We start from the raw sequence: 72089 nt of genomic DNA, 5'->3' as shown, positions 1-72089 counted from the left end.
CCATGTCCATTGAGTTGGTGATGCCATCCAACCATCTCATCCTTTGTCGTCCCCTTCTCCTCCTGCCCTCAATCTTTCCCAGCAACAGGGTCTTTTCCAATGAGTCAGCTCTTCGCATCAGGTGGCCAAAGTATTGGAGTTTCAGCTTCGGCATCAGTCCTACCAATGAACACCCAGGACTGATCTCCTTCAGGATGGACTGGTTGGATCTCCTTGCAGTCCAAAGGACTCTCAAGAGTCTTCTCCAACACCACAGTTCAAAAGCATCAATTCTTCGGTGCTCAGCTTTCTTCACAGTCCAACTCTCACATCCGTACATGACCACTGGAAAAACCATAGCCTTGACCTGATGGACCTTTGTTGACAGCATTTAGTTGGTATAAAAGTCTGTTGTAAGGTCAGATGTGAGTCTAATCCAGACTTTCCAGCTTTGGCCACATCTAGAATATCTCGCAGTGGACCCTTTACTGTCCCACATCACTTTCAGTATTGGAGCAGTTGAGGGCTCGTCTCTTAGAAGGAAATTCACTGTGAGCTGGACGTGTCACACAGAACACTTCTGGACCCTTGGCCCAACTTCGTGCTTACACACCTTTTATGTACCCACCACGTTAGCTTCATTATTACAGGCTTGCCTTGTTTTTTCAACATGTCTTCTGATCACGGTACATTCTAGTGGAAGTAAGTTTTTTTAAACTTCATATATGATTTCATCTCTCTCTTTATTACCCATTAAGTGAACCTATCTGAATTCTCTCTCCTAGATATTCATCTTAAGTTTTTCCCCCTAATTACATTTGGCATTTTATCAAATTTTGAAATAATGTTTACTAAGCCTAGAGATGTCCCATTAAAAAATTTTATTTTTAAATTTATTTATTTTTAGCTGTGCTGGGTCTGTGTTGCTGCACAGGCTTTTCTGCAGTTGTGGATTGGGGGGAGCGTCTCTTTCTTGTGGTGAAAAGGCTTCTCATTGTGGTGACTTCTCTTGATGTGGAGCATGGGCTTCAGGGCACGCGGCTTCAGCAGCTGTGGCACATGGGTTGAATGGCTGTGGCTCCCAGGTCCGAGAGTATCGGCTCAACAGCTGTGATGCACGGGCTAAGCTGTTCGACGGCATGTGGGACCGTCCCAGATCAGGGATCAAACTCACGTCTGCTGCATGGGCAGGCGGATTCATTACCACTGAGCCAGCCACCAGGGAAGCCCTCCCGCTGTTTTTTTATAAACACTGTGTGATGAGGTCATAAAAGCACTGTTATACTTGGCCAAATATTATGAGTTTTCTAAAGATTTTTCTTGATGTGGACCGTTTTTAAAGTCTTAATTGAATTTATTATGACACTGCTTCTGTTTTATGCTTTGATTTTTTGGCTGCATTGGAAGGCGAAGTCTTAACCACTGGACCACCAGGGAAGTCCCAAATATTATATTATTCTTTCAAGAACACTACATCTATGTTTTTTTTTTTAAATTTTTTTTTTACATTTATGTTTTTTATCTTTGCCTTTTCTGGTTATCAACTGTCTGTGGTTTATTCAGCCTTTCCCCTCCAATTCCATTAACTGCACATGTCCTTTTCTGGTGTATGATTCTTTGTGATTAGCAATTAAATCTTCCTTTAGTAAAGAACATGAAGCTGTCAGGATTTATCTGAACTGTTCAAGTTGTGGATTATTTGACAAGAATATTTCTAATTTTAATTGTTTTGATACATAATTAAATCTTCATTGAACAAAGAATCTGTAATGTTCTCTTTGTGATTTTTATGTGGGTCATCCTAGAAGAAGACTGCTTACTTTTAAAGCAGACCATTTCTTTGAAGATATTTTTTTACTCCTTTTTTCCTTTCAGTTTTCTTTTGTGAGTTCCACTTTAGTATTCTTTTTCTATCAAAATCTTGACTTGTACACATTTTCAATAATCTAGGAATTAGAAAGTGAAATGTAACTATACTGACAGTGTACAACATCAGCGTATATGTTCATCAAAATTAAGGGCAAATCCAAAAAAAGAGAATAAAAGTAATTTGTAGATATAATTTCAAGTGTTAGTTTTTTCTAAAATTCACAAAATTATTAAGATCTAAATAGCTATTATAATTAATGAATAGAACCATTTTAAATAAAAATTACCTAAGAGTGGAATATTTCAACATTTAAAAAAATTTAATTCAACCTTAAGTATTACTTTTTTGGGGTGGGGGGCTGCCCTAGGTCTTATTTGCTGTGTGTGGGATCTAGTTCCATGACCAGGGATCATAGCTGGGCCCCCTGCATTGGGAGCACAGAGTCTTAACCACTGGACCACCAAGGAAGTCCCTCAATCTTAAGTATGTTTATAAGAATAAAACCATTCATAGTTCTAATAGCATCCATGTAGCTGCCAGCATAAAGAGTTGGTTCCTTGTGCAGGTTCTGTCTAGACCTACACTGCCCAATACAGCACCGCTGGCTGCTGAGCACCAGAGATGCGGGCAGTCCCCGGTAAGACATGCTGTCAGTGCAGAATGCACGGCAGGTTTGAAAGATTTAGCTCAAAAGCATGTAAAACATCTCGGAAATAATTTCTTAAGTTGATTATATGTTTTTTAAAAAACTCATTTATCTTTAATTGAAGGATAATTGCTTTACAATATTGGTTTGGATTACATATTGAAATGATAATATTTGGGGTATAATGAGTTAACCATAAATATGATTAATTTCACTCATTTTTTTTTCTTTTTTAATGTGGCTATTAGAAAAGGTTAAATTACATATATGGCTCTCATTTTTTCTATTGCACAGTGCGAGTCTAGACCTATATATTCGCAAATCTAAGAGGAGTGGCAATCAGCCCTCAGTGCAAATCTTGCAGATACGTAGATAACTCCAGAATTGCAAACTGAACCATGTAGAAATAAAAAGGACACTTGGCACTACTGGGAAACAACACTTTATACAAGAATTTGTTTCAAAAAACATTGTTTTTTTTTCTTACCTAAGTCCTTCTGCTGTTCAGTTCTTCCCCCACACTCCAAAGCAGGAGTCTATTTCTGATGTCAGCAGTGGTATAATCCACAAGCTTTTAGACTCAGGTGGCCTTTACTTCCAAGAGACAGAGCAAGAGATGCAGAGAAGCACTTCCCTTGGGGGCTGAATGATATCAGTCACAAGAGCGGATGTTGAGGGCAGCGGGCAACGCTGTGCCATGGCTGAGTGACAGGTGCCCCACGGGTCTGCAATAAACCAACTGTTTTGTGTATTTGCACTATGCTGTTGCCTGTGGGCTAAGTTGCTTAATTGTGTCCGACTCTTTGCAACTCCATCCATGGACTGCAGCCCGCCAGGCTTCTCTGTCCATGGGATTCTCCAGGCAAGAATACTGGAGTGGGCTGCCATTTTCCTCCTCCGGGGATCTTCCCAACCCAGGGATCAAACCTGCATCTCCTGTGTCTCCTGCATTGTAGGCCGTAGGTGGTTTCTTTACCCACTGAGCCATCGGGGAAGCCCATTTGTGATATGAGGGTCTTCTAAAGTGCAGGATCCAGGGCAGGAGCCCCTCTTGCTTATGTGGAAGAACAGTATAGGCTGGTAGAGATGGTGTTGTTGCAGAAATTTTGGAAACAATGTGGCAATATCTATTAAAATGGACATGAACCACTGATAAAGCAACCCCACAGACACAACAGCACCTTTGGTAAAGATTCAACAGCTACCAACATATGGCCAATCTTGTGAAGCAGATTCTTAACCTGGGGACATGTCGTAATCACCTGGAAAACTTTTTTTCTAATGGACCTGCGTGGCCTCTCCACCTCAGCTCCACGAAATCAGATCCTGTAGGAAAGGAGCTCAGACATGTATATTTTGAAAAAGCTCTTAAGATGATACTAAAGTATACTTCTGGTTAAACATTACAAATCTAAAAGGGTGTGTAGAATTAATAGATTACATTCCATTATATTCCTTATTGTGGGCCACATTCAAATTTTACTTTTCAAGTTTTGCTTTAAACCGGGGGGCTTTTATTTGGCACTTTTGAATGGGTAACACGAAAATCAGTAATTCAGAACACATGATTAATTCACTTTCCAGGGCTATGCTGACTTCTCTGCCCCGTGGAAGGTGCCTAAGTTCACAGGGTGGTGTAGATCACAGAGGACCTGTGCGGTGTACTGAAGACAACAAACTGATCAAGAAGCTTGCATGTAATTAATATGTCAACACCCAGCATTCATCTGTCAAATCATGTTGGAAACGGAACTCTCAGCTGACTATGAATAACCATTCACAGGAGTAAAAAATGAGGTTAAATTTCAGAATCAAAAGAGCAGCTTTTCCATTATTTAGTGTGAACTATTCTGGCAACCCACTCCAGTATTCATACCTGGAATATCCCATGGACCGAGCAGCCTGGGGGGCTACAGTCCATGGGGTCGCAAAGAGTCGGACACGACTGACTGACTTCAGCTCATTCTATACAAAACCTGAAATTACCTGTGATGTTGGACTTTTTAAAGAAATGCAGATAATCAGACACGTGTCAAACTTCCACATCTGGATAAATCCCCAAAATGTGAGCCGCAGATGACACTTACTTCTGACAATCTGCTTTTTGAGCATCTTTTTCAAGCTTTTCTTTTTCCAGGCGTTTTTTGCTTCTTTCTGTTACCAGCTGTTGTCCAGGAATTGTGGGAATCCCATTGGCTGCTGCAAATTTTGCTGCACCTTGGTCAGTCAGAAAGCAGTGAGGTGTCTTGAGCCAGAAAGAAATGGGAAAATAGTTAGTTTCTTGAAAAAGTTAAAACTCTTTTTAATAGTTCCAACTGTGTGGAAATAACTGTTCTCTCTGGGTAAAAGCCTCAAGTATGCAAATTCTACTGGCATAATTTTCTGAACGTTGAAAAAAGCCTACCTCTCTGAGTTTTTGTATTTTCAAAAACCACCAAATGATGGAATATTAGGAATTCAACTTACATATGATCTTAAATTTTAATCCATTTTTATTTTATGTATGCTATTTATTTATTTACTATGCTGCACAGTTTCTGAGGTCTTAGTTCCCTGACCAAGGACTGACCCCAGCTCCTGGCAGTGGAAATACAGTGTCCTAACCACTGGACCACTGGGAAATTCTCCCATACATGCTATTTCCACAGCTGGTCTCTTCAGTTTGAATATGTTATGTTACCATGTGTTGAGAACAGGCTGAAGAAAATACAGGAAGATAACATGTAACACCTGGTCAAGTGATCATGAGTCAGAATCTTGGTTTCCTTGAGAAAGTTAAATAATAATATTGCTTTTGTTTTTTCATACAATTTTAGGAGAACAGTGATCTCAAGTGTTTCCCCACAGTCAGACCCCTTTTGGTTGCTGAAGTGCAGCAGTGACAATTCCTTAGGAAAGGGTGGTTTGGTCCCACATACCTTGTCCATAACAAGTCGTGCAAGTTTAATGGGATTTGCGATACAGCGGACTGCAGACACCGCCCCTGCAGACAGGTCTTTCCCATTCATGATACTGGCATCCATTTCAACCTCCCCATTTTCGTTCAAGACAGATCCACAACCTAAAACCAAAGAGGAGTCAAAAAGCAAGAGTTAAGAATTTATAAATGGCTTCAGAGCTTGCTCTCTAAGCTGCCTACTTTAATTCATCCTCTACTGTCAAAGGAACATTTCTAAAGACACAAATCTGACTCGGTACCCTGTGACCTACAAAATAAAAGTTATGAAGCCCTTCTTGATCTGGCCTCTGACTTACTTTTCCAGCTTCATCTCCTCTCCATGGCAACATTAGGTTTCCTTGAACTTATTAAAACCATCGGGTCTCATTACTCTGTCTTCTTTACCATTAGCAGCTTTTCTCCAACATTCTCTACCTAGATAATACCTCTAAGTGTATTCTTAAGTTCTATGTGGCTGTTTCCTCAGAGGGATAAGAACAAAGCTCAAGAATATTTAAAGGAGTACAAAAATATCCAGCACCTAACAAGTGTTTTGGTATCTAATAAGAAACAGGAAACTAAGACCCATAATGAGGAACAACAACAACAAAATCAATCAATAGCAACAGACTCGGAAATGGCATAAATCATGGCATTATTAGACAAGAACGTTAAAACAGCTGTTGTAACTATTCTATATGTACCAGAATGTGGAAGAAAATATGAAAAGGACCCGAAGAGAACTTCTAGAAATGAAAAATACACTGGATAGGATTAATACCAAATTAGACACTACAGAAAAGACGAATGAACTTAAGACACAGGAAAAGATTGAAAAAAACTTGAACAGAGTTTATCACGGAGCTCGGGGACAGCTTCAAGCAGTCCAGTACTCGTGTAACTGGAAACCCCAAAGGAGAGGTGAGACAGAGGGACAAAAAACGTTTAAGGAAATGATGAATTTTCAAGTTTGGTGAATACTATAAATTCACAGATCAGAAAAGCACAACAACCTCCAAGGAAAAGAAACATGAAGAAAACTACACTCAGGCATACGCTGATCAAACAGCTTAGTGCTAATGAGAAGAGAAAATGGTAAAAGCAGCCAGAGAAAGACATATTAGGCATAGAAGGAAAAACAAAAATGACAGCCTATTTGTTGCCAGAAACAATGGAAACCAGAAGACAGAGGAGCAACATCTACGAAGCTCTGAAAGAAAAAAAAGTGTCAAGTTGGAACTCTACACACAGTAAAAGTATCTTTAAAAAACCCCAAACAAAGACTTTATAGACATACAAAAGTTAAAAAAAAGTCATCAACAGCAGCTGTGCAACACAAGAAATGTTAAAGGAAGTCTTTCAATCTGAAGGAAAATGATCTGCAGACAGCAATCAGGATTCCCCCAAAGAATGAAGAACACTGCAAACAGCTAACATGTGGATAAGCAGAAATCCCTTTCCCCTTTACTTTAAAATATAACTGTTTAAAGTAAAAATAATAACGATGCATTGGGTAGCTTATCACTTATAAAACATATGAAAACAGTAGCACAAAGGCTAGGAAAGGAGAAACAGGCGTATGCTGCATAAAGTTCTTCTATTAGGCATGAAGTTTGATATTACTTACGGTAGACTGTGATAAGTGAGAGATGTCTACTATAAACTCTAAAACAACCTTTAAAAAAGAAGTTTAGGGGAGGGGGGATCAGGATGGGGAATACATGTAACTCCATGGCTGATTCACGTCAATGTATGACAAAACCCACTTCACTATTGTAAAGTAATTAGCCTCCAACTAATAAAAATAAACGAAAAAAAAAAGAAGTTTAGTTACTAGGCCAACAAAGGAGGTAACATGGAATTATAAACATTCAATTATTCCAAAAGAAGGCCGAAAAAAGTAGAAAAAGAGGAAAAGGGGAACAATGAATAGATTGGACAAAGAGAAGACAAACAGCAAGATGACAAATTTGTGCCTAACCATATCAGTGATCACATTAAATGGAAATGGTCTGAAGATCTCTATTAAAAGCCTGCCAGGCTCCTCTGTCCATGGGGAATCTCCAGGCAAGAATACTGGAGTGGGTTGCCATGCCTTCCTCCAGGGGATCTTCCCAACCCAGGGATCGAACCCAGGTCTCCCGCTTTGCAGGTGAATTCTTTACCATCTGAGCCACCAAGGAAGCCCCGATAAAAAGCAGAGATTGTCAAATTGTATGAAAAGATAGGACATAATTACATGCTGCCAATGAAAAATCTACTTTAAATATAAAGATGCAAATAGTTTAAAAGTAAAAGAATGGACAAATTATATACCATGCCAGAATGAATCAAATGAAGACTGGAGCAACTATACTAACATCAGGCAAAGCATACTTCACAATAAGAAGCATTAAATAATAAGGACACTAAGCAATGATATGGGGGGGGGGGTCAGTTCATTGAGACGACAACAATCTATACACCAGATAAGTTTCAAAATACGTGAAGCAAACACTGATAGAACTCAAAGGAGAAAAAGACAAATCCACCATTACAATTGAAGACTTCAATACTCCTGTCTCAGTAATCAGTAGACATAAATAATCAAGATACAGAAGGTGTGAACATTACCAATGAACTTGACCTTACTGTTCTCTACAATGACAGCAGAGTACACTCTTTTTAAGTGCAAATGGGCATGGTAGAACACATTCAGAGCCAAAAACCAAACCTTACAAAGTTTAGTAAGAATGCAAATCACATAAAGCATATCTTCTGATTCCAACAGAATTAAACTAAAAATCAGTAACAGATATTTGGAAAATTCACAAATATTTGGAAATTATTATATTTCTAAATAATTCATGATATAATGAGGAAGTCACAAGGAAAATTAGAACACATTTTGAGTGGAATGAAAATCAAGACAACATATAAAAACAGGTAAGGAGAAAAATCAAAGCAGCACTAGGGTAAAATTTAAAACATTAAATGCTTATATCAGCAAAGAATAGTCTCAAATGAATGATCTACCTGGAAAAAGAAAAGTAAATTATTTCCAATGCAAGCTGAATTAATAAAGGAAATAATAAAGATAAACCAATGAAATTCAGGACAGAAAAAGAGCAAAAGAAAAAAAACAACAGAAAAATTCACAAAATCCATCCCCCCAAAACAAAAGCTAGTTCTTTGAAAAGAACAATAAACTTGATAAACTCTAGACTAACAAAGAAAAAAAAAAAGACATAATTACAGATATCAGGAATGAAAGAAGGAACCTCTCTATAGACCATACAGATATCAAAAGCATAACACAGAAATGTTGCAAATTTAGCAACTTATATAAAATATAAACATTTCTTGAAAGACAACTGACAAAACTCAAAGAAGAAATAGATAACCTGAACAGTGCCATGCCTATTAAAGAATTTGATTTCTTAGATAAAAACTTTCCATCAAAACAAACAAAAATCAATCTACCAATCTGCCAAAAACCAATCTACAAAATATTACAAAGAAATAATGCCAACTTTATATAAATTCTTCGAGAAAAACAGATGAGAGGGGAACACTTTTCAATTCATCATATGAAGCCAGCATCATTCTCATTTCAAAACCAGACAGATGTTATAAGAAAATCAAACTATAGTCCAGTATCTCTCATGAACATAGACGCAAAATCTTAAGAAAACACCATCAAATCAAATCCAGCATTTTATGTATATATCACATATATGTAATGTGAGATATATATATATACACACACACACACACACACATATACATATATATGTACATATATCACAACAAAGTGGTGTTAATCCCAGAGAAGAAAATCTGGTTCAAAATTTGAAAATCAACCAGTCAATCTTCACCATGTCAATAGACAAAACAAAAACCATATGGTTATCTCAACAGATGCAGAAAAAAGGACTGGATGAAATTCAACATCCATACATGATTAAAAAAATCTCAAAAAACTAAGAATAAGGTGGGACTTCCCTGGTGGTCCAGTGGTTAAGAATCCACCTTGCAATGAAAGGGACGCCGGTTCGATCCCTAGTCTGGGAAGATCCCACATGCTTCAGAGCAACTAAGCCCGTGGGCCACAACTACTGAGACCACGGGCTGCAACTGCTGAAGCCCCTGCGCCTAAACCGTGTGCTCTGCAACAAGAGAAGTCCCGGAGACGAGAAGCCTGCACACCGAGATGAAGAGTAGCCCCAACTCCTGGCATCTAGACACAGTCTGTAGGGAAAAGTCTGTAGAGAAAACTGTAGGGAAAATAAATTAAAGTTTTGTGTAAATACTGCTCAATTCCAGTGAAAGCAGAGAGTCCCTGTTTGGTTGCCAATCTGAGCCTCTAAAGAATATTTCTAGCATTCAAATTTAAACTGTTGGTGTCCAGTAAATAAACTACTTTTTAATAAACAAAGTGTTATGAAGCAAGTTTCAAATATAAAATGAAACCTATATTGAAAGATCAATACAATGTGAACAATGTTTTATCAGACATTCAGATAAGCTTTGTTATGAATGCAAATTATTGCCACCTAACTCAGTAACTGCCAGGGCTCAGCTTTTTTGTATCCAGTTCCCAAATAGTTCTTCTAGAGGATTATAGCAGAGGTTGCTGAAAATAGCTGGGAAAGGCAAACAGAAAACAGAGCTCAAGGTGGACGGTATGCTGTTGAAAGTTCCACCTTTACCCCCAGGTCTTTGATTTCCTTCTTTTCAGCCGGCTCTCTTTTTTCCTCAATGTGCAGAGTGGACATCTGGGAAATGAGAAGGGAGCCACTCAGAATGCAGGCTCTGGATTCAGAGCAGAGAAACGAGAACCAGCGGCTGCAGCTCCCTAGTCCCTAGCTCGCCAGCGTACCCTGCTGGTTTAGAGGGTGGCAGACCAGAATGCCTTGCTCCAAATGAAGGTCTCCTGTGAAGAAGCAGGGACTGTCAGCCAACAGCGTCCTAACTGCTAACAGGCACAGAGCTTAATGAGTCCCCCGTGGGCTGCTGCTGGCAAGGGGTGGAAGGGCCTCTAGTAAACTCTGGCTCAACAGCCACGGGATGCAGTTATGTCTCATTCTATGGGTTAAACGGTGAAGGGTAGACGCAAGGGGACAGAACCGTTACTAAGTATCTGATGACTAACTGGTTAGATTTCCTGAAATTCTTTTCTGTGACAGATGTCAGGTGGATGGGTGGTACAATTCTAAGAAGTATTTTAATCCTGTGATTTTAGGTTTTCTGATCCCCTGGAGAAGGAAATGGCAACCCACTCCAGCATTCTTGCCTGGAAAGTCCCAAGGTCAGAGCAGCCAGATAGGTTACAGTCCATGGGGTCGCAAAGAGACATCACATGTCAGTAGAAGACACTGACAAATTTCTTAATCTCTAGCAAGTTGCTTAATCTGACAAGTTACTTAATCTCTAGCAAATTACTTAATGTGACAAGTTACTTAATCTCTATAGCAAGTTACTTAATGTGACAAGTTACTTAATCTCTATAGCAAGTTACTTAATCTGACAAGTTACTTAATCTCTAGCAAGTTACTTAATCTGACAAGTTACTTAATCTCTAGCAAGTTACTTAATCTCTTTGTGCCTTAGCTTTCTCATCTGAGAAATGAGCATAATAATTACACCTAATCACAGGATAGAAGTGCAGATTAAATGAGTTAATCAGGCAAGTTTCTTAGACTATGGTTTTGTTACACAGTAGACAACTCATAGTAGTTATGATGATTATTACTCTAAAAAAGGATTGATCTGAGTGAAAGAAGCCAAACACAAAAGGATCACTCTTTGTGAATGCATTTATGTGAAACAACAGAAGTGGGCCTCTGTGGGGTCAGGATGTGTGGAGGGGTCATCTGGGTTTGCCTGCAAGAATGTGAGGCATCTATATCGCGGATGCTGGATCGTCCTTCAAACACAGTGACTTGGTTAATGCAGTAACGGCATGTCCTGTGTGTTCTCAACAATGCCCATGGCAACTGCCAAAGGAGTCTGAGGCCACCCACCAGAGTTCCTAACTGGTGAGGGACTGGCAAATGGATTATACTGGCCTCCGTCCTCTGAGAGAGGGTTCTAACATACCCTGGTTTGTGTGGACTCCGCATCTGGCATCACTCACACTCTCCCTTGTCCCCATGCAAACCAGGTGCCACTGTTAGGAGGTGAGAGAAGCCGAGTACCAAGAAGGAGCACCTTCATCCAACAGACACTGACTGAGGTCATGTTCCAAAGGTTGTGGATTGTGATATGCAAAACTGGACAAAAGAATGTGGCACTGAATGGAGGTTCTATGTCCTCTATAATTCCCACAAGCAGCAGGGCTGAGAGAAAGAGAAAATGGAACACTAAGGCAGTACCGTAAATTATTAACAGATAAAACCACCGTGGCTGCGTCAACACAAGTACTGTCCGAGGCTTTAACACATCTGAATGATCAACCAGTAGAACTGCTGTCTCATATGCCAGACTGGGGACCCCCAAGGAGGCACCTGATACCAAAAAGGTGCTTCGGGAAACAGCCACTGCCCTCTCACCATGGATCGACGTGCTGTGTGGATCTGAGGATACCAAGCCCCGTCACACCTGGCGAGGCGATCAACTACTGGGATTTGCAATTGAACATTCTACCCAGATGGGGGAGGAGGGACCACTCAATCTCCACTCCCGCTGTCCTGCCGCAAGCTAGGCTTGTTGAGATGCATCAAACCTGCAGTGGAAGGTGCGACACTGGAAAAGGAGAAGGGGAGGGTTCTGGTCTGGGGTATCCTGCCCCCAGTCCATCTCCTCAAGCCTGACAGCATGCCTCCCCTGGCTAACACGTGTGGTATTTACAACCAGATGGAGTTTCTAAGGCTGCCGACCTCCCTCTCCTCAAGGCCAGGTGGGCATGTTCTGTTTCCCACTGGAATGATCATTCTGCTGCCATCTCTGTGCCCTTCATTGGGCTGGAGGACATGACAGCACACACAGGGCTTCACTCATCAAGCCCAGAATGATGGCCAACAAAGCCTGTCCTTCCTGCACATTGAAAAGTCTCCTGTGGACAAGCTCTCCTCCAAAACAGAATAGCCTTGGCCATTATTACTGCCTTGCAAGGAGGCATTTCTGCCATTATCCAAACAGAATGCTGTGTGCTCATACCTGTTAAGCTGTTTACCTGTCACTTTTATTAAACCACACGACACAAGTGAACGCTCTGAGTGGTTTGGCCCGCAGCCCGGAAGACTTAGGAACAATGGTTTGAATCACGAGACTCTTGGTGGAAAAAGGTATCCGAGATCTGATAACGGTCTTATCCTGTGTTTTCTTCTGTATGTGCTTGTACTCTTGCTGTGGCATCTGCCTCCAATGTAGGCAGAGAGCCGCCAAAATAAGCCACCCAAGCAATTGCTCAGGGCATATTGCGGAAGAGAAAGCGTGTGGGACTGTAAGAGCCAGTCACGATGGGTGGAGTGCTGGGGCAATCGGAGGCACCTTACCCCTTCCTCTTTCCTTGGAAGGGGCCCTCCACTTGCCTTCCTGCACCAGAAGCTGCCCAAAGACATAGCCTTGACATGTGCTATCGAGATTATCTGGATGGTATGCATGGCTGAACCTAGATAAGGCCTCTAAATAAAACTTCAGATTCTGGTGGGCATGAACAGAGGGCGACTTATCCAGCAAGACAAGTCTCTAGTGTAGGTTCCCATGCTTATTAGACCCACCACCTACCAATCTGGAGTGATCTGCCTTTTTCTGCAGTCTTTCTGTGCCCTCACTCCCTCCATTCAAATGACACCCTGAAGCTCCAAGGTTGCCATGTTTTGTGGGGTACGCAGTCTACTCCCTTACCCCATAAAAAGATGTAATAAAAAATCCTCTTGGTATGTGAATTCCAGAAAGCAGATTAAAGAAGAAAAGGTGAATAATGAGTTTTAAAATTCTTTAAAGCAATTCTTGTTCAGTCATTAAGTCTTGTCTGACTCTCTTGCGACCCCCATGGACTGCAGCCCACCAGGCTCCCCGGTCCCTGGGATTTCCCAAGCGAGAGTACTGGAGAGGGTTGCCATTTCCCTCTCCAAGGAATCTTCCCCACCCGGGGATGGAGTCTTCTGCATTGGCAGGCAGATTCCTTACCCTGAGTAACCAGGCAAGCCCCAAAGCAACTTGGTCAACAGGTAGAAAAACTAAGCCTTTTGGGCATATGAGGTTTTACCATAAGGCTGAAGAGATGCAGCGACACTTTAGAAAGGCTCTGTTTATCTGGCGGGGGAGGCTGAACCCGGCGTGGCGCTGGGCACTTGCTGCAGTGCACATTTACCTGCGTTGAATTCGGGATCGTCTTCCAGCACGGTCACGGCTCCTTCCACCGCGTCAACGGCGCTCCCTCCCTGTTTGAGGATGTTGTAACCCACGGTGGCGGCTTTGAGGATGCCCTGGCGCACCCGCTCTTTCCGCTCCTTGGAGATGTTGCTGGCTCCGCCACCGTGGACCACGACGACGATGGGGTTCATGGCGACGGATCCTAGGGGTCAGGAAGACGAAAGCGTTCTTTCAGGCGGGTCCAAGAGAACCGCACCGGCCTTACGTCTCCCGCTGGGGACGAGGTCCGGTTTCCACTGCTGGACGGGAGCAGTTTTTACAGCCTCAGGAGAATTCCCGAGACCCAGGGAGTCCTGCGAACAAAGGAGGCGGCTGGGTGTGAACTTTGCACGAAAAGCCCAGGGTGCCCTTCCTTGCCCGGTCCGGGGCACCTGCCCGCCTCGCAGTGCTCCGCGCCCCCTCCTCGCCCGCTGACATTCGGCCTCAGTTTCCCCGGGGAACTCCGGCTCAAGGCCCGGGCCGGGAAGAGGCGGAGATGGCGCCCCTTCCACCCACCCCGGGGCCGCAGCTCCAGCCTTCCTCCCGGGCCCCACGTCGAGCCTCGGTTTCCCGGGGGCCTGTCCGCGCTCCCACCCGCCCCGCGGGGTCAGGGGGAGGCCGGCGGGCTGGAACTCGCCAGAACCCTCCCGCTTTCAGCCCCAGGGGAGGCGGCTTCCCGCAGGGCCAGTCGACTTACCGGGGACGCCTCAGGAGGCGAACGCTGGGACTGCCGCCCGAGAGGCTTCAGATCCTGCACTAGCGGGTCTCGCCGCAAAGCCGCTCTAGAAACCGCTCCGCCGGCAACCGCTCGGCGGTCAACGGCTCCGCGCCTGCGCACGAGGGCGGGGCAGCGAGCCCCGAGGAGTTACCGTAAAGCCTCAACGCACGGCGGGGGCGCAAGCACTTCTGCCGGCGTCGCCACCGCGCTCTCGACTCCCGCGGCCCCGCTCCTAGGGCTGGGGCTCTGCTGGTCCTCCACGCACTCGAGCTTCCTATTGGGATGCCGGGGAATTGTTCCTCCTCGGTGTGAGGCCCGCTGGTGGCGTGGGTGGCGAGAAGTGATGTGCCGAGGTTTTGTAATTGAAAACTGAAAAGCCCCAGTGCACGCACTAAAGTCCTCTGCCTGGGATGTTTCGCAGACTTGCTAGTTATTTTCTTCCTTTTACTTGTCTCACCCCTTAACGTTTGGTAGAGATCAGAAAGATAATCTCTGTAATTGGTCTGGTTCTCTGCCTGCGGTTCACTAGAATCTGAAACCCTTCCTCTGAGCCTCAGGATCCCAGCTCTTAAATTCCTTCAACCATAAGTCCTTCAATTTTTTTGGTGTGTTTGACACTTATTCTCCTCTTTGTCCCAGAGCCTTAAAGGCTCTAACACCCCCACCACCATCCAGATGATTGAACCAATCACCTATATTCCCCACTACCCAGCCTCCCTAGATTACTGTTACCATGCATGCTAAGTTGCTTCATTCGTGTCCGACTCTATGCGACCCCATGGACAGCAGCCCACCAGGCTCTATCCACAGGACTTTCCAGGCAAAAACACTGGAGTGGGTTGCCATTTCCTGCTCCAACTGTTACCATAGTTGTTACCATAGCCACCTTCAAATAGAAGCTTGCATTTTATCCAAATAGAAGTTAAGATCATGGCATCCTGTCCCATCACTTTAGGGCAATAAAATGGGAAAAAGTGGAAACAGTGACAGATTTTATTTTCTTGGGCTCCAAAATCACTGCGGAAGGTGACTGCAGCCATGAAATTAAAAGATGCTTGCTCCTGGGAAGAAAAACTATGACAAACCTACTTTGCCTACAAAGATCTGTATAGTCAAAGCTATGGTTTTCCCAATAATCTGAATGTGAAAAAGTATGAATGTGAAAGTTGGGCCATTAAGAAGGCTGAGCTCTGAAAATATGATGCTTTTGAGCTGTGGTGCTGGTGAAGACTCTTGAGAGTTTCTTGGAAAGCAAGGAGATCAAACCAGTCAATCCTAAAGGAAACCAACCCCGAATATTCATTGGAAGGACTGATGCTGAAGCTCTAATACTTTGGCCATCTGATACAAAGAGCTGACTGGACTGAACAATGAACAACAATAGTGACCTTCAAAAAAAGTTTACATTTCTATCCAGCAAAACAACTGCAAGATACTGATAGATTAGAACCTTATATTATTGTGTAACGAACCTTATATTATTGTGTAACATAGTGGCAAAAGCTCACAGAGCCTGGAGCTTTGAATTAGAGGAAGAAATATGGGGTGGGCATTGTGCAGAGAGAACTCGGTTCTTTTCTAAGTCCTGGTTTTTCTTGTAGTCTACAGAGATCCAGACCAGAAGATGTCAACAACCAAAGTTATATTACTGATTTTCTGACCACTGTGGCTAACACAACCCCAGATCTAGCAATTGTTATTTGTGCAATTTCCCCCAGGCAGCTATTAAACTGTGAGAGTTCTCTCACCACCATGATGTTTTACACACAAGGCACTCTAGGAGCATCTTCCTGTCTCTTCTCTGGGTAGTAGAATAGGTGTCATTCTCAACTGTGACTTATCTGCAGCTACATTGAATCCCAGGCTACATCGCTCTGTCACTGGGGTTCCTCTTGGGGATCCAGTTGGACAGCACAAGCCAGAGGATGAACTCAATATCAGATAAAGGTCAGGATATGAAAAGGAAGCCTGCTTCAGTCATAAATGTGCTATGCCATAACCTTGACTAGGAAACCTTCAGTTCTTCCTGCTACAGTTATAATTTGCCTAAATTCACTTCTTGAGAAAAGAAGTTAAGGCTTCAGTATTATAGAACAACCTAACTCTATAGTTGCTTTTCTTCCCCTTCCATGGAGGGTCGATGGTTCAAATAGTACATTTTGGCTGAAAATGCAGTGTGAATCAAAGCGTGTGGGTCAGCAAGACCCAGTCATACATGTAATAATTTCTTCCTTTTTAAAAAACTATGTATTTATTGATTAGGTTGGTGCCAAAGTAATTGAAGTTTTGCATTGTTGAACTTTGCTGTTTGATATTGGACTACATTCTTAAATTAATATGGTTATATTATACATCATTTTAATGTGCATTTCTCATTTTTTTTATAATGACATTACTTGCTGTTTATATTATATTTATTTTAGACTAAGGAAATGATATTAGACAGAAAGCAAATTTGGGCGATTTTCTTATTTGAGTTCAAAATGGGTTGTAAAGCAGCAGAGATAACTTGCAATGTCAACAGTGCATTTGGCCCAGGAACTGCTCACAAATGTATAGTACGGTGGTGGTTCAAGAAGTTTTGTAAAAAAAAAAAAGAAGAAGTTTTGTAAAGAAGACGAGAGCCTTGAAGATGAGGAGTACAGTGGCCGGCCATTAGAAGTTGACAATAACCAACTGAGAGGATCATCGAAGCTGATTTTCTTATAACTACATGAGAAGTTGCCAAAGAACTCGGTGTCAACCATTCTACTGTTGTTGGGCATTTGAAGAAAACTGGCATGGTGAAAAAGCTTGATAAGTGGGTGCCTCATGAGCTGACTGAAAATCAAATAAATCATCGTTTTGAAGTGTCATCTTCCCTTATTGTATGCAACAACAGCGAACCCTTTCTCAAATGAATTGTGATGTGTGATGAAAAGTGGATTTTATTTGGCAACTGGTGATGACTAGCTCAGTGGTTGGACTGAGAAGAAGCTCCAAAGTCAAATTTGCACCATAAAAAGGTTACAATCACTGTTTGGTGGTCTGCTGCCTGTTTGATCCACTACCGCTTTCTGAATGCCGGGGAAACCATTACATCTGAGAAGTATGCTCAGCAAATCGATGAGATGCACCACAAACTGCAAGGCCTGCAGCCAGCATCGATCAATAGAATGAACCTAATTCTTCTTCACGACAATGCCCAACTGCATGTCGCACAACCAGCGCTTCAGAAGTTGGATGAATTGGGCTATGAACTTTTCCCTCCACTGCCATATTCACCTGACTTCTTGCCAACTGATTGCCACTTCTTCAAGCACCTCGAAACTTTTTGCAGGGAAAATGTTTCCACAACCAGCAGGAAGCAAAAAAAAAAAAAAAAGCAAAAATGCTTTCCAAGAGCTCTTCAAATCCTGAAGCATGGATTTTTATTTTTTAAATTAATTAATTTATTTTTATTGAAGGATAATTGCTTTACAGAATTTTGTTGTTTTCTGTCAAACCTCTACATGAATCAGTCATAGGGACACATATATCCCCTCCCTTTAGAACCTCCCTCCCATCTCTCTCCCCATCCCACATCCCATATATGGCTGTGCTGGGTCTTAGGTGCAGCACATGGGATCTTCCATCTTTACTGTGGCATGTGGAATCTTTTTTTTTTTTTTTGCATGTGGAATCTTTAGTGACAACATTTGAACACTTAGTTGTGGCTTGTGGGATCTAGTTCCCTGACAAGGGATTGAACTTGGGCACCCAGCATTGGGAGCTCAGAGTCTTAGCCACTGGACCCCTAGGGAAGTCCCCATGTAATGATTTTTTATACTGGCCTCCCCAAGAAGGGGATTCCCTGGTGGCTCAGACGGTAAAGCATCTGCCCACAATGTGGGAGACCCGAGTTCGATCCCTAGGTTGGGAAGATCCCCAGGAGAAGGAAATGGCAACCCAGTCCAGTACGCTTGCCTAGAGAATTGCATAGATGGAGGAGCCTGGTGGGCTACAGTCCATGGGGTCGCAAAGAGTCGTACATGACTGAGTGAGCTGGCTGTGTCAATGATAGTCTCAAGAGGTCTGAGAAGGAAACAGGGCACTGAAATATAGGTCCCTTGTTTTCTGCTGTGTCAGCCTTGAAAGCAATAAGCAATTGCATCTGCTCTAATAGATAGGATGGGAGGAATTTCGTCAAAGACAACGTTAGATCTCTCTTGGAGGATGGTGCCCCTAATCCCAAACCCTGACCCTGGGCCCCTCCCCGTGATCGAAAGGGTGCGAGTCATACCACTGAGCCATGGCCTCATTTTACAGACTGTCAGAGTCACTTGGACGTGAAATACAGATTGCTGGGCCCCACTCCAATGTTTTTGACTCAGTAGGTCTTTCGGGGAGTGGAGTGTGGGGTGAGAGGGGAGGTGGGGAGGTGGGGGCGGGGGTGGGTGGAAGCTGGCAATTTGCATTTCTAATGAGCTCTTAGGTGATGCTGCTGTTGCTGATCTGGGGATTACCACTGTCTAGAAGGCGCCATTGAGATCTTGTCCTTTGTAAACTCATCCAACCTGGGATTGGTGACAGTCTTCTTCATGGGATCTAGAGTGGGGAATTAGGAGAATGGGAAATTTGTGCCATTTTTGGTTTTCCTTTTTATTCAAGTGTTCCATGAATGATGAATGAGCCTTTGTTTCTTAAGAGCCCAGAGTCAGAGTGCTCAGTTCTTTTCATCTGGGTGGGTAGGCTGGGGGGAATTGAAATTGGTTGGGAATGATTAAAATTAGGCCCCCCAAATAAATTTGCAGCACTCATAGCAGTTCTTATTGAATAGGCAGCTATTTGAAGAGGGGTCTGTTAAGCTTCCTGCCATGGCATTGCCACATCTTTTCCACGGAAGTTCCCAGCACTGAGTATAGTCCTTTGGTGGACTTTTCTGCCACAAACTAAGCTATGAGCATCTTATGAATAGTTCTGTTTGTAACATGAAGCCGGAACAGTGCCTCGATCTCTGAAGGTCTTCACAGACATTCGTTGGATAAAAAGCAACTGGTTCAGAAACTCAAAAGAGCAAATTCCCAGAAGTCTGAGACAACAGGTCTTGGGAAGAATGAAACTGGCATGGTCTGGGTATTTGTGAACTGATCAGTGAACATGACTTATTGCCATGGGAGAAAAACTCTGGGTTTTAGATGGAGGTGGCCGGAATCCATTTTCTGGGTTGACTTACATTGGTGCCCACGTCGGGGCTGAGTCCTAGAAGTAGTGACAGCTCCATAATGGGCACCATCTGGGTTGTTGTATTCAGTGCTTTATGTATACAGACACACACACACACACACACATATTATTTTTCATATCATAGCCTTCCTCTCGGCAGATGGCTATCATTGCATACAACCAGAAAGTTTGACTAATACAATCGATCTGCTTTCTGCAGCTGGGTGATAGTTTCCCTGCAGTCAGTGTAGATCTTTGAGAGCTTTTCTATTCCTTGGAGCAATTCCCAGCACCTCCCTGGCCCTGGCACAGAACCTGGTACACAGTAACTGCTCAAATGTTTATTCAATAAAAAATGGGCCAACTTCATTCAGATGGAGGGCTCTTTAGCACTGGACAGCAGTTGGGCTGAGATTTGGAATGCTGAGGATTCTGATGGATGGTAATTATAATTTAAACTCAACATTTGAATAAAAGAACATACTTATTTTACTTGCATAAGGAAAGAGTCTTTAGACTAACCAACCATGGGAATTCTAAATTGGATGCAAAAATACATTTTCAGGTAAGGGGTGTATTTATTATAGACAGAGAATGGTAAAGTAAAAAGAACCAAATGAAAATGGCTATGATCCTGCCCTCTGGAGCTACTCACAGTTAAATTTTTTGGTGTATTCTCTCTCTGTTAGAATGCTGTATTTCGCACTTTTTTCACCCAGGAAGCATTATTTGTGAGCATGTCCATGCTATTAAATGTTTTCTATGTTGTGCTATTAGCAATAATACTCAATGAACATTTTTATACATAAATCCTCGTTTGCATTTTGATTAATCCTTTAAGAAAAATCCATAAAGTAGGTTTTTGGGGTCAAAGGTTATGATACATGTGGGAGGTGAAGCAGGAAATAAGTTATGTTGCAGGAGTATCCATGAATTATGACTGTCTTTCTACCAAGAATTCACAAGAATTGATGAGAATTGTTTCTAAATAGTTTCAGGGAGCCACAGATTTTAAATGGAGTTTATAGCTGTGTTACTGCCTTGGACAAGAATCCAGTCATTGGTTCCATTGGAATGTTTCCCTGTGTCAAATGCACACAGCATTCAAATTGCCAAGTCCAGGAAGGAAACAGCAAATAAATAGGCTTCTGAGATGTAAGACCCTTTAAGGAGTCAAGTACGCTACACAATACTTGCTGGAATCAGGCAACTCTGCAAGGCCGGCTGGGCAAATTCTCAAGATGACAAGCTGCTGAATTGTTTTCCTAGGGACAACAAGGGACCCTGCTTGGCCCCCATTTGGGGAGAAGTGGGGAAAGCACATAGGAGACAACCAGCCAAAAGCTTTGGTGCCTCATTGGAATTCAGCTGGGGTCTGTTGGGCATCTGTCTTTGGGATGTTTGTTCACTGTTTGTCGCTGGACTTGGCAAGAAGCTACAACACCACACTTTAGGCTTCACGACCCCACACTCTCCCCTGAATATGTTTCCCTAATTCCGCTGGGCACAAACTTGATATAGCGTGGTCTGCATGGTCTGTGTTTAGAGGAATATAAAAGCTCTCAGAGATCCACACTGACTGTAGGGAAATTAACTAGCTGTAGAGACCAGAGCACTCATGTTAGTCAGAGCTTCTGGTTGCAAACAATGATACCCATCTGCCTAGGTGCAAGCTGTGAAATAAAAGATAGTATATATAAACATTGGCTTCTGTCCCTGGTTCCTGATTCAAAGCTTCTAAAACAGGTGTAGATCCCTAAGTGATAAGAACACTAGGAGAATGTTTTGTTCTAGTCAAGTGACTCTGGGTGGGCGCCTGGGTGTCACCAGAAAGACCAGGCCGTGATTTGAAGCGTAGACTTTTCAGCCCCATCTATTCCTTCAGAGAGGGGAGAGGGGCTGGAAATGGAGATAATAATTGATCATGCCTGTGAGGATGAACTTCCCTGGAGGCTCAGTGGTAAAGAACCTGCCTGCCGATGCAGGAGATGCAGGTTTTGATCCCTGCGTCGGGAAGATCCCCTGGAGTAGGAAATGGCAACCCACTCCAGTATTCTTGCCTGGGAAATCCCATGGACAGAGGAGCCTGGTGGGCTGCAGTTCATGGGGCTGCAAAAGAGTCAGACACGACTGAGCAACTGAGCATGTACACAGGAGAGGAAGCCTCCATAAAGCCCCAGGTTGAGCCTTCAGGTTGGTGAGTACATCCACTACTAGGGGGATGGCACAACCCAACTCCATGAGGGCAGAAGGTCCTGCACTCAGAGCCCCCCAAACCTCACCCTACGCACCCTTCATCTGGTTCTTCATCTGTATCCTTTATCATATCCTTTAGTAAACTGGTGAACATAAGTGTTTCCCTGAGTTCTGGGAGCTGCTCTAACAAATTAATTGACCCTGAGGCAGAGATCATGGGAACTGCTGATTTGCCCTCAAGCTGGACAGAAGTTGTGAGTAATCTGGGCCTATACCTACAATTGGCATCGGAAGTGGTGTGGAAGCTGTTGTGGGGCTGAGCCCTTAACCTCTGGGATCTGACACTATCTCCAGGCAGATGGAACTGAGTTAAACTGTAGGACGAGAGCAGGCACAGAACACATGGGGATCTGTCCTGGGAAGGCTCCACGGGGTCCTGCTCGGTTACATTTTTACCCTCAAATGGGCTGGTTTGGACAACATATTATACAGCCCCCTCCATCTCCATGCCTTTGCCCATGCTGGGTCTCCCACCCGAAATGCCCTTCTCTGTTTCCTTCTCCTCTCCCAATTCAAATTAATATTATTATTTTGCCACACCGTGTGGCATGTGGGATCTTAGTTCCCTGACCGGGGATTGAACCTGTGTCCCCTGCATTGGGAACTCAGAGACTGAACCACTGGACCCCCAGGGAAGTCCCCTCCTTTCTGTACTTTAAAACCCAGTTTAAATAAACCCCTCTGTGAAGACTTCCGCTCTGATCCCCCGTCCCACTGCACAGCATAAATCACTCCCCCACTGTATGAGTTTCGCATTGCTGCTGTAACAAATTATCACAAATTTCGTGGCTTAAAACAACAGAAATTTATTGTCTTACAATTCTCGAGGTCAGAAGTCCAAAATGGCTGCAGGATTGTGTCCTATATGGAGGGTCTAGAAAAGAATCCATTTTCTTGTCTTATCTAGTGTCTAGAGGCCAGGTGGCTCAGATGGTAAAGAATCTGCCTGCAATGCAGGAGGCTGATCCCTCGGTCAGGCGAATCCCCTGGAGAAGAGAATGGCAACCCACTCCAGTATTCTTGGCTGGGGAATTCCACAGAGAGAGGAACCTGGCAGGGTACAGTCCATGGGGCTGCAAAGAGTCGGATATGACTGAGCAACTAACACTTAGCACTTTATTCCTGACTCACGGCCTCTCCCTCCATATTCTTTCTTTTTTAAAAAATTTACTATTTATTTTGGCTGGGCTAGATCTTAGTTGCAGCATGTGAACTCTTAGTTGCTACATGTAGGATCTTAGTTTCCTGATCAGGGATCGAACTCGTGCCCCCTGCATTGGGAGTGTGGAGTTTTAGCCACCAGACCACGAGGGAAGCCCCATCCCTCCATTTTCAAAGCTGACAGCCTAACATCTTTAAATCTCTCTCTCCCCCCTTTTCACTTCTGCTTCTGTCGTTACTTTACCTTTTCTCTTTGCTGCTATCATCACATTGCCTGCTTGACCCTGACCCTCCTGTCTCCTTCTTGTAAAGTCCCTTGTGATTAAATTGGTCCCTCTTGGACAATCCAGGGTAATCTCTCCTTCTTAAAGTCCGTAATCTCTGTCTCTCAAACGCACGCTTTGAATGTGATTATTCTGTAGCTCACGTTGGTCATGTGCCTGTTTCCATCAGAACACAGCTTACGATATTTTGGGTTCGGCCAGAGGTAGTGACCTGAGTCCTACTCTGTGCCTGACCCTAACTCAAACCCAACCAGGTACCGCTTTCCCTGACTTGCCTCGGATTTAGCAGTCTGGCAAAGGACTGGGGAAGGTGGGTGGTGCTCCCCGGGGTTGGTGTGTGGCTTCTATCTGATCGTCTCATCTTAGCCCCCACCCCTGCATTTACTTAGTTTCCTGATGGGCCTCATGGCCCCAGTTCCAGTCCAAAGTCTCATGCTCATTTCTTTTCTTGTAAAGAAAAAACTCCTGGCCTCTGAAGAGGAAGGGTTTTTTGTCTGACTGTGGGATGGGGGAAGGGATATAGCTGTTTAACTCCATATGTAATATTCAACCAACAGCAATTGCATGGATTACAGACTGGGTTCAAAGGCCCCTGACAAAACCTGACCGAGTGGTTTAACCAGGGAAGTGCTGATATTTCTTTAAAGCATAACAAGAAATCCAGTGGGCATGGTCTGTGGTAGACACTGCTACCCCCGTTTCCCTCTGTCTTTCTTTTCTGCCATTCTCACTGTGTGACTTTCATGTTTCTGGCTTCCTTCTGGGCCCTTAGATCACTACTGGGCAGGAGGGATGGGGAAGGCAAAGCAGGAAGCTCATGCCTGCTCGGTTTGCCTCCTTAATTCAAGAAAGCATCCTTGGAAGTCCCCAAGTGGACTTTACATTGGCCAAAACAGAGTCTCATGGCTGCCTCTAGTGGCAAGAGTCTGGGAGGCAAGTAAGCGAGTGATAGTCGCTCAGTCGTGAACGACTCTGCGACCCCCTGGCTCCTCCGTCCATGGGATTCTCCAGGCAAGAATACTGGAGTGGGTTGCCGTTTCCCCCTCCAGGGGATCTTCCTGACCCAGGGATTGAACCCGGGTCTCCGGCATTGCAAGCAGATTCTTTACCTTTCTATTTTTAGCAGGACGCCCTGTAGCCCTTCCCACGGGCTACCCTCGTGGCTCAGATGGTAAAGAATCTGCCTGCTATGCAGGAGACCCGCATCAGGAATCAGGATCAGGCCCGGATCATGACCAAGTGACTTTCACTTTCAACAACATCATTTTAGTAAGATTTTGAAGGATTGATACACCATTTAAAATCAGAGTTTGGTTAAAGCTCCAAATAGGTGATTCTAAATATAGTGGTTCTGGGCTTTCTAGGAGAAGATGTGGGAGGGTTGCCAGGGCAGGGTGAGGAAGGGGGAACAGAGCAGGAGAGAGTGGGGGGGGCAGACTGGGGCCAGGGACAGAGCAAGAGAGCCAGGGGGCGGGAGGGAAGGAGGAAGAGATGAAAAGGAGGCTCGTGAGGAGGAGCCGCCCGCGCGCGGCGGTACAACCTTCAGCTCTCTTAACTCAGCCACCCCACGGACAACCCGAGTGCCCCTGCTCTTTGGCCATAGTGGCCAGAGTGCATCTGTTTCATCATCTTGTCTATGTCTTTAGGCACTCCCAGGGCCACGGGCTAGCAACCTCCCAACCCCGTCACTCTCATCCATATGGAGAAAGGGCTTTCTGGCAGATGCCACCAGGGGCACAGTGGAGTTCCTTCTAGCCCTTTTCGGGTGTGCAAAAGTCTTGGGGCTTGCTACCCTTCCCTCCCCAGGACAAGAACTGGAACCCAGATGCCTCTGTTCTGAGATCTCCACGTTCATTTAGGAGTTCTAGTAGCCCTGCCTCCGGGAGAATTTGTTGAGAAACAGGTCTCAAGGTGTTTTTAGGACACCCATGTACGCATTTCCCACGACTGTTCTTAGAAGATTTTGGAGAGGTCCAGCTTTCTCCTCCTCCCTACTAACCAGAGAATTTTTAATCAAGGTAGGAAATGTGTGAGTACAAATAGATTCTCCTTGTGGTCTGATTCCTAGAAATAGTCTTTATTTATCTCTGGACTGTGGTTGAGGTTTGGGCATCTCATTGATAGTGGAGTCATGATATAAAGAGAAATATGGGAAGGGAAAAGAAAGCGCATAATTTTATTGCATACAGTACAGCTTAAAAAAACCCAAATGATATAAAAGATTTCAAAGTGAAAAGTAAGAGTCTTCTGTCCATGCCCCCCCTACCCCACCCCTCTTCCCCAGTCCCTGGCATTACTGCCTAGAGGTCACTTTTAAAAAATTTCTTTATTTTATTATTTTATTGCACTATAGTTGATTTAAAATATTGTGCTAGTTTCAGGTGTATAGTAAACTGATTCATATATTTACACGTACGTGTGTGCTTAGTCGCTCAGTCGTGTCCAGCTCCTTGCGATCCCATGGACTGCAGCCCGCTAGGCTCCTCTGTCCATGGGATTCTCCAGGCAAGAACACTGAAGTGGGTAGCCATTCACTTCTCTAGGGGATCTTCCTGACCCAGGGATCAAACTTGGGTCTCCTGCATTGCAGGCGGATTCTTTACTGGCTTAGCCACCAGGGAAGCCCACACACACATATATATACATACATATATAAACTCTTTTCCAGACTCTTTTCCATTATAGATTATTACAAGATACTGAATATAGTTCCCTGTTGTTTATTTGATATCTGCTTTGTATCTGTTCATCCCATTTGTTGCTGTTTAGTCGCTTGATTGTGTCCGACTCTTTGCAACCCCATGGACTGCTGCACGCCAAGCTTCTCTGTCCTCCAGTATCTCCTGGAGTTTGCTCAAACCCATGTCCATTGAGTCGCTGACGTCATTCAATCATCTCATCCTCTGTCACTCCCTTCTCCTCCTGCCCTCAATCTTTCCCAACATCAGGGTCTTTTCCAATGAGTCGGCTTCTCTCATCGGGTGGCCAAAGTATTGGAGGTTCAGCTTCAGCACCAGTCCTTCTGATGAATATTCAGGGTTGATTTCCTTTAGGATTGACTGGTTTGATCTCCTTGCTGTCCAAGGGACTCTCAAGGATCTTATCCAGCAGCACAAATTTGAAAACATCAGTTCTTCAGCGTTCAGCCTTCTTTGTGGTCCGACTCTCACATCTGTACCTGACTACTGGAAAAACCATAGCTTTGACTAATTGGACCTTTGTCAGCAAAGTGATGTCTCTGCTTTTTAATATGTTGTCTAGGTTTATCATAACTTTTCTTCCAAGTAGCAAACATCTTTTAATTTCATGGCTGCAGTCACCATCCACAGTGATTTTGGAACCCATGAAAATAAAGTCTGTTACTGTTTCCATTGTTTCCCCATCTATTTGCCATGAAGTGATGGGACCAGATGCCATGATCTTAGTTTTCTGAATGTTGAGTTTTAAGCCACCTTTTTCACTATCCTCTTTCACCTTCATCATGAGGCTCTTTAGTTCCTCTTCACTTTCTGCCATTAGGGTTGTTAACCCCTTACTCCTAATTTATCCTTCTCCTCCCTTCCACCTTTGGTAACCATAAATTTGAACCATGAATTGTTTTCCATGTCTGTGAGTCTGTTTCCATTTTGTAAATAAGTTCACTTGTATCAGGGCTTCCCTGGAGGCTCAGCTGGTAAAGAATCTTCCTGCAATGCAGGAGACCTGGGTTTGATACCTGAGTTGGGAAGATCCCCTGGAGATGGGAATGGTTACCCACTCCAGTGTTCTGGCCTGGAGAATTCCATGGACTGTATAGTCCATGGGGTCACAAAGAGTTGGACACAACTGAGTGGCTTTCACTCACTTCTATCATGCTGTAGATTTCACATATAAGTGATATCATCTAATATTTGTCTTTCTCTGACTTAATAAGATAATCTCTAGGTCCATCTATATTGTTGCAAATAGCATTGTTTAATTCTTTTTTGTGATTGAGTAATATTTCATTGTATATATAAATACACATCTCCTCTATCCAGTCCTCTGTTGATGGACATTTAGGTTGCTTCCATGTTTTGACTATTATAAACAGTGCTGCGATATTTTTATCCAGATATAAGCCCAGGAGTGGGATTTCAGGATCATATGGTAACTCTACTTTCAGTCTTTTAAAGAACCTCCGTGCTCTTCTCCACAGTGGTTGTACCAATTTAGATTCCCACTAACAGTGCAGGAGGGTTCCCTTCTCTCCACACGCTCTCCAGCATTTATTGTTTCTAGATTTTTTTGATGATAGTCATTCTGACTGAATGTCTCATTATAGTTTGACTTGCATTTCTCTAACAATGAGCGATGTTGAACATCTTTTCCTGTGCCTCTTGGCCGTCTGAATGTGTTTTGAGAAATGTCTATTTAGATCTTCTGCCCATTTACTGATTGGATTGTTTGCTCCTATAATATTAAGCGGCATGAACTATAAATTTTAGAGATTAATCCCTTGTCAGTTGCATAATTTGCAAATATTTTCTCCCATTCTTTGGGTTGTCTTTTTGGTTTGTTTACCGCTTGCTTAGCTGTGCAAAAGCTTTTGAGTTAACTGGGTCCCATTTGTTTATTTTTGTTTTTATTTCCATTACTCTGGGAGATGACTCAAAAAAGATATTGCTGCGATTTATGTCAGAGCATGTTCTTTGTTTTCCTCTAAGAGTTTTATAGTGTCCAGTCTTACATTTAGATCTTTAATCCATTTTGAGTTTATTTTTGTGTACGTGTTAGATACTTTTGAATTGTGGTGCTGGAGAAGATTCTTGAGATTCCCTTGGACAGCAAGGAGATCAAACCAGTCAATCCTAAAGGAAATCAACCCTGAATATTCATTGGAAGGACTGATGCTGAAGATCCACTAATTTGGCCGCCTGATGCAAAGAGCCTCCTCATTGGAAGAGAACCTGATGTTGGAAAAGACGAGGCAAAAGAAGAAGGGGATGGCAGAAGATGAGACGGTTAGACAGCATCACTGTCTAAATCACTGCAGCATCATAAATTTGAGCAAACTCCGGGAGATAGTGGAGGACAGAGGAGCCTGGCACGCTGCAGTCCATGGGGTCACAAAGACTCAGAAACGACTTAGCTACTGAACAACAACATGGTGTTAACGTTTGTTTTAATTTCATTTTTTACATGTAGTTGTCCAGTTTCCCCAGCACCACTTATTGAAGAGACTGTCTTCCCTCCATTGTATAGTCTTGCCTCCTTTGTCATAAATTAAGTGCTTTGACTACAAATTGACCCTGAAAGTTGAAGATCAATAACTCATGTTTGCATTAATGACTGTTCTTCATCTCTCTGTCTTAAATGATTCAGCACCTCCTTCCATTCTAATACTGTAATTCACTTAAATAGTTTTTGGAAAGAACTGATCTGTAAATCATAAATAAGTAAAATCCTGTTTGTTCTGTTAATGTATTACTAACTCTCTGTTTTGCATTTGTCAATATCAATATCTTTCCATCTATCATTTTCGCATCCTAGACTGTAGTTCTCCTGGGGCAGAGGTTGTATCTGGCACCGCCTGGTCTCTTTGGCACGGGCTTTTTGCCAAGCAAGTTATTAACTTTTTTGCTGTGGCTGAGAGATGAGGATAAGCATGGTGATAGCAGGGTTTGAACCTCAGCTTTTTTCTAAAGGGATAACGAGACAGTCTTTTGGAAATTTAGACTAGGCTGAAGAGACTTCTTTCAGAACGGCGTCATTTCTTACTGTCCTTCCCAGGCGTGGATGAAATTAAGCCGGGGGCCCCAGGCCCCGCCTCAGTCATCCACTTCACGACCAGAGGCACGGGACGCAGTTACAGCGCGTGACCACAAGGTGGCACTATTCCCTTAAGAATGGGCTGGTGGAAGACTTGCGATTATAAATGCTGGCCACTGGCGGGCGCCTCCTCCATCTGCAGCCACTCTGATAACAAAATCACGCCCTGCGTCGAGTTCCCTAACCTCCTCTTCTCACTCGGTACTGCATCTTGGACCCTATTCTGTATCAGCACGCGTATAGCAGTTGGTGGTTATTTAGATTGTTTATAGCTCTTGGCAACTGTAAACATAATTTTCATGATCCTTATGGTCCATACATTGTTTGGAGTAGAGCTGCCATACCCCACTCTTCGTCTGTCTGTAGGAGAGAGGTCTTTGTCTTCTCGCAGGGAGGCTGTGAAATTGGGCAGTGGATTGTTGAGTTTGTGAGCCACACCGCTCCTTGGCTCCTTCAGGATCTAGCCTGCCTGCAGGTTCTTTTCTCATCTCTACCCGTTCCTTCGCTTGGAGGTGATTCTGAGCTGTGCGTGCGTGCGTGCGTGCGTGCTTGTGTGTGTGTGTTAGCTACTCAGTCTTGTCCAACTCTGTGCAAGAGTCGGTCTATAAACCACCAGGCTCCTCTATTCATGGAATTCTGCAGACAAGAATATCGAAGTGGGTTGCCATTTCCTTCTCCAGGGAACCTTCTCCATGCAGGGATCGAACCTGGGTCTCCCACATTGCTGGCAGATTCTTTACCATCTGAGCCACCAGGGAAGCCCTATTCTGGGGTATAATTGTCTGCAGTTCTTATAACACTCTGGAATGTAGGTGTTAATTCTCCCTGTTTGTTCATTGCTGCTCTGCTTCTGCCGTCTTTTTTTGTTTGTTTTATTTTTTTCTTTGTTTTCTTTCTCTTTTTTTCAATTGTTTTCTTTTTTCTTTCTGCTCCCACCTTGTATTTAAGCTCACTGGGGCAGGCCAAGGGATGGAGCCAGAAGACAGTAGCTATTCAGTTATGCTTGGGAAAGTTCATTTTGCCCTAGAATTCAGCATTCTGGAGCTGATCTTTTGACAGCTATTGATATTTTACACCTGTGGATATTTTTCATTTGATTCAGAGCTTGGAATGAATCACAAAGGGATGTAATTATTCAACACTCTCACAAACAACAGTATAGATTCTGGAGACAGGAGATCCAGGCTCAAAAACCAATCCTTTCATTCCCTAGCTTCATGATCTTTGGCAAGTTACTCTCTCTGAACCTCAGTTTACTCATCTGCAACATGGGAAGCATGCTCATTGGAGCTGTTTAAATAGTGGATATAGTGAGTTTAATACATTTCTTGACACATTGAATGCTCTGTAGATGTTCATTAGTTTGACCTATACTCAAAAACAGTTTAAATGCCATAGACATTATCTGATCCTTGCAGGTTAGTGAAAATCACTTAGTAAATCCATCTGGGATGGGGGCTTTTTGTAAGTTAGGTCAGGGGTCAGGAAACTATGGCCCATGGGTCAAATCTGGACCTACATCTGTTTTTGCATGGCCTGAAAGCTAAGAATGGATTTTATGCTTTTATATGATTGAAAAAAATCAAAAGAAAAATAATATTATTCATTTTTTATCTTAGAAATTTATTATTTTTATTGAAAAAATGCAACATATTGACATATGTTTGTGTCTGTGCATGCTCAGCTGCTTCAGTCTTGTCGGACTCTTTGTGACCCTGTGTACCAAAGCCCCCCAGCCTGCTCTGTCCATGGAATTTTCTCAGAGAATACTGGACTGGGTTGCTATGCCCTCCTCCAGGGGATCTTCCCGATATTATGTAAATTTAAGGTGTACAACAGGTTAATTTGATGCATTTATATACTGTAATATGATAGCCAGGATACTAAGAATTAGCACCTCTGTCACATCACGTAATTACCCTTTTTTTCTTTTTTTAATGTTTATTTTTATGTATTTATATAGTTGGGCTGTGTTGGGTCTTTGTTTTTGCATGGGCTTTTCTCTAGCTGCAGCCAGCAGGGGCCACTGTCTGGTTGCGGGGGACAAGCTTCTCGTTGCGGCGGTCTATCTTGCAGAGCACCGGCTCTGGAACAGCCCAGCAGTTGTGGTTCCTGGGCTCTAGAACACAGGATCAGTAGTTGTGGTGCCTGGGCTTAATTGCCCTGCAGGCATGTGGGATCTTCCTGAATCAAGGCTTGAATCCAGGTCTCCTGCACTGGCAGGCAGATTCTTTACCACTGAGCCAGCAGGAAAGCCCTTATTTCTTTTTAGTTGCTGGAATGGGTATGTTCTGGTCTCTTAGCAATATTATAATACAACACTGTTATCTGTATTCCCTATACTGTGCCTTAGTTCACTAGGACTTATTTACTTAACTTGTTGCAGGTTTGTATCTTTAAATGATGTTTGTGTTATACTGTTAAGCACCATCCCCTGCTAGCATTTACTTTCTGATTCTACAAGTTTGGCTTTTTTAGGTTTAACATATGAGGATATCATACAGTGCTTGTCTTTCTCCGTTTGACTTACCTCACTTAGCATAATGTCCTCAAGGTCCGTCTATGTTGTCACAAATAGCAGGATGTCCTTTCTCATGGCTGGGTGATATTCTGTGTTATATATATATACACACACATGCCTCATCTTCTTTATCCTGTCGTCCACTGGTGGGCACTTAGGTTGTTCGCATATCTTGGCTACTGTGAATAATGCTGCAATGAACTGGGTCACAACTTAATCCTTGTGGGACCGGGTGGTAAGCAACATTCTCTGTCTGTCTTTGTTAACACTGCCCTGTGTGAGTGGGATGCTTTTTTAAAATCACAATTTATCCCCTGAAATTAAAGTGTATTTGAGAGTTCTGGCCAGAGGTTTGCTGACTTGCTTCATGCAATCAAATCACGTGGGAGCTTTTTAAAAATTCCCCATGCTCCCCTCTCTGTAGATTTTGACTCAGTAGATCTGAGATAAATTCCAGAGCCTTGTACTATTAATATTTAAACCCCACCAGTGACTCTGTGGGGGCAGCGGGACTGAGAACCAATAAGAAAATCCTTAACTAATGAGGGGCACATTTATGAGCTGTGTTATCCGTGAGCACGTTAGCAGGGTTTGGATAAATCCCAACTGGAGGCAACCGTGCTACTCCCTTAATCCCACAGGATGGTTGGGGAGATCCGTTAACTAGCTCTGCTTCCATCACCAAGGAGCCGGGGGCACAGTGGTGAGGATCACGGAGATTGGGGTTCAGATAGTTTGCACTCTCAGATCTTAGGGTCTCAGGTCTTAGGATGATTACTCTGTTCATATAATTTAATGCAATTTTCTCATTTGTAAAAGGTGGCTAATAAAACTGCCACATCATACGTTTTATTTGATGAATAAACGCATGGGTATATCTATGTGTGTGAGTGTAACGTTTACCAGGGTCTGACACAAACTCAACTCTCAATAAACACTGACCACTATTTTCTTGTCCTCTCTGTCAAATGAGTCATAGGTTGTCAACAGTTCCTGGTTTAGAGCACCAGTGAAAACCATATAATCACCAATTTTTAGAACTAGAAAGGAAACCTAGATTCACTTTCTGTGTCTGAAATAGATGGAGAAGTAAACCCAGCTCATGGTCTCTGAGTCTGTAGACCCAAGGTCCCAGGTAGGTAGTCAGAACTCTCTCTTTTTTTTGAGAGAGTTTTTTTTGAGAACTTTTTTTTCGAGAACTGTTTACCTTTATTATGGAAACATAGCAAAGAACAAATTGTTTGGACTTTTTAAAGCTATTAAAGAATACACAAAGTATATGGATATAAATGAAGTTACAGATCCCACTCTTCATTCCCAAAATAGAAGGATGATATCATTATGTATCATACATTGTTTTGATAAAAAAGTATAAGTTGCAAATTTTTAATGTATTATCTTATTTTGGAGCTAGATATGTAATCTTATTTGAGATACCTTCTGTGAGATAACACTGAATTTTTTTTTCATTAACCATATGCTAATCAAGCAAAATTTTATATTCTTTTTTTGTGTGTTGTTTCAAAAGCATGTTCTTGTTTCCTGCCCTCTTTTTTAAAAATTAATTTATTTATTTTAATTGAAGGCTAATTACCTTACAATATTGTAGTGGTTTTGGCCATACTGACATGAATCAGTCATGGATGTACATGTGTTCCCCATCCTGAACCCCCCTCCCACCTCCCTGCCCATCCCATCCCTCAGGGTCATCCCAGTGCATCAGCCCTGAGCGCCCTGTCTCATGCATTGAACCTGGACTGGCGATCTATTTCACATATGGTAATATACGTGTTTCAGTGCTATTCTCTCAAATCATCCCACCCTCGCCATTTCCCACAGAGTCCAAAAGTCTCTTCTTTACATCTGTGTCTCTTTTGCTGTCTCACATATAGGGTCATCGTTACCATCTTTCTAAATTCCATATATATATGTTAGTATACTGCATTGGTGTTTTTCTTTCTGACTTACTTCACTCTGTATAATAGGCTCCAGTTTCATCCACCTCATTAGAACTGATTCAAATGCATTATTTTTAATAGCTGAATAATATTCCATTGTGTATATGTACCACAGCTTCTTATTCATTGGTCTGCCAGTAGACATCTAGGTAGCTCTCTTATAGCCCATGGAGCTGTGAGGAATTTTCTGTATCCAAGGAACAGGGCTAGTGGAGGCACAGGTATATTGCATCACGAGAGTGGGTAGCTCTCAGAGAAGATTATTTATACATATGTTTTATTACTCCCACTCCAGTATTCTTGCCTGGAGAACCCCATGGACAGAGGAGCCTGGTAGGCTACAGTCCATGGGGTCACAAAGAGTCGGACACGACTGAGCGATTTCACTTTTTTATTGCTCCACAAGCTCTTGCCACTGGCTAAGGACTTTTTATTTTTAAAGTTCATAGTTTATATTTTTTCATGTCTGTCTTCCTCTTTGCTTAGTTGACTTGAGAGCCTATGGACTGCATCATGCCAGGCGATTCTGTCCTCCACTATCTCCTGTAGTTTGCTCAAATTCATGTCCATTGAGTCGGTGATGCTATCTAACCATGTCATCCTCTGCCAGCCTCTTCTCTTTTTGTTTTCAACTTTTCCCTGCATCAGGGTCTTTTCCAATGAGTCGGCTCTTTGCATTAGGTAGCCAAAGTATCGGAGCTTCAGCATCCGTACTTCCAGTGAATATTCAGGGTTGTTTTCCTTCATCAGTTTTCCCATCCTTTTGGAATTGATCCCTGACTACCAATACTGCTCGCTGTATGACAGGCCAGTATATTGAGAGAGGAGTTGTTGGGAGAAAGCATAGTGACTTGACTTGGAAAACCAGCAGACTGAGAAGATGGTGAGCTACTGTCCCAAAGAACCATCTTCCCTGAGTTAGAATACAGGCTTCTTCTACACTAACGCTTAGAGAGGGGTGGAAGAGGCGAGCATTTCCCGGTTCTGGTCAGACTCCAAAGGCGATGGGTTAATTTCTTCTTTCCTGTAGCCATTCACAGGTGGGCTTTGTCAGGAGGTTTCTTGGGAGCTAAACAGAGGTATTTTAGCTTTTATTTTTCTTTATTGGAGTATAATTGCTTTACATGATAGCTTCTGCTGTACAAGGTGGATCAGCTGCGTGTATGCATGTACCCCCTCCCTCTTAAGCCTCCCTCCCACCCACCGCCATCCCGGCGCTCTGAGAGTGAAAAGTGAAAGTGAAGTCGCTCGGTCTCTGTGACTCCTGGACTGTAGCCTGCCAGGACCCCCCGTCCGTGGGGTTTTCCAGTCATCACAGAACGTGGAGGTGAGCTCCCTATGCTACATAGTAGCTTCCCACTAACTATCTATTTTACACTTGATAGTGTATGTATGTCAATCCTACTCTAATAATGAAAGGTATTTTAGCTTAATTCTCATGACATGGGAGGCTGAATACCCAGAGATGGACAGTTATGTATAATTTAAGCTCGTAGGCAATATCCCTTTATGACTAACTTGTAGCAAATGCAACAGAATACAAAGGTTAAAGTAAAAGAAGCAGGTCCAATATGGAGTCAGATTTAATCGTTCTTATTACAAATGACAACCCACTGCAGTATTCTTGTCTGGAAAACTCCATGGACAGAGGAGCCTGGTGGGCTACAGTCCAAGGGGTTGCACAGAGTCAGACGTGACTGAGCACAGCGTACACACACACACACGCGCACACACACGCACACACAGGCGCACACACGCGCACACAGACACACGCACGCACACGCACGCACACACGCACACACACGCGCGCGCACACACACACACATGTGTGCGCATATGCGCGCGTGCACACACACATATACACACACACGCACGCACACACGCACACACACGCGCGCGCACACACACACACATGTGTGCGCGTATGCGCGCGTGCACACACACATATACACACACACACACACACACATTACAAAAGTAGATTCATCATCGGAACAGCTGAACCATCTGATGAGAACTATTGATAGTGGGAGAGGCTGTACCTGTGTAGGGGCAGGGACTATATTGAAACTTGTTTCTCAGTTTTTCTGTGGACCTAAAACTTCTCCAAAAAATACAGTCTACTTTAAAAACAAAAAAAGGAGGGACATATGTTGTTAAAATACTCTCTTCAAACAAGGGGGAAAAAATCAAGGAATCCGTCACCCCTTACACACCGCTGATCAAAACTACCAAGGAATTAACGACATCCTATTGAAAACAGTATTAGAACTCGTGAGAATTCATCCGATTAGCTGAATACAAGGTCAAGATCAGCATACAAACTTCAAACACAATTGACAAGCCAACTGCTATGGGTATATGACATAATGGAAATAATGATAAACGGACAAAGGTAATGATAGCAACAACAAAAATATGCTGAAATATATTTAATTGGAAATAAGCAGACCTTTAAAGATAGCATCATGAAACTCTACTTCTGGATTAAAAAGGGATCTACCATAAGGTAGTGTAGTAGTCTAAATAGATATTTTTATATATGTGTGTGTATTATATATATTTATATATGACTATTTTAGGTAGCTGATCTTTTAAAAGCCCTGGATTTGTACTCCCCTCCCATTGCAATTACTGTTTTGTTTTCGTTTTTCTGGTTGCACACAGCATGTGGGATCTTAGTTCCCTGACCTGGAGTTGAACCTGGGCCCACAGCAAGTGAAAGAACGGAGTCCTAACCACTCGACCACCAGGGGATTCCCTATGGTTACTATATTTGACATCATATTTTACATCTCACTGTTTGTGTATCCCTTGACTACTTATTGTGGATAGAGATGATTTTTACTACTTTTGTCTTTTATTCTCCCTCCTAGCTTTGTATGTGGACAGTTTCCTACTTTTACTGTATGTTTGTTTTTTCTGGTGAGCTTTTTCATTTCATAATTTTGTTTCTACTTGTGGCCCCAAAAGGACCTAATAAATACCCACCTGGTTTTCAAGGAAATGAGAAAACATCTAATGACGTCAACTGCTTTCAAATTACTCTACAAATTCAATGCAGCCCCCATGAGAATCTTAATAGGATAGTTGTGGGTTGGTTTTGAGTTCTAAAGTGCTGTTTGAATGTCTCAAAATTAGCATGGACTCACTTGCTAAGTTGAGAGTAGGGGCCTGATTTTGGTCCCAGACTTCCTGGGTTCAAGTCCAGCTCTGGCACTTTCTACTTGTGGGGACACCAGCAAGGTGCTGACCCTCCCAGCCTCAGTTTCCCCATCTGTAAAATAAGGCAATAAAATATTGCTTACCTCATGGGATTTGTTTTAAATAAATTAATAGGGGGGAAATGTCCATCACAGTATCTGGTAGTAAATGTCAGCTATGACACTTACGTAACAAAGGGGAAAACGAATATAAATATTAAGTGAAACAAAATAAATCGCCTAATTTCCAAAGTCCAGTGTCAAGGTGAGTTTACTTGACTCTGCCAATGAAGAATGTTTATTCATCCTAAATTCGAACAAAGTGCTTCAGAATTCGTCTCTGGTTCCATTGGGACTTCTCTCAGTAAAGAAGAGGCCATTACTTTTCAATCACTTTTATTTACTGTTTTATGGCCAGTTCTAAGTACCTGTCACTGTGGTTTTAATATCCTTAATACTGACTATTGGAAGGACGGTTATAGGAAGTGGTAGGTGGAGAAAGATTATTTATCCCAAGATAAACAGGGACTCAAGTCCTTAGCAGAATATTCTGGGCAGTCATGTCCTTTGGGCTGAGGTTGAAATCCCAGGGATTCTCTAGGTCTTTGCCACCTACAAATTGGCACTTGCCATCTAACTCTACAAGGATTAAGTCACATGCTGCTGCAGCTTATGATTTTAAACACCCCCTAAAAAGAGTTTAGGGTGGAGAGCAGAAATGAGGCATTCTGTGCTTGGGGTTGTGGGGAGGGGGAACTGGCAGTCTTTAGATAGTTAGATGCTTTCAGGAGCTGATTTTGTGAGCCTAGTTCTTGTATCTCCGCATATCTAGAAATGCACCAAAATCCTTCATGATGACGACTGCTCTTTATGACTAGCAGCAACCTTCTGAAAAAGTATATATATTCCTCCTTCACCATATATTCCTCCTTCACCAAAATTACATGTATACTGACCTTCCCCCACCTGCCTTTTTGGAGCAATGTCTCAGAGCTCCCTGAGGGGCTATCTCCTGGGTGATAGTCCTCATTTTGCCCCAAACAAAACTTAACTCACAACTCTCACATTGTGCTTTTTTTTTCTTTTTAATTCCACATCTTGAAAGTGATGAATATACCTCCCACCTCCCCTTTCACACCTCCCTCTTGTCCCAACTTACCAAAGAGAGTAGGTCTCTGCATCATCCACCAGAATCTTAACACAGAGCCTTGACCCTGACTTTAGAAATTCCTAGACCTCAAAGAAACAGTTTCAAGTCTTATTTGGTGACACAGAGCAAAAAAATTTTTTTAATGCCAATATGTACTTTTGTTGGATTATTTGAATAATTGTGTTGGAATTTGGCTTAATAAATGCTATAGAGAGAGAAGAGAGAGAAACTTCAAAATTATTCATTGGACTTTTCTCTAGTAAAAGTGCTGGTGACATAAATCAGGACTCTAGAAGTCCAGATCTCCAACTCAAATATCACTTGCCAAAATAACAATAATAACATTTAATATTCCTGACACTATACTATAGTAGGGAAACAAAAATGAAATACATCACAACATAACAAAGTGCTGTTGTTATTTAGTTGCTACATAGGGTCCAACTCTTTGCAGCCCTTTGGGCTGTAGCCTGCCAGGCTCCTCCGTCCATGGGATTTCCCAGGCAAGAATACTGGAATGGATTGCTATTTCCTTCTCCAAGGAAAAATTGTCTCTGTCAAGTGATTTCTACTTCTTTGCCTTAATAAAATCCCAAAAGGACTTACTTTAACTGTGACTGATAAAATTATTAAAAATCATTTGAGTGATAAATTACCACACCATTTTTAGACTGTAGTTCAGAATGACTGAAAGATTTAAACGGCATTGCTATTACAAAAATCGTTCATTCTACAACTGCAAATCACGTGACAAGTGTTTTCAGAGTTTACATCCATGAAGATGAAATACATGAATAAAAGTACCTCATTTTAGCAATAAGTGATTTCCTGGTGGCTCAGACTGTAGAGTCTGCCTGCAATGAGGGAGACCCAGGTTCAATTCCTGGATTGGCAAGATCCCTTTGGGGAAGGAAATGGCAACCCACTCCAGTATTCTTGCCTGTAAAATTCCATGGACGAAGGAACCTGTCAGGCTACAGTCCGTGGGGTCGCAAAGAGTCGGACACAACTGAGCGACTCCACTTTGCTTTCCTTTTTCACAATATCTATGCATATATAAAATAAAAAGAGTCCTCATTCAGCTCATGAAGAGATATATTTATCAATACCATTTTACTTCATAAATTTAAAAGTATCAACAATTGAAATAAATATCTGGTCTTTGTCCAAAGCTGTAAACATCTTTGCTGGTCCCTAAACTGCCAATGCAACTTGTCTTACAAACTCCTTGAAGCTATTTTATTCCTTCTTCCTTTGGGTTGCTGCATTGTGGAACCTATGAGATGTATGCCCTGAGGCTCCCCAGGGAAACATGTGAGTGATGTAGTCACTCCTTACTACTCCCACAGACCATCTGCCCACCGCTCTCCTACGCCTAAAGCAGCTCAGAGTTAGGGCCATGGCTGTGAGCTGCAGACAGAGGTATGTGACATGGGAAAGGCCACGGGGCATCAGAGATTGTTGCTGTCTCCTTGTTCATCAACTCCTGCCATGAAGTGATGGTCCTGTGATGTCTAAATCTCTTGTCTGTGTTATACTCTAGGCAGAAGGAGATAGGAAGATATTAGAAATGCTTGATTTGCTCCTGAATTCCCTGTAACACTTACTGTGTGCACTGAGCTACTCATGCTATTCACAGCGCTGGGTATCCAGCCAGGTTTCAGTTGAGACACAACCTAGACTTTGGGGACCATTCGTCCACTTGTAAATTGACTTCATACACCATGAAGCATCAGTAGGGTACCCCCATGACCCGGGGATATCAAGTACACTCTTTGGATGGCTTAAGACATCCTTTCCTGAGAAGGCAGAAGCTGTGTTCATTACAATACATTTTGCATTTGGAATTAGCTTCAAACATGCAGAAACATTGTAATGATATGTATAGTAGAATACTGGCATACCATTACCCAGACCCATTTTTTAAAAAATTGAAATATAGTTGATGTACAATATTTTTTAAGTTGCACGTATACGATATAGTGATTCACAATTTTTAAAGGTTTTATCCCATTTATAGTTATAATATTTTGGCTATATTCACTGTGCTGCACAATATATCCCTTGTAGCTTATTTTATGCCTAGTAATTTGTGCCTGTTAATCCCCTACCCCTCCATTGCCCCTCCTGCTCTCACTCTCCTCACTGGTAACCACTAGCCTGTTTTCTATACCAGTGAATATTCACTAATTTGTTTCTTTGTATTTTTTAGATTCCACATATAAGTGATATCATACAGTATTTGAATTTCTCTGTCTGACCTTTCACTTAGCATAATGCCCTCCAAGTCCATACATAGAGTTGCAGATGGCAAAAGTTCCTTCTTTTCTATGGCTGAGTATAATTCCATTATATAGATATATACCAGATGCACTTACTGTTGATGTATGACTTGATTTACTTTACTCTTTTGCAGACTTCTCACAAAGACGCAGTCCCAAGCTTTCAATATATTGTTCTGCCCGTAGTCCGAATCCCCGATCGGGAAAGAAGACTCCCGAAAAGGCCCCGAGCCCCAGTTCTCTCGGGTATTTATTGGGTACAATCGGGTAGTTGGCGCAAGCGGATTGGTTACACAGTTGCAAGGCAATTTTTGTTGGCCCAATCCTTGTGGGCTTTCAGCTTTCCCCTGATAGGTTCCCTTTTTCTTGCTAGGTACATGTTGATTGGCTGGCTCCAGGTGGCCTGATAATTATGTTACCCCGGGAAACCAGGCCTACTCCTAATCTAGGCTGCCTGTCATGACGTTAGCCGTGACAGCCTCACAATATGAGCTGAAAATTCCAACAGACATGCCCAGCTTCAAATATGAAATTATACCCATATATTCCATCTACCCCAGAGCTGTAGCACGGCTGTACATACATAAAACCAGGGACAATGTGAGGGTTGAAGAAACTACAATAAGCAGATCTTGTGTGGCTGCAAACTCTCCCAGGTCAAGAACATGTAGGCTGCATTTAGAAAGATCTGAGGAGCATTGCATAATGAAACTGTCAAGGGCTGTTGATTTCCAGGCAGAGTTCCAGAAGTTTCCTCCACCAAGTAGAGGCCACTTGAATGTCAAGGACTCTCCCTCCATTCTAAGTTGTTTCCTGCAGGAGTCAGGATTACCAGACCAAGGTGAGGCACTGTTCAAATACATCTGTTCTTCCTGGGGATCGGATGTCACCTGAAGCAATTCCAGAGGGCAAGCTGCCTTGCAGGAGTGGAACCAGGTGCTAAAGACTCTTCCTGCCCCTCCCGCAGTCGGTAAGGTGAGCTGCTGGGTCCTTGAGGTACATGCTTGTCATTGTAGGTCAGCCCCACAGGTGCAGGAGACCTCTGGGGACAGCAATTCACAACCCCATCACAGGTTCCTTCCAAATAGGGGAGTTTGAGTCCTCTGCAAACACAGTTGCCACTTATGATGATGAAATTAGTAGTATTTTTCCATCTTTTCCATTGAGAAAAAAAGGAATGATGCTATGGCATTCATGACATGTTGAATGTACATTTTTTAAAAAAATGAATTCTGAAAGAACAGTGTGGAAGAGGAAGCCAAACAACCTCAGGACCAGGGAACTGTTGAGCCCACAGTCACTGTAGGATCCCCAAGGCTGTGGACTTTGATCGCTGGAAGGACTTTCTGTTCCCTGCAGTCTTTTGTAGTGGAGGGGACAATGAAAGTTTTTTGTTTCTTGGCCCTCATTCATCTCCATTACCATCTAACACTTACATACCTGTAGCCTTCACTTCTTTCCCCAAATCCCTCTCACTGTAGATTTGCTACTTTTTGCTGCTGCTGCGGCTAAGTCGCTTCAGTCATGTCTGACTCTGTGTGACCCCATAGACGGCAGCCCACCAGGCTCCTCTGCCCCTGGAATTCTCCAGGCAAGAATGCTGGAGTGGGTTGCCATTTCCTTCTCCAGTGCTTGAGAGAGAAAAGTAAAAGTGAAGTCGCTCAGTTGTGTCCGACTCTTCGCGACCCCATGATCTGTAGCTACTGGGCTTCTCCGTCCATGGGATTTTCCAGGCAAGAGTACTGGAGTGGGTTGCCATTTCCTTCTCCAGGGCTACTTTTTGGGTGTAGGACAAAAGACATAAGAGCTTACAGGGGCTTCCCTGGTGGTTCAATGGATAAGAATCCACCTGTGAATGCAGGGAACACAAGTTCAGTCCCTGGTCCAGGAAGATCCCACACGCTGTGGGGCGACTGAGTCCCTGTGCCATAACCGCTGAGCCCGAGTACTGCAACTACTGAAACCCGCGTGCCCTAGAGCCTGCACTCTGCAACAAGAGGAGCCGCTGCAATGAGAAGGCCACGCACCACAATGAAGAGTAGCCCCGCTCACCACAACCAGAGCAAGCCCGTGTGCAGCAGCGAAGACCAGCGCAAAGGAGACTAAATGAATAAATAATTAAAATTAAAAAAAATATCTTACAGGAATTGTAAGCATATGTGTTGGTTAGTTGATACATTCACTATGCTAATTAAGTCTTTTTGTCATGTCATGGGCAAAAACTTACAAGCTGTTAATTCTGCTATAGGTCGGATGTTGGCCTTCACTGTATCAAAGATAAGACCAAGATTCTGTAGATTGCAGTCACTGTGTGCCTGATAGGGTCTCTATTTATTTACTTGCTGAGTTAGTTCCTTTTTCCTGCCCATCTCTCCTCTGCCGGAACTGAAGACCTGTGTGCGACACATCCCAGGCTGGCAAGAGCCAGCCGCCTTCTTGTTAGGCTCTCCAGTGAAGGACTCTGATGAAGATTGGAAGGGGATTGGGGGCAGGAGTCGTGTGTTCTGAGCTTCTGACGTCGCCTCTTGCAGCAGTTGTGGCAGCAGTGGGTAGAGTAGACCCACAGCACAGCCGTGGCAGTGTTTACAGCGGTGGCTTCATGTCTTGGTCCTTGTCCTTTGGTTCCTGCTCAGGTAGCTCGGTTTTGACAACACCTGCACCCATGGGATGGGCAAGACCTTTTTAGTTTTCAACTCCAGTTCGAGAAGCAGTATTATCTTCTGTGATTATCAATCCTTGTGGATCCTTTATGCTCCCTTATTCCTCTTCCAGACTTTCACCTTCATTATGGACTCCTGTATGAAATTCGCTCTGCTCAATATGCCTAGAAGGTTTTCTATTTCTTGACTGGACACTAACAGACAACTGGATGCTCCTCAGAACCCAGTGGGTGCTGAGGTTGGGCAGTGGGAGTATTTGCCCTTGGTGTGGGCATACAGAGATTCTGTGCCTGTGGAGCGTTTGAAAGTGATGGGTAGAAGTGAACCTGCCCTGGAATCTACTTTTCTAAATCACATAAAGTACACCTCCCTGAAGAGATATAAGTATAGGTTCAATAACTGTTCAATGTTCCTTTGCCCTGGAGCAGATCACTCCCAGCACCCTGTCCTTGAAACCCTCCCAACTTCATGCAGTCGTTTAGGCACCCAGGCTTTACCACTGAAGCATCTGATAGAGCCTTAGGATTCTCCTGGATCTTGGAGTTCGGTGGCAGATGAGGGAATAAGGAAGGGAGCTTTCTGGGACAGGCCTGGAGGAAATGTTTCTCATGATCCCCACATTCCACTGACCTGAACTCAGTGACATGGCACCATCCCGGGGGAAGAAGATCAGCCATGTGTCCTGGCTGCAGAGAATGGCTTGGTAAATAGCTCTCTGATATCTGTTTTTTTTTTTTTTTTTAAATATCCTTACTGTTTAGAGCATAAACTATTTTGTAAACTATTGATAGTCAAAGCTATGGTTTTTCCAGTGGTCATGTATGGATGTGAGAGCTGGACCATAAAGAAGGCTGAGCACCAAAGAATTGATGCTTTTGAACTGTGGTGTTGGAGGAGACTCTTGAGAGTCCCTTGGACTGCAAGGAGATCCAACCAGTCCATCCTAAAGGAAATCAGTCCTGGGTGTTCATTGGAGGTACTGATGCTGAGGCTGAAGCTCCAATACTTTGGCCACCTGATGCGAAGAACTGACTCATTGGAAAAGACCCTGATACTGGGCAAGATTGAGGGCAGGAGGAGAAGGGGACGACAGAGGATGAGATGGTTGGATGGCATCACCGACTCAATGGACATAAATTTGAACAAGCTCTAGGAGATGGTTGAAAGGTCACGCTCACCGCAGGCGGGAAAGCGCCAGCCGGAAAATGCTGACAGAGAAGGCCCCGCCAGAAAGTCCCGGATAAGTCCAGGGACAGAGATCCACCAATCAACAGCCCGTTGCCAGGCAGACTGATGGACACGAAGGCGCCAAGACTCCGGCCAATCAAAAACTGACACGAGACTGAAAAGTCCAATCAGCACCCTAGAGCCGGATTCTAACCATATATGGAAAGGTCCTGCCACTTCCGCATCCGCCAGGGTATATAAGTGTCGCCCCCCCTTCCCGCATGTTGCAGACTCCCGCTTTCCCCTTCCTCGCGCCTGGGAGCTCTGCCCGGGAGCGATTGCCCAATAAAACCGCTTAATACTCCAGCGCTCTCTTTGTGTTGCTGCGGCGTTCTTACAATGGTGATGAACAGGGAAGCCTAATGCGCTGCAGTCCACGGGGCCGCAGAGTCGGACACGACTGAACGACTGAGCAACAACGAAAGAGCATAAACTATTTTGTAAATTGTTGATCCCGCTAGGCAAACACTGTTTTTAATTTCTTTATTCCTTTTTAGAGAAATAACTTTAAAAATTATTATTATGTTTAAAATTTGTTGACCATGCCCTGCAGCATGAGAGATCCTAGTTCGCTGACCAAGGATGGAACTCACACCCCCTGCATTAGAAGATTGGAGTCTTAGCCACAGGACCATGAAAGTCCCTATGTTTCATTTCTAATCCCATCACCCTCAGTAAGACCCATTAACAAAAGCACATTTTTTTTTTTTTCAGCAGCTTTATTGAGATGTAACTAACACATCGTAGAATGCATGCATTTAAAGGGTATCCTTCAGTGGTTTTTAGTATATTCAGAGTCGTGCAATCATCCCCACAGTCCGTTGTAGAACATTTTCATCACCCCCAAAAAGAACCCTGCAGACAGCAGTCATTCCCCAACTCCCATGAACCCTTCAGGCTTAGGCAGTAAGTAATCAACTTTCTGGGCTTCCCAGGTGACTCAATGGTAAAGAATCTGCCTACCAATGCAGGAGGCACAGGAGATGTGGGTTCAGTCCTTGGGTCAGGAAGATCCCCTGGAAAAGGAAATGGCAACCTGCTCCAGTATTCTTGCTTGGAAAATCCCATGGACAGAGGAGCCTGGCACGCTACAGTTGTGGGGGCTCAAAGAGTCAGGCATGAATGAGCAACTGAGCACACACATGCACGCAGTAAACTTTCTGTTTCCCTTCTCTCCATGTTGCTGTTGAAAAGTCTGATGTGAGTTCTACTTATTTTGTGGGAAACATGTAGGTTTTTCTTTTCAACCCTGAATTTCTGAAATTTATTCATGGAAACTAGGATTTATTAAGACGTGAGTCTTTTCCATCCATCTCAGTCCTCACTGAGCCCTGTTAGTCAGAAACTCATAAAGCACATTTATTTCTATTACCATACCCAGTCAATTGCCATCCAGTTGGTGTATTTTTTTTTACTGAAATATTGTTGATTTATAATGTTGTGTTTGTTTGAGGTGTACAGAAAAGTGATTCAGATCTGTATCTATCTATCTCAGATGATTTTCGATGCTGTTCATGCATTTTGTGAGTAGTTTAACTTGAGTGTTAACTTCCAGGAGATGTAATATTTGCTTAAGTCCAAGGCACGTGTTAGAAGTATAGCAAGAATGATGCATTTCTGCCTGGACAGATGTCACCGTCCTGTCTCCAACTCTAGGCAGTCAGAGTCCTACAGAGTGTAGTTAGAAGGAAAAATAGGAGAAACGGTTCCACGAGGTGTTTTCAGTATGTTTACCTTGCCATAAATCTTAAACATGACACTCATGATTCCAACCACCTCACTGGTCTCTAGGATTCCTGTTTCAACCAGAATTTGTTAGCAGTGCATTTTATGCAGGAATTTAGCTCTTGTGTACCTACTATCTGCTCTCCATTCCTTATCCGAATAGTGTGGATGCTATATGTCAGGTAATGAAGACTGCAGTTTGCACAAGACCACCCTTTTCCACTGTAGGGTGACAGGTCAGTGCTGGAGACAGACACTTAAAAAAATATATTTAGGAAGTATTTGATGATTCATTGATTTTTAAAGGAGTGTGTGTGTTTGTGTGTGTGTTTTTTTAACCAAGTGATTAGAGGTTTTCCTATGATCATTCTGTTCTTGTTTTTCTGCTTGATTCCACGGTGGTCAGAAAGCATACTGTGTCTTTTGCTGTGGCCAAAGTCGGTTGAGTGATGTGCTGACATGGACATTCCAGAAAGCTGCTTCCATTTGCTCCCATCTTCAGTATTTCTTCCAACACTCCCATCTGCAGGACGTCTGGCAGTTGCTGGTGTTGTCAGCAAGGTCCTCCGTCATCCTCTTGGGCTCTGCATGGCTTTGCAGGCATTAGCCCCGCCAGCAGACGTTCTTCGGTTACATCCTCGGCTGGGTGGTGTGCCTGGCAAACGCGTGACTGTGTTGAATGGGTACCCTCACTCCACTGGGACAGCTCTATGAAGTCCTGGGGCAGACGGAGGCCAAAGCTGTCCAAGTGCTGAGACGGGCTGGGGAGAGGCTTGCTTGCAGCTGGGAGCTGCCCTTGCTTGCAATCCTGAGACCACCTCCCTTCAAAGCTAAGACCGGTCTGACCAGAGAATGGCTCCCCATCGCAGGACCCACCTCTTGTGCCTCTTTCGTGTACACATTATACAGGAGGGAAGAGTCAAAACTTCGGGGCGCTGAATCGTCCCAGAAAGGGCCAGAGGTCTTCCTGGTGGAAGGGATGGCCCAGGAAGGAAAAGGGATGCTGGGAGGTGTGAGCAGAGGGGCAGCAAGTTATCTTTGGTGAGAGGATTGTGGGGACTGGTAGAAGTAAGGGGAGCTAAGGTTCGATTTTAAAATTTCTTGTTTTGGTTTGTTCCAACGTAGTGCACGTTTTCCCCGATCTTCCTGACTTCGTAGGTCATTGTGTGAATGAGGGGATGAGTTACACTGCCACTCGAGGGACCCACCTGGGGACAGTCATACAGTTCTCTTTGGGGGCATCAAACAGCTGGTGGCTCAGACAGTAAAGATTCTGCTTGTAATGCAGGAGACCCGGGTTGGACCCCTGGGTCGGGAAGATTCCCCTGGAGAACGGAGTGGCTACCCACTCTAGTATTCTTGTCTGGAGGATTCCACGGACAGAGGAGCCTGGCGGGCTACAGTCCTTGGGGTTGCAAAGAGTCAGTCAGGACTGAGCGACTTACACTCACTCAAACATCTCAGGAATTAGGCTAAATAATATTTATGTGAACTCATGTTAAAAGTTAAGATTAGTGCCATATATCAGATTTTAAAATCAAGACAGGATTCATCCTGGCTTTGCCTAAGTTGCCTCTGTCACTGGCTCTGTTCCCAGCCCTGCACACTTGGGGCAGAGACAGAGAGAGCTGAGAAAGTTGCCCCCCATGGCCAGCAGGGTTCAGAATGAAGATGAAGACCGACACAGGTCAGGGAACTTGGGTATGACCCAACCACCTGAAACTCCCCTCTAGTTCTTGGGGAGGTGGGGATGAGGAGTGGAGGAAAACCCAATTAATGTTGGGTAGAAACAGTAAGGGACAAAGTGCCTTTCAAATACCTCTATCCTTCACCCGAGAGTTATTTAATGATTAATTCTGTGTGTGTGTTATATGTGAAGCTCTCTAAAGTCTCCATTTGAATCAGATAACAAAAAAGATATGCGGATACTTTATTGAAATGAAAATGTATTTGAGGTTTCAACAATTGTCTTGCAGTGTGTAGATTAAAAGACAAAAAAGACAGACAGCTTGTGGTATATACTCATCGCCAGTAGACATCTCTGAGCCAAAGGTCTTGTAGAAAATTAGAATATTTTACAGAATATACTGTTGTAAATGGTTTGCTGAAAAACAACAACAAAAATCACTTAGATTTTCAGCTCCTTCTTGCAAAATAAAATCTTGCACAATAAACATTTCTTCTCATTGTTATCTTGAATGCGTTCACACACATCTGACATCCAAGAGAATTAGTACTGGAAATTAAATCAGAATGATCCCATTTATCCTATCATTCAGGAGACATTTATTAATGCCAAAGAAGTGCTGGTGCTTCCAGATCTTTTCCCCACCCGAGATCCCTTGAGTAAGTTCTTTTCTGCACATTTCTTGCTGTAATAACTTATCTATAACGATGCTACATATATTATCAGTTTTCCATAGAATCGTGACAATCTCAACTCCAATACAAGGACCCGAGACATTTTTGAATTCCTGTGCAGACTTTCTGTCAGAAATATAGAAAATAGCCTGGACCTTTATCTTTGACTTTGTAGCCTGCAAAATCTCGAGGCTGTGACTCAGAAAGATCCATCTGAGCTAGGCTTTTCAAGAAAAAAAGTCTAGCATCCTTCATTGTAAGGATCATAGTAAATGATGTAATTTAAATTACATATCAAATTATGTAATTTAACATTTTCACCATTTCAAATATACCTAACACCATATTCACTCTGCAGTCAGTAACGACCAATCTCCAGACTGTCCTCAGGTTGCAAAATGAAACTAACTACCTGTTAAATAACTCCCATTTTTCCTCAATATCTGACTTCTGAAAACCACTATTCCACCCTGTGTTTTTATGAGATTGGCTACTCCTGAAACCCGGTATAAGAGTTAGGCTACCTTTGTCTTTTCATGACTGGTTATTTCACTGATCATAATGTGTGTGTGTGTGCCTCTGTGCCTACTGGGGAAATGAGGGTTAGGTAGACCTTTCGCTTTTCCCTCTTTTGTCTTTTAAATTTATTATTCACTAAAGATTTCAGGACTGTAGCTTTGGATGTCTTTCTTGATGTCAAAATCATCAGACTCACCACACAGTGAAATAGACGGAAATAAAGCACATTCATCACTTGCTTTGCTGTAAGGAATAACAAATGTAGAGTCTATTTGTCCCTGTCCCTTGGTTGTAAAAGCACATCAGAAGAAACTGAAATTACCATCATCTGCTCGAAATTGGCCAGAGTTTCATTTGACTGCTGGAGAAAACATTGCTTTAATTCATCCACAGCGTTTTCCTCAGTTTTACTCTGTGTGAACGCTTGAAGATAGTCTCTGTATTCTTCCTTGGACACAGTGGGATCAATTGCTTTTTCAATCACATTGCCAAGAAGAGAGCAGCCAGGACCTGGGAAGAAAGAAGGCAAACAGGGGCTCTGTTATGGATGCAGGAACATCTTTGAGGGGCATGACAACCATGATGGTTGTCATTCTTTTACATCCCTGTAGAGATGTCTATTCAGAAAGATTATGGTGAATGGTCTTCAGTTCTCAATTCTCTGAGAGTAAACTTGGGATCTGGAATTACTCTAAGACCTAAAACACCTGTGCTTCCTCTTGCTAGCCTCTAGAAGCCAAACCTTATGTAACCTTGACTAAGGAGGGCATTGAGGAAGTGAGACGCTCTGACTCAGGGCAACATATTAAACTTTATCTGGTCTTTCTTTGTTCAAAGTCATATGATGCTTCACCATTATCATTCTGAGTAACAAACAAAATTTCCCAGGATTGTACATGTACTGGTTCTAGAATATTGTCCATTAGCTCTGTTGATGCTAGTGATTTTCTGAAACAAACAAACAAAATAATGTACAAATGAAATTCTTGTTCTGTGAAGAGATCTGTTGTGGAGACCTTAGTTGGGTAGAAGAAAGAGCTCTGGAACTGGATTAGAGAGAACTGGCTTTTATTCTTGGGTCTGTAATGTTTTATTTAGCTGACCTTGAGCCTGTCACCTTGAACACATCTGCAAGTACTTGGGGAACAAACGAGGCAGGGGTTTTTAAAAGAGCTCTGTAGGACTTCTTTGGTGGCACAGCAGATAAGAATCCGCCTGCCAATGTGGGGGATGTGATCCCTGGTTGGGGAAGATTCTGCATGCCTTAGGGCAGCTAACCCTGCGTGCTATAGCTGCTGTGCCCACGCTCCAGAGCCCTTGCAACAAGAGAAGTCATCGCAATGAGAAGCCCTTGCACCCTAGTGAAGAATTGCCCCCACTCGCCACAACTAGAGAAAGCCTGGGAAAAGTAAAGAAGACCTAGTACAACCAAGAATAAATAAGCAAAAATGAAAAAAAAAAAAAAGAGCTTTGCAAGTTGAATAAAGTAAACTATGTCTGTGACTTATTACCCAAGACTAGATTAGCTGCCAGGGCATTATTCTCTAGCTGGCTCTTCACTGGGGAAGGAGACCTCCAAGGAGGTGTGAACTCCCCTCTTCAGCCAACATTGAGCAAGGAGGGATTGGGAGGAAGGGCATTCCGGAAGGGCTCAAATCAACTGTGAAAACTTGTGAAGAGTTGGGGCTCCCAGCTGGGTGCAGGACCCTGGGCCATCCACTGCAGCCTGAGCTTTATACCTTCTGGTAGATTTCCTGTTTCTTTTCATATTTAAGGAGACTCCAAGAGTGCCTCTTTCAGGAAACTCATCTGGTATAAAATCAGGAATCATCAGAGCATCTCTTCCCCTTGCCCTGCTGAAATGCCTAATTCTAATAGTCAGTCACTAGCCTCATCCCGATTTCATGGCACCTGTGACGATGGTGGGATGCCCTGATGTCGTGAGACACTACGTGCAGACCCAGGGCAGAGGCAAAGCCCACGAAGGGCCTTCTTTCAGAGGTTCTGGAATGAGTGATGATGCTTAGGTCTCTGGTGGGCAGGCCTGTCCTGTACTGGTGCTTGGGGAGTGGGAGCTCTTGCACAGGGAACCAGACAGCAACCTTAGCCCCACATCTGTGCACCCCGTCAGTACTCACCTGCATAGCAGTACAGGGGGAGGGCCGCCAGCATGAGGACCATCACCAGCTTCATGTTGGAGGCAGCTGTTGCTGACAAGTCAGTCTAATGTGTCAGAGAAAAAGGAACTCACTTTAAAGGTGAGCGCCCAGAATGCCTCCTTTTATTCTCCAGGTCACCACGCTAATCCTTCCCACAAACGAGGAAATGAGTCACAGGATAAACCTGGCATTGGACCAGGAAACAACAGCAAGAACCATCAAGAACCCAGACAGTCTGTTTTTCTGTTGATAGAAAACTGAGGAGACAGAGTCTTTGGGACCCCAAACAATTTCGGAACTGCCATCATGATATATGACTTTCAGTTGAGTTCAGTTCAGCCACTCAGCCGTGTCTGACTGTTTGTGACCTCATGGACTGCAGCATGCCAGGCCTCTATCACCTACTCCCAGAGTTTACTCAAACTCATCTCCATTGAGTTAGTGATGCCATCCAACCATCTCATCCTCTGTCATCCCCTTCTCCTCCTGCCTTCAATCTTTCCCAGCATCAGGGTCTTTTTCAATGAGTCAGTTCTTTGCATCAGATGGCCAAAGTATTGGAGTTTCAGCTTCAGCCTCAGTCCTTCCAATGAATATTCAGGACTGATTTCCTTTAGGATGGACTGGTTGAATCTCCCTGCAGTCCAAGGGACTCTCAAGAGTCTTCTCCAACACCATAGTTCAAAAGCATCAATTCTTCAGCACTTAGCTTTCTTTATGGTCCAAATCTCACATCAGACATGACTACTGGAAAAACCATAGCTTTGACCAGACAGACCTTTGTTGGCAAAGTAATGTCTCTGCTTTTTAATATGCTGTCTAGGTTGGTCATAACTTTTCTTCCAAGGAGCAAGCATCTTTCAGTTTCATGGCTGCATTATATGACTTTAGGTAAAATGAATGCAAATCTGCTTTCTGAATGAAGCAAAGCACAGCATTGCGAGTCTGTGTTTTCCTCCTTGTTTTTTATTATTATTGTGATCATCATTATCTCTTCTTCCTCCTCCTCTTGTTTCTACTCTCCTCTTCTTCAAAGTGCAAGTAGCATATGTTGTGGGTCTGTTCTGTGGGTTTACCAAGCACAAGAGCTGGGTGTGATACCACATACCTCCTCTGGGAGGCAGAGTCCTCTTGTCTATAGAAGCTTTTTTCAGTAAGGTGTTTTAAATTTGGGAAATGTTAAAAATTAAAAAAACTAAAAATCTGCAAGGAGATCAAACCAGTCAATCCTAAAGGAAATCAGTCCTGAATATTCATTGGAAGGACTGATGCAAAGAACTGACTCATTGGAAAAGACCTTGATGCTGGGAAAGATTGAAGACAGGAGGAGAAGGGGATGACAGAGGACGAGATGGTTGCATGGCATCACCGTCTGGTTGGACGTGAGTTTGAGCAAGCTGTGGGAGTTGGTGATGAACAAGGAAGCCTGGCGTGCTGCAGTCTATAGGATCGCAAAGAGTTGGACACGGCCGAGAGACTGAACCAAACTGAAAAATTAAAGATGCCTCACCTCTGTGACGTTTGTTTCATCAAAGTCTATCTCACTTAGTTCATGAAGTTTCATCAATTTATTCTCTTATAAATCTATGAATGAATTTTCATCTACTTTTTGTTAGGTTTTTAGGGTTTTTCTTCCACTGACACAAATGATGCTGTGAAGGAGAAAAGTTGATTGCTTAGGGGAGGCAAAGCTGAATGGTGGAATGGCGATGGGATCTGGGTTCATACAGATGTGGATTTGAAGCATGGATGCAACACCTAATCATGAAGTGTCCTTGGACAAAATCATGGTCATTCTGAGCTTCCTTTTCCTCACTGCTAAAAGGGGAATAAATGATGCCATGCTTGGTTTTGTCAAGATGAGACTCTATGTAAACAGCCTATCACAGGGCTTAAAACACGGTATCATGGATTAGTAGGAGGTTCATTCATCCACCACCCATCCATTCATCTATGCATCCATCCAACCACCCATTCATCTATCCATCCATCCATTCACCCGTCCATCCACTTCATTTATCTATCCATCCACCCATTCATCTTTCCATCCATCCATCCATTCATCATTCAGCAATATCAGGAGTTTCTCCTATGACTGGGCCCTTTGCTATGTGTCACACATTCATTCGCAGGGATAAGTTAGACCTGGACTTTACCCTTGTGGTGCTTACGGGGCAGGCAGCAGACAAGCCTTCAACTGAATGAGTGATATCATAAAGCAACGGCTCTAAAGACTAAACAACCACTAAGGACAGCATGCTGTAGGGAGGTCCAGGCAAGTTGTAGGAAGAAGGCCTTTTAAGCTTGGGTGAGTGGACAGTGATACCCAAGGGAAGTTCTGGGAAGAGTGTTCTATGCAGAGGGAACAGCCAGTGCAGTGGCCCTGAGGAGCAGATTGTATTTGTCATGACAAGGAAAGCAGGGAAAGTGTATCTCTTGGTGTCACAGAGCAGACAGGATAGCCTCATAAGAGAGAACCCACACCACTTGAAATAGGGGTGATAGAAAGGGAATAGGAACAGGGGAAACAAGGTCAGCTTAGGTTTAAGGACTAGAGAGTCAGAGAAAAGAGTCAATAGTTAACTACCCATGAATGTATTATTTGCTCTCTGGATTATTTGGGACTCATCCCTTTCCATCATCCAGCTGGAGCATTAACTGCCAAGAACACTACTGATTTAGCAAGAAGTGAGAAATAAGGAAGAAGGCTATGTTCTTACATATGTATTTTCCTCCAGGAGAACTTTGCTGGAGATCTGCCTTCCAAAGGCCAGTGAAGGACATTGGTAATGAAATAGGAGATGGTATCCCTGACCAGGACTTAATGGAGACCCCGCCTGGTCACCCAGTTTTTGGGACCTGCCTGTTACCTGCAGGGACCCTGGATGCCCTCAGAGGTTTATTATTCTGAAACAAATCCCACATCATGTATTTGGTGCCCACAATAAAGAGGGGTGTTCTCCATAGCAAGGGATGAATGTTTTTAGGTGAATCAAATAACAGCTCACCTTGCAAAAGACTACTTTGCAAGCCAGCATTTACAAGGAGAAATAGAAGAAACCGAAAGGTCAAGATGCTTGGGTTGTTGGCTTGATTTTGTTCTCTTTCCCAAAGGTCCCGAAGGGGACTCAGGTCCCCAAATTAAGTCCTGACACTAGAGGAGTGAGGGACCTTCAGTTTCTGTGTGTGAGTGATTTTTATTGACCATCTGCTATGATAAACCCCAGTGTAGAGGTGAATTATTCACAGATTTTACCCTGGCTGCAGGAGACACAGGAGATGCGGTTTCGATTCTTGGGTCAGGAAGATCCCCTGGAGGAGGGCATGGCAATCCATTCTAGTATTCTTGCCTGGGAAATCCCATGGACTGAGGAGCCTGGTGGGCTATAGTCCAAGGGTCACAGAATCAGACACGACTGAGCGATTAACACACTTTTCCCCTGACTGCCTTGTGTTTGGGGGAAGAAAGCATTTGGTAAGGCAGTACTATATTTGGTCTGGTCTTGAGCTCATAGAAGACCTGAGATATGTTCACACTCATATTTTGGTCATTAGAGGCCATGGCATATTTAATGTAAATAATAACATTTAGTGACAACCATTTTGTCCCCCCTCAGGGATTCATCCATTGGCCCAAAAGTGTACTAAAGTTATTTTGAAGTTGGTATATGTGTGCTCTATGCTCAGCTGTGTCTGACTCTTATGACCCCAAGGACTGTAGCCTGCCAGGCTCCCCTGTCCATGGGATTCTCCAGGCAAGAATACTGGAGGGGGTTGTCATACCCTACTCCAGGGGATGTTCCTGACCCAGGGGTCAAACCCGCATCTCTTATGTCTCCTGCACTGGCAGGTGGATTCTTTACCCCTGCACCACGTTCTGAAATTTAGATGATCATTAAGTTGTTTTTTTTTTTAAATTGTAAGTGACCCAGATGAATCAACTCCACAATATTCTGGGGACAAGATAACACCCCTATTTCTTTATTTTCATTCCTTTGGTAAAACTGGTTCTGCCTCTCACCTCCAGGGCTGTGGGAACATTAACCCGGGGCATGTTCTTTGGAGGTGAGTCTCTTCTTCCTTAAGATCATGCCAAAGTCTAAAAGTCTTGAGAACTAAAATATCACCTGTCATGTCAGTAAACAAGGATGTTTTTCTGGTGGAGAGGCACTTACCCAGCCAAGAAACTTCAGGAGAGGCCCTGGTTTGGGAGACATTTTTGTCATCAGTGAGTGGTCTGTTGTTCAAGTCATCAGGCCTTTCCTAGACTGGATGTCCCCCTTGGCTTGGGCTTAGCCTACTGTCAGGATTTCACAGCTGTGCCTCTGTGCACGATGGAAATAGTCTTAGGAATGTTGTGTGGTCCTAGAGTGTTACAACATGTAAGTGCTTAGAATAGGACTAGGCACAGAGCAGGAGCAGCCTACATGTCAGCTGCTAGCGACTAATTTTATAAAGTTGAAATGCATTATGATAAACTTGGAAAGACTACTAGGACCTTTAGAGACAACTGAACTCTTTGCTTCAACTTTACCTTCTCTAAAATACCCAAGGAAGCATTATGGTTAGATCCAAGGTGAAAGGTAATGAGTTTGAAAATAAAGCATTGTACCCTTTTTAATTGGACTTCCTTGGTCGCTCAGTGGTAAAGAACCTGCCCAATAATGCAGGACATGTGGGTTCAATCCCTGGGTCAGGAAGATATCCCTGGAGAAGGACATGGCAACCCACCCTAGTATTCTTGCCTGGGAAATTTCAGGAACAAAGGAGCCTGGTGGGCTACAGTCCATGGTGTCACAAAAGAGTAGGATATGACTTAGCAACTAATTAACTACAATCCTTTTTACTTTTTTATTTGGCTGCACCGGGTCTTAGTTGCGGCACATAGGATCTTTAGTTGGGGCATGTGGGATCTACTTCCCTGATCAGGGATCGAACCTGGTCTGCCTGCATTGGGAACACATTCTTAGCCACTGGACCCACCACCAGATGGCTACCCACTCTAATATTCTTGCCTGGAGAATCCCATGGACAGAGGAGCCTGGCAGGCTACAGTCTTTGGGGTCGCAAGAGTTGGACACGACTGAGCAACTATGCATACCAACACCAGGGAAATCCCTAAAGCACTCTATCTTGATTCATGTTCACTTGATATTTTTTGATTCCTTCTTGGGAAAGTTTTAATGAGATATAACTTACATATATAACTTCTCTCACATATACTCTCTCTACATACTGTTGGCCTACTAATTTTTTCTATAGCCAGCACCAGTCTCTTTCTACTTGCTTTCAAAATTTTGTGAAACATGAATGCCAAACAATTATAGCAAGTGTATAGCAAGTGTATAGCACTTGCTTGATACAAGGCACTAGCGGAAAGCCTCCTTTTATCTTCTTAACGACAACCCAATGAATAAGACGATGATGGAATCTACTGGCCAATTAGGCACATGAAAAGATGCTGAACATTGTTAATCATTATTAGAGAAATGCAGACCGAAACTACAATGAGATACCGCCTCACCCTGATCAGAATGATCAACATGAGAAAGATTTGTTAAATAACAAATTCTGGAGAGGGTGTGGAGAAAAGGGAACATTCCTACACTGTTGGTGAGAATGTAAATTAGTGTAGCCACTGTGGAGAAGCTGGAATCAAAATTGCTGGGAGAAATGTCATAAACTCAGATATGCAGATGACACCACCCATACGGCAGAAAGCAAAGAAGAACTAAAGAGCCTCTTGATGAAAGTGAAAGAGGAGAGTGAAAAAGCTTAAAACTCAACATTCAGAAAACTAAGATCATGGCATTCAGTCCCATCACTTCATGGCAAATAGATGCTGAAACAATGGAAACAGTGAGAGAGACTTTATTTTGGGGGGGCTCCAAAATCACTGCAGATGGTGACTGCAGTCATGAAATTAAAAGACGTTTGCTCCTTGGAAGAAAAGCTATGACCAACCTAGATAGCATATTAAAAAGCAGAGACATTACTTTGTCAACAAAGGTCCATCTGGTCAAAGTTATGGTTTTTTCAGTGGTCATGTATGAATGTGACAGTTGGACTATAAAGAAAGCTGAGTGCCAAAGAATTGATGCTTTTGAACTGTGGTCCTGGAGAAGACTCTTGAGAGTCCCTTGGACGGTAAGGAGATCCAACCAGTCCATCCTAAAGGAAATCAGTACTGGATATTCATTGGAAGGAATGAATTACAGTTTTGTCTGGTTATATGCCCAGCAATGGGATTGCTAGATGATAATGCAACTCTTTTTACTTTTTTAAGAAATCTCCATACTGTTCTCAATAGTTAGTTCAGTTCAGTTGCTCAGTCGTGTCCGACTTTGCAACCCTGTGGACTGCAGAACAACAGGCTTCCCTGTCTTTCACTGTCTCCCAGAGTTTGCTCAAACTCATGTGCATGGAGTCAATGATGCCACCCAACGATTTCATCTTCTGTCATCCCCTTCTCCTCTTGCCTTCCATCTTTCCCAGCATCAGAGTCTTTCCCAATGAGTCAGCTCTTCTCAGCAGGTGGCCAAATTATTGGAGCTTTGGCTTCAGCATCAGTCCTATGCATTGTTTTACAGCATTGGACTTTATTTTCACCACCAGACTGAGTGACACTTCCACTTTAGCCCAGTCTTTTCTTTCTTTATGGAGCTGTTTCTCCTTTCTTCCTCTGTAGCATATTGGACACCTACTGACTTGAAGGGCTCATCTGGGGTCATATATTTTTGCCTGTTCATTGTGTTCATGGGGTTCTCAAAGCAAAGTCATTACAAAGAATGAAATCATGCCATTTGTGGCAACATGGATGGACCTGGAGATTGTCATACTAAATGAAGTGAGTCAGAGGGATTCTTGTGACCTAGACTTACACAACTGCCCCATGTCAACTCCAGGCTGACCTCCGTGGGGGTCTGACCATTTTCTTCTCCAGCCCTTTGCTCCCTATGAGTCCACCTCCCACACTGGTCTTGCCTCAGTCCATCTGAGTTGAAAATTCTTATTCATTCCTGATGCCACATCAAGGACAGCCACGTGTTTTCATGCCCTTTCCTGGCCCCTCAATCTATGGAGATCTCCCTTCCAAGGTCCCTTTGGCTCTCCATGGTGAGCTCTCTTTTGATCTCTGCAGAACCCTGAATCCATGGCCTGTTCCTCCCTGTTCTGTCCCTTGAGAGCATGGCCGGTGCACCTCTGATCTTTATGTGACGAGAACTATGGCAGGTGCTTAATTAATCATTGTGTCAGTGTTTTTTGAGATAGATCTTGAAATGATACAAAGACTTCACTGATGATATTACCTGCTTTTACTACTAAGTCTATTTAGAAAGAGAAGCTTAATTAAACTTGACTCTCTACTAAAGGATCAAACCCAACATTAAAAGCAGGCATTAGCCTGACATCCTGGTGCTAACACTACCTTCTTTATGCTCTGGATGAGGACTTTGGAGTCAAAATAAGCAGAGGAGAGGTCAAGAGAGAAGGAAGTTGGAACCCATCTGAAGACTGTGTCACCTCCCTGTTTCCAAGAAGTAAGCATTATCTTGATCCAATCTAACCTGGATCCATCCACTGACTTGGAGTGGTGAGCCGGATTTGGAAGCCGAGCCAGGATCAAGTCACCTCCAGCTATTTCTCTTTGGCTCATCCACCAAAATCTTGCACTTTACACAACTGACATTTCCAAAAACTCTGTGGTTAAGCTTTTAATCCCCATGCCCATGTGATGCTACATGGCTACTTAGATGTTTACGCCATTCTCTTCTCTATTCAGTTGGTAACTGTCCCCTCACTTCAAGGCCACTTTTTTGTTGCTAACCATTGACATCCGCAGTTGCGAACCTCTGGTCCTTAAGGACATTATAAAGGGTATATGGAAGAACGTGTATGAAGTATTTCCATTGCTAGAACAGTGATTCTCTCCTGTGGCTGGTATCCATGCTCCTTCCTTCAATGCTGTGGACATTTGTCAGTGTCTAGAGATGTTTTGGGTGTCTGCAGAGGGTGGGTAGTATGCTGTTTGCATCAAGTGGGTAGAGACCAGGGATGCTGCTGGACAACCTGCAATGCCCGGGGCATCTACTCAAAGAAGACTTCTTCAGTCTCAAATGTCAGAAAAGCCATGGTTGAGAAATTCAAGACTAGGGAAACATCTAAGTTGTTTGCCCTTGTGATGATGGATCAATAGGTCTAGGTAGCTACCTACTCCGGGGCTGTAAGTGCAGCCCCAGGGCAGACAGATGCTGGCAGGAGCGTGGACATCTGTAGCCTCCAGTACAGGGATGTTCAGCTTCATATCCATGGCTTTTCCCAGGCTTGTCCGCACTCCTGGGGGGATGGGGGGGTGGGGTAGAGTTCCTTTCTCCTCTGTTATCCTCATCCACTTTGTCTTTCAAGATCCGACTCAGCCACCACCTCGCTAAACAAGTCTTTCTTCGCAGAGGATGCAAACTCTTAGGAGCTTTGTTCATCCTTGAATATCTAGAGGTTGCTCATTTCTATGATCAACTCTCATTCTCAGTGATATACTGCCTACTTTTCTCCAGTTCTCACTCATGTCTTGTCACTTAATGATAATTAATTCCTTAAGGAAATTCAGTAATTCTTTCAGCAGAACATATCCAGTTTCTCCTAAGTTTGGTGTAGCATAGATTCCAAGTTGACCAGAGATAATTTCAAGCATCGTAACCAACTTTTGGGGTCAGACTTTGCTACAAACCCTTTTTTTCAGCCCCCTTTCTTCTATCCAGGATATTCTTTTCATTTGTCTTACACCTTCCTGTGCTTTTCAGAATTTTTGTTTAAAATAACAATATAGGAGGATTGTTCAAAAAAGAAAATATTGAAAAACAGTTTTCACAGAATAGAGAGCCCAGGAAAAAACCCACACTCCTACAATCAATTCATCTTCAACAAAGGAGGGAAGAATATAGGATGGAGAAGAGGCAATTTCTTTAGCAAGTGGTGTTGGAAAGCTGGATAGCTGTATATAAATTGACAAAGTTAGAGCACATCCTTACCCTATCCAGAAAAATAAACTCAAAATGGCTTAAAGGTTAAATATAGACATGAGGGGAAGGACATGGCAACTCACTCCAGTATTATTGCCTGGGAAGTCCCATGGACAGAGGAGCATGGCAGGCTACAGTCCATGGGGTCACAAAGAGTCAGACACAACTTAATGACTAAACAATTATTCTATATATGTAATACATTTTTTCATTTGTATGTTGATGGACACAGGTTGCTTCCTGTTACAGTAGCTTGGCTATTGTAAATAATGCTGCATTGAACATAGAGATGCATGTGTCTTCAATTTAGAGATTTTTCTTGTCTTGGATAAACACCCAGGAGTGGTATTGCTGGGTTGTGCAGCAGTTTTTTTTTAATTTTTTGAGAAATAGCCATACAGTTTTCCATAGTGGTTGCACAGATTTACATTCCCACAAATAGCATGAGGGTTCCCTTTTCTCCACATCCTTGAGAACACTTACTTTTTGTCTTTACGATAATGGCCATTTTGGCAAGTGTGAGGTGATACTGTGGTTTTGGTTTACATATGTTTCCCTGATTAATACTGATGTTGAACATCCTTTCATGTGTCTGGCTACCTGTATGACTTCAGTGGCAAAATGTCTTCTCAGGTCCTCTGTCTATTTGAAGTTTTTTTTTTTTTTTTTTTTTTTTTTGGTTCTTCTGCACAGCATGTGGGATCTTAGTTCCCCAACTGGGAACCAAAACCTTGCTCCCTACAGTGGAAGCATGAAGCCTTAGCCACTGGACCACCAGGAAAGTCCTTGTATGAGTTAAATTTGGACATTAACATGACTGATTCATGTCACTGTACAACAAAAACCACTACAATATTGTAATCAGCCTCCAATTAAATTAATTTTTTAGAAATTCGGACATTAAGCACTTATCAGATATATCCTTTGCAAATACCTTCTCCCATTCAGTAGGTGGCCTTTTCATTTTGTTGTTAGTTTCCTTCACTGTGCAAATGAGTTAAAGCTTTTTAGGTTGATGTAGTCTCATTTTTTAGTTTCTTTTGCCTGAGGAGACATCAAACAAATGGAGAAAAAGGGGAGGCAACAGCAGATTTTATTTTCTTGGGCTCCAAAGTCACAGCAGATGGTGACTGCAGCCCTAAAAAGACACTTGCTCCTTGAAAGAAAAGCTATGACAAACCTAAACAGTGTATTAAAAAGCAGGGACATCACTTTGCCAACAAAAATCCATATAGTCAAAATTATGGCTTCTCTAGTAGTCATGTATGGATGTGAGAGTTGGTCATAAAGAAGGTTGAGTGCTGAAGAAGTGATGCTCTTGAATTGTGGTGCAGACGACTAAGTCCCTTGGACTGCAAGGAGATAAAACCAGTCAATCCTAAAGGAAATCAACCCTGAATATTCATTGGAAGAACTGAAGCTGAGGCTCCCAATACTTCAGCTACCTGTTGTGAAGAGATTCTGGAAGAGACTTTTCTATTGGAAAAGACTGATGCTGGGCAAGATTGAGGGCAGGAGAAGAAAGGGGTGACAGGGTGAGATGGTTGAATGGCATCACTGACTCAGTGGACAAACTCCAGGAGATAGTGGAAGACAGGGAAGCCTGGCATTCTGCAGCCCATGGGGTCACAAAGAGTTGGACACAGCTTTGCAGCTGAACAATAAAGAATAAAGAGTATGGTCCTTATGTTTTTTCTTTTAGAAGTTTTATGGTTTCAGGTCTTACATTTAAATCTTTAATCCATTTTGAGTTTATTTTTATGTATGGTGTGAGTAAGTAGTCCAGTTTCTTTTCCAGGTAGCTGTTCAGTTTCCCAAATCATTTATTAAAGAGGCTGTCTTTTTTCTGTTGTATGTCCCTTATCATAGATTAATTGATAATATAAGTGTGAGTTTGTTTCTGGTTCTTTTCCATTGATCTATGTATGTTTTTATGCCAGTGCCATGCTGTTTTGATTATTATAACTTTGTAGTATACTTTGAAATCAGGGATCATGTTACCTCCAGCTTTGCTCTTTCTCAAGATTGTTTTGCCTATTTGGTGTTTATGGAAATTTTAGAATTATTCTAGTCCTGTGAAGAATGTTGTTGTTTAGTTGCCAAATCATGCCTCCTTGCAAACCCATGGACTGCAGCATACTAGCCTTCCCTTTCCCTCACCACCTCCCAGTTTGCCCAAGTTCATGTCCATTGAATTGGTGATGACATCCAACCATCTTACCCTCTGTCCCCTCTTTTTCTGCCTTCAATCTTTGCCCATATCAAGGTCTTTTCCAATGAGTCGGCTGTTTGCATCAAGTGGCTAAAGAATTGGAGCTTCAGCATCAGCCCTTCCAATGAGTATTCAGGGTTGATTTCCTTTAAGGTTGACCGGTTTTGATCTCCTTGCTGTCCAAAGGACTCTCAAGAGTCTTTTCCAACACCACAGTTCAAAAGCATCAATTCTTCAACGTTCTGCCTTCTTTATGGTTCAGCTCTCACAAACAAAAAAATAAAAAAAAAAAAAAGAAAAAAAAAATAAATATAGACATGACACCATGAAATTCCTAGATGAGAACACAGGCATAGCAATCTCTGACATAAATCATAGCAATGTCTTTTCAGGTCATCTCCCAAGGCAAGAGGAATAAAAGTGAAGTAAACTAATGGGGGAGCTTCTCTGGTTGCTCAGTGGTAAAGAATCTACCTGCCAATGCAGGAGGTGCAAGTTCGATCCCTGGGTCAGGAAGATCCCCTGGAGAAGGGAAGGGCAACCCACTTCAATATTCTTGCCTGGGAAAATCCCATGGACAGAGGAGCCTGGTGGGCTACAGTCCACGGTGTTGCAAAAGAGTTGGTCAGATACAATTTAGGGACTCAACAATAACAAAACTAATGGGACCTAATTAAACTTAAAAGTTTCTGCACAGCAAAGGAAACCATAAACTAAATTAAAAAATAGTCTATGGACTGGGAGAAAATATTTGTGAACAGTGGATTCAACAAGGGGTTAATTTCCAAAATGTGTAAACATACAACTCAATAACAACAACAACAAAAAACAAACAAGCAATCCAATAAAAAAAAATAGGCAGAAGAACTAAATAAATATCTTTCCAAAGAAGACATACAGATGGCCAATAGGCAAGTGGAAAGATGCTCAATATTGCTTATTATGAAAGAAGTACAAATCAAAACTACAGTGAGCCACCCCTTCACACTGGTCAGAATGGCTATCATCAAAAAGTCTACAAATAATACATGCTGAAGAGGTTGTGGGATAAAGGGAATTCTTCCACACTGTTGGTGGGAATGTAAATTGGTGCAGCCACTACGGAAACAGTACAGAGGTTCCTTAAAAAACTAAAAATAGAGTTGCCGTATGATCCAGCGATCCCACTCCTGAGCGTATATCTGAAGAAAACTTTAATTTGAAAAGTACGTGCACTCCAATGTTCATAGCAGCACTGTTTACAGTAGCCAAGACATGGAAGCAACCTAAATGTTCACCCACAGATAAATCGATAAAGAAGATGTGATATATACACACAAAGGAATATTATTGAGCCGTAAGAAAGAATGATATAATGCCAATTACAGCAACATGGATGGACCAAGAGATTATCATACTATGTGAAGTAAGTCAGACAAAGACAAATATTATATGACATCACTTCTATGTGGAATCTAATGAATGATACAAATAAACTTCTTTACAAAACAGAAACGAGTTCACAGATACAGAAAGCAGACTTATGGCTACCAAAGGGAAAAGGGGGTGAAGAGGATGTGGGAGGAATGAATTAGGAGTCTAGGATTAGCAGATACAAACTATGACGCATAAAAGAGGTAAACAACAAGGTCTCACTATATATAGCACAAGGAACTGTATTCAATATCTTATAATCAACTATAATAGAAAACAATCTGAAAAAGATTAGATATAGATAGATAATTGAATCACTTTGCTGTATACCAGCAACTAACACAACATTGTAAATCAATTATACTTCAATTTTAAGAACAAAAGAGCGAATTTCCTGCTGGTACAGTGACGACTGAGCGACTGAACTGAACTGAACAGTGGTTAGGAATTGGCATTTTCACTGTTTTGACACTGGTTCAATCCCTGGTCAGGAAACTAAGATTCTGCAAGTCACACAGCAGGGCAAAAGAAAAGAAAAAGAATATTTAAAACTTAAAAAAAGAGAGAAACAGTTCCCAAGGAATAACACTAGACACCTTCCATTCCCATCCTCCCCATGTATTCTTGTTCTCATCTACCAGTTTTTTCATTGTCTCCTGGTATTGACATGTTCTCAATATTTTTTTCTGTTTTCTACTGGTTAATACATAAAAATACACGTTATTTCCTGTATATATGGGATTGCATGCTTCTCTCTACAGGCTTCCCTGGTGGCTCAGTTGTAAAGCATACGCCTTCCAATGCAGAAGATGTGGGTTTGGTCCCTGTGTCTGGAAGATAACACTGGAGAAAGTAATGGCAAACCATTCCAGTATTTTTGCTTGGAAGGTCCCATGGACAGAGGAACCTGGTGGGCTACAGTATATGGGGCCACAAAAGGGTCAGACATGACTTAGTGGCTAAAGAGCAGCATACTTCTTTCTTCATCTACTTCCTCTTTTTTGTAATGCATATCCTCTAATACCTTTTGACACAAAGCTCATTGGAGACAAAACTTTCGAAGATTTGCACTTCTGAAATATCTTTATTTTCATGTTTAAATGATAGTTGATTGCATATAGAATTATATTTGTATTTAGTTTCAGATAAAGAAAGCTGAGTGCCAAAGAATTGACATTTTTGAACTGTGGTGTTGGAGAAGACTCTTGAGAGACCGTTGGACTGCAAGGAGATCAAACCAGTCCATCCTAAAGGAGATCAGTCCTGAATATTCACTGGAAGGGCTGATGCTGAAGCTGAAACTCCAGTATTTTGGTCACCTGATGTGAAGAACTGACTCGTTGGAAAAGACCCTGATGCTGGGAAAGATCGAAGACGGGAGAAGGGGATGACAGAGGATGAGATGATTGGATGGCATCACTGACTCAACGGACATGAGTTTGAGCAACCTCTGAGAATTGGTGATGGACCAGGAGGCCTGACATGTTGTATTCCATGGGGTCACAAAAAGTTGGACACAACTGAGCAACTGAACTGATAGCTGCAGGTCAGAGCTTTTGAATTTTTAGTTTTACTTCTGTATCTTCTAGTCTTGTGTTGATTCCATTTTTTATGTTTATTGTTAATTGGAGGGTAACTGTTTTATATGTTGTGTTACTTTCTGCTGTACAACAGTATGAATAAGCTATCAGTATACATCTATCTCTTCCCTCTTGAGTTAATTCCATTTTTATTCTCCATCTTCGGGTATGACTTAGTGTTTCTTTCCGAAAGCAGCATCTTTCTTTAGATAAGTTAAAGTCACAGAAAGTCACAAAATGTGTTTGGTTGTGGGGACTGAGTGGGTTATTAAATTTCATATTCTTCATTTATAGGAAATTTTCTCACAGTATTTCTTTGGAGATTTCCATCTCATCATAATCCCTCCCATTCTGAAATTCTACTAGTTGGGCTTCTTGGATTGACACTCAGGGACTGAGTTGTGGAAGTCCTTGTGTAACGTCCATGGTGGGCCTCGATCCTCCCAGTAATGATTCCAATCTGGGTTTCTCAGAGTGTTGCAAGAATCCCATGAATCCCTGTGTCCATGAAGCATCGTGTGTAGACTGAATATGTAATGTGTTTCACAAAATAGGGACTAAATTAAGCACATGTATTTCCTGATGTGATTAAAATACACTTATTATAAAAACATTGTTATTCATTGATAATGGTAGATAATCATTATCTTCTATTTCTCAATTAAGAGATTGTATAAATATTATCCCATGTAATTTGAGAGTGTTGTCAGATGAATAATAAGTTCTGTTACTTGAAGCATTTGGAAACATGTGCCCCTTAGTATCTTAGATTTACAGAAGTGGTCTCAGATTCACATCCTAATTTTAGAAGGCTCACTTTGGCGTCAGTGAAGAGGATGTATCGCAGTAGGGGTATCACAGAGCCCAGGAGACTATTTAAGAGACTTTGTTCCAAGCCGGGAAGGATGAGGGCTGGACTGTGATGATGGCTGTGGGGCTGGAAAGGAGGGCCTGCTCAGAAGCCCTTACATTGGATGGGGCAGAATTTAGTGACTCTGTAGATGTCAGAGGCGAGATAAGCTGTAGTAAGCTGACAAAGTTCTTCAAGGATATCCACATCTTAACCCCTAAAATTTGTAACATTATCCTTCCATGGTTAAAAAAAAAAAAAAAGACTTCACAGATGTGATAAAGTTACAGATTTTGAGATGGGGACATTTAACCTGAATTCTCAGGTGTCCTCTAAGTGCAATCCCACATGTTCTATATGAAGGAGGTAGAGGGAGATTTGACAATGTGATCCCACAGGGAAGAGATCGGAGTGATGTGGGTGCAAAACAAAGAATGCCATCAGTCATCAAAGCTGGAAGCAGCCATAACAGATTTCTACCTAGATCTTCCAGAGGGAGCACGGCCCACCTGACACAATGATTTCAGCAGAGTGTAACAGATTTTGGGGTTCTTCCCTCCGAACTTTGAGAAAATAATCTGAATGAGTCACCATGTGTAGGACTGTGTGTTATAGCAGCCACTGGAAACTGGTCCAGAAGCCAATGGGATCTGCCAGTTTTCACTAGATGGTGGGTCCAGTAGCCGGGAGCAGGTAAGGGCATCTAGAAGAGGAATAGTTTACAGGCAGACGGTGTTTTTAATTTTATACTTTCCTTCAGCTGCAACGGTGGAGTGCTTGAAGGGTGCTGTCCAGCTGGCAGCTGGATGCTTGCTTCTGGAGCTCTTGGGAGAATTGGAGAGAGGAAGCATTAACCCAAGATGTTGGTGAGGGTAGAGATGCTGAGGATCAATGTGATTGTGCAGAGTGAGAAGGAGTTAACCGATGGTTGAGCCCTGAGTATTCACTGAAAATGGAGAAGAAAATGGAGAATAAATTGCACTGGATAATTTATAGGTTTGAAACCACAGTGAAGGTAAAAGGACCAAGCAGCTTGGTTATGGTTAATATGAGGACAAAGTATGAATGATGCTGCTGGTTGGAGGTCACATGACTGGCCAGATATGTTGTGCATACTGCGTGCGTGCTCAGCCGCTTCAGTCGTGTCTGACTCTTTTTGACCCCGTGGACTGTAGCCCTCCAGGCTCCTCTGTCCATGGGATCACCAGGCAAGAATACTGGAGTGGGTTGCCATGCCCTTCTCCAGGGGAGCTTCCTGACCCAGGGATCAAACCCCATCTCCTGCATTGCAGGTGGATTCTTTACCCATGAGCCACTGGAGAAGCCCCAGATATGATGTGGGTATCCCTCAAATCAAGACCAGTAACAGGAATGTTTAACTGCTTTTCTCTGGTGGCTCAGTGGTAAAGAATCTGCCTGCCAATGCAGGAGACGCGGGTTTGATCCCTGGGTTGGGAAGATCCTCTGGAGAAGGAAATGGTAATGCATTCCAGTATTCTTGCCTGCAAAATCCCATGGGCAGAGAAGCCTGGCGGGCTACAGTCCATGAGGTCGCAAAAGAGTCAGACATGACTGAGAGACTAAAGAGCAACATCCCTTCACCATGGCACCGTGAGTGGAAAACCTGTAGAGACAAGCAGGCTGATACATAACCAAATATTTCTTTTTGAGAGCTCTGCACCTCAGGTTTCTGTACCTAACTGGACATTGGACCTCTAAAATTTACTAATGATGACACCCAATGGTCACTTCATGATGAAAACCACCCCTACTCAAAGCCAGAAACAGTTGAATAATAACAGGACAAGTAGAGAAGTGCAGGGCAAATCATTTATTGAGCAAGATGTTGAAACCTCTACATTTTCCATGGAAGATCAGGTGATCACACGGAAGAAGGATCTAGTAAAGCTTCACACTGGTATTACAAACCAACAGTATTTTTTTCTGAAACAGAAAAAGAAAGAAAGGAGAAATCTTTCTTGTTGCTGGAGATGAAACATTAACACAGACTCTCATTCACAACTACATGGTTGATGAAATTTCAACCAGCCAAAGGCAAATGGGAGGGCCCAAGGCAGGAAGCCAGAGTGTATGGTCAATGACATAGATCTGGTACAATCACAACAAACCATGCGAGTCAGGAAAAAATCCTTTCCATAGACAAGCAGATAAGCCATGAGGTGGTCATCAGGGGCAGGACTTGGGTTTCCAAAGGAAGGAGAAGGATGAAGTTTGGAGGGGCAGTCCAGGCATTCTTTTCTCTGATCTCCCAGGAACCCCACATGTTCAGTCCAAAGGGACACAGGGTTACAGGATCGGGGAGGGAGTGAGAGGAGAGGAGGACAATCTCCTGCTGCTCTCAGCCTTACAATGTGGCTGTAACAGCACACGTCCTCCTCTTCAGGACAGTCTGGACCACCTGTCACCCAGGGAAGTGACCCCAGAAGGAGGAACATGCCAGAGGCCCCATGCAACCTTCCCTAGGAGAGCTTGGCAGGTGGGATGTCAACATCCAGCCTGTGGCCAAGGGTTAGAAGTGAGCAGTGACAGCTGCCCGCTTTGGAGCAGCCCGCTGACCCCGCCCCTGGCATGTGCAGCTGAGCAGAAACCTCTGTGCAGCAAGAAGAAAGACATTACCAGTATCTCTGAAATGATTAATTTGTTTTCGAGTGAGAGTTTATTCACGCATTGCTTCACTTCCATCTTGGCATCCACGGCTTCTGGAGATGCTTTGTACTTCAAAAGTGACAGCCTGTACACTGAGTCAGGAGTGTGTAAGAAATTGATCAGATCCACAGTAAGTGTTGGACAGACAATTGCATTGGCTGGAGCAGAAGGAAAAGAGATAACAGTTGATGTAGGGAAAGTCACTTTCCCCCGTGATTCCCTGAATTAGAACTAGACAGGAACCCCAAGGGTTTTACAATCTCATCTGGTAATTGTGCCAATGACAGTGCAGGACCCTAGGGCTGTGACTTCCTCAAGACCCCAGAGTAAGTGGCTGAGCCAGAACTAGAAATCAGTTTCCCTGAGTTCAGTTTTTTCCCTTTTAAAGTACACCTACTACTTTCCAGAGCTCCCTCGCTTTGCTGAAATTCACTTTCCTTAGATTTAAAAAAAAAAAAAATCAAGTTTTGCCTATCAGTTGAGTGACACCATATTTTTTCTTGGCTACTGGGGAAGAGGAGATTTTAGGAACTGAGTTTTCAAGTGAATGGTAGAATCAGATCTTACCAGAGATCACAGAAGGGAGGAAGAATAAACCTGGAGAAGAGTATGTAAACTATATGCTATTTTGAGACTAAATTAAAGCATAGGTTTCAATCATTGGATGCAGATATGGCTAAAAAAAATATCTAATCAGTTTGAACACATTGGAAGCTTATACACAAAGTGATGATTGACTCTTGTATTCTGTAGTGGTGTACAGAATTCCTAGAAAAGATGAGAAGCGGGAATGGGTGGGTGCTCATTCCTGACCCCACCAGAAGGGTGCTGAGGCCAGAAGTAACCACCTTTTCCTGGTCTGGATTGTCCATCCCCACCAAGTCTTGACAACCACTTGGCAGTCTGGGATGTATTCTGTCAAGGCTCTGATCTCCCCCCTGGTCAGACATCAAGCTATGCAGGGAATTTCAAAGGGCAGCACAGGGAAAGAGAAGGATATTTAGAAAGTTCAGTAAAAGAGAAACACTCAGAGAGACTTGCATCAGTATTGAGGGCATGAAGCAGAGCAAAAGTATGGATGAACAAATGGCTGGAATTAATTGTAGAAAAATGAAGTCTGTGATGCTAATGATCACACTAGTTCTACCACCATTAGTGGAAAGACTCCTAGGGAACGAGTGGCATTTGTAGATATACTGAGTGCTGCTTATTTGCTGACCCCATTTGAAGATCTTATATCCAGAGATTCAGAGAACACTGACTCTTCTTGAAGTAAAAATCTCTCCTCAAAACCCTTCCAGCTGTAACATTTTTTCTGAGTCTGAGTCTATTAGTTAAACAGAATGTCAACTCAGCTGTCACCTAAGAAATTCTAGGAATAAGAACAGTGGTAACTACTAAATATTTAGACTCTGGATGCACTTAATTCCACTTTATTGTCATAAACTACTCCTAGTGGACCTTGAAAAAAGGAATGATAAGAGGATTATCTGGAGAGACTAAGCATTTTGTTCAAGGTCAAGGCGCTGTGATTCACATCCAAATCTTGTCATGCTGTTTCTGAAACGCAGATCACAGACGAGGAATGAGACTTCGGGTAGAAAGCTTTTAAAATTTGCCTGCAATGAATTTTTGGTAAGAGTTCTAGAATATATTGGAAATTGATCAAATGGGGCCTGGGCTTGCGGGGGACTCACTGTCAAGTAGAGGAAGAAGTGTGGATTCTGGGTATGTTGCTCCCCCACTCCCCAGATAAGTTCACCCCGTGAAAATACCAAGGGAAAAGTTCTCACCAAGGCTGGTGCTGGGCAGATTGGAAAGGATACTCACCATCGTAGCAGCAAAGGGCCAGAGTAACCAGAAGGGCAGTCACGGACAGCCTCATGGTTTATTTTGCTTTGAGTTTTCAGCCTTGGTGAATGACAAGCAGTCAGAAGCTGGACTCAAGAGCCTGGGGAGCCCAGGGCTATTTGTACCTGGAGAGCTCTGTTGGCCCTGCCCACATGGACATACGGCAGGTGGCAAAGTCTGGCTTCCAGCCCTTCCTTCTTCACTCAGGGCTTAATGCCATCCACGGTGTCACAATGGCTTGGTCAAAGTCCCGTTCACAGGTACCATACACCTCTCCTTTGTAGTAAAAAACCAAGGTTGTAATTTCACAGATGTGTAGTTGGTTAATGGATGCAAGGCCTCCCTGGGTGTCAGTGCTTGGCATGGAGAAGGGGATAAGCACATCTTCCTTGAATAAATGAATGAATATGGATGAACACGCCTTGAGCTCAGTTAGGCTACATCTTTAGTGTCAGATTATGCCTGCTGTGCCAGATTTTTCTTTGGGCAGCTGAGGGAGAAAGGTTAGCAGCTGGTGACAACTGTGAAAGGAATCGGTGATTTTCAGTACCCCAAGAGAAAAAAGTGTGAAGATGAAGAACCTCCCCCTACTACTAATTTTTTTATACTCTGCTTCAAAAAGTACCACAAGAGATTTCATATCAAATCAAGCTCTAATTTGATGAAAAGGATCTCCTTTTGACTTTTCCTTGTCAAATAGGAGAGTCGCACCTTCTGAGTCACAGGGTCCCAGCAGTGGAGAAGCCCACAAAGACTCATCCTCTCCCTAGTCATGAGCAGAGGCCTTGTGGAAACAGGGAGAGACTTAGACAATTCTCAGTAAAGGCATTGGGAAGTCAGGCTGCCTGTGTAAGGGCACATATTTGAGTGCCACTCAAGAATATATGGAATTTGGGGACTAGAGAGAAGCCCATATGCTGCAGTGAAGACCCAGGACAGCCAAAATATATATATTTTAAAAAGAATATATAGAATTTTGACATGAAGGAATGCTTGCAGGGGGGATTGCAGGGCAGAGCATAAGAGAGGACAAAATAGCATAAACTGCGTGACGTACTGGGGGGACATCAGTTACCCAGGTTACCCCGAAACCTACACATGGTGGAATAGGGAAGGTTTTTGACTGGAGAGACAGGACTAACCAAGTCAGGAGTGTTTCCATTGCCTTCTGTGACAATGGTGGCAGAATGGATGGGTGAGATGTAATATATGTAATTTTTTTTTTTTTTTTTGCCCCACTGTTTTCATGCTGGGTTTCAGATCTCAGGTCAAAGTCTCCTGGGTTTTTCCTACCCATGATGATGGATACTATAAAAAAAAAAAAAAGAAGGGCGGCAAAGAAGGAAGGCAGGAAGAAAGGGAGGGAGGAAGGAAGGAAAAGAAAACATAGTATCAGAAAAGATGTGGAGAAATAGGAACACAGTTGCATTTTTGGTGGGAATGTAAAATGGTGCAATCTCTAAAGAAAATAAGGTAGAGGTCCCTCAAAAATTACAAAGAATATGATCAATCAATTCACCTCTGAGTGTATATGCAAATGAATTGAAAGCAGGGAGCACAAACTT

General features: G+C 43.1%; 3 protein-coding genes across 3 annotated transcripts in view; all 3 read right to left on the bottom strand.

Moving 5' to 3' along the window:
* ASRGL1 (asparaginase and isoaspartyl peptidase 1) overlaps positions 1-14600 on the bottom strand; it is a 21254-nt gene extending 6654 nt beyond the window's left edge. Inside the window, exons 1-4 of the mRNA XM_065937490.1 lie at positions 14471-14600; positions 13733-13936; positions 5414-5556; positions 4583-4740 (exon numbers count right to left, since the gene is read on the bottom strand). Of these exons, the coding sequence (XP_065793562.1) occupies positions 4583-4740; positions 5414-5556; positions 13733-13925 (494 nt within the window). The 5' untranslated portion in view covers positions 13926-13936; positions 14471-14600. The remainder of the gene's footprint in view (positions 1-4582; positions 4741-5413; positions 5557-13732; positions 13937-14470) is intronic.
* A 33220-nt stretch (positions 14601-47820) lies between these two features.
* Positions 47821-51018, bottom strand: LOC136169205 (mammaglobin-A-like). The gene is made up of 3 exons (XM_065937019.1): positions 50911-51018; positions 49095-49282; positions 47821-47996 (listed from the first exon to the last, which is right to left on the bottom strand). Exons 1-3 carry the CDS (start codon positions 50963-50965, stop codon positions 47958-47960), a joined length of 282 nt encoding a protein of 93 aa, XP_065793091.1. The 5' UTR covers positions 50966-51018; the 3' UTR covers positions 47821-47957.
* Positions 51019-68511: 17493 nt separating this feature from the next.
* LOC136169285 (secretoglobin family 1D member-like) lies at positions 68512-70558 on the bottom strand. The gene is made up of 3 exons (XM_065937071.1): positions 70504-70558; positions 68644-68831; positions 68512-68523 (listed from the first exon to the last, which is right to left on the bottom strand). The coding sequence occupies exons 1-3, from the start codon at positions 70556-70558 to the stop codon at positions 68512-68514; spliced, it is 255 nt and encodes an 84-aa protein (XP_065793143.1).
* Positions 70559-72089: the final 1531 nt, after the last annotated feature.

This window comes from Muntiacus reevesi, chromosome 5 (assembly GCF_963930625.1).
Source record: "Muntiacus reevesi chromosome 5, mMunRee1.1, whole genome shotgun sequence".
Classification (NCBI taxonomy): Eukaryota; Metazoa; Chordata; class Mammalia; order Artiodactyla; family Cervidae; genus Muntiacus; species Muntiacus reevesi.
Note: the sequence above shows the minus strand (reverse complement) of the source record. Positions and strands in the feature narration are given on the sequence as shown.

Bases quoted from the DNA above. Each gene is read 5' to 3' on its own strand.
- LOC136169205 (XM_065937019.1), bottom strand. From the start codon at position 50,965: ATGAAGCTGGTGATGGTCCTCATGCTGGCGGCCCTCCCCCTGTACTGC. The intron at 49,283-50,910 runs GTGAGTACTGAC...CTTTCTTCCCAG, and splicing joins CCCCCTGTACTGCTATGCAG to GTCCTGGCTGCTCTCTTCTT. The intron at 47,997-49,094 runs GTAATTTCAGTT...GTTGTTTTTCAG, and splicing joins CCAATTTCGAGCAGATGATG to CAAACCATTTACAACAGTAT.
- LOC136169285 (XM_065937071.1), bottom strand. From the start codon at position 70,558: ATGAGGCTGTCCGTGACTGCCCTTCTGGTTACTCTGGCCCTTTGCTGC. The intron at 68,832-70,503 runs GTGAGTATCCTT...CTTCTGCTCCAG, and splicing joins GGCCCTTTGCTGCTACGATG to CCAATGCAATTGTCTGTCCA.